The 72089-nt window shown below is 36.4% G+C and overlaps 1 protein-coding gene and 1 pseudogene across 1 annotated transcript; one reads left to right on the top strand and one right to left on the bottom strand.

Moving 5' to 3' along the window:
* Nucleotides 1-12362: 12362 nt before the first annotated feature.
* On the top strand, nucleotides 12363-44166 carry ELOVL4 (ELOVL fatty acid elongase 4). Its single transcript, XM_045543930.1, has 6 exons — nucleotides 12363-12796; nucleotides 32385-32572; nucleotides 34103-34183; nucleotides 37017-37188; nucleotides 39068-39195; nucleotides 42091-44166. The coding sequence occupies exons 1-6, from the start codon at nucleotides 12697-12699 to the stop codon at nucleotides 42364-42366; spliced, it is 945 nt and encodes a 314-aa protein (XP_045399886.1). The 5' UTR covers nucleotides 12363-12696; the 3' UTR covers nucleotides 42367-44166.
* LOC123633023 lies at nucleotides 21211-21457 on the bottom strand (annotated as a pseudogene).
* Nucleotides 44167-72089: the final 27923 nt, after the last annotated feature.

Here is a 72089-nt window from a genome sequence, read left to right as displayed (position 1 = left end):
TATTTTATACTTCTGGCACTTCTCAGTTGGGCTAGCTGCATTTTAGATGCCCAGTGCCCATGTGGCTAATGCTACCCTATCGGACAGCAATGTGAACTGTTCCATGGGTCAAGTTTTCCTCAGTTGTCATGTACAACTGTTGCAAATACCACATTAATTGGGGAAGCCCTTTAGATTCACAAATTGACACACACAGAGAAGGAAGAAAATGGATGCTCCACACCACTGGGAATGGTAATAAGAGGAAGGACTTAATATGTTGATTGATTTATCTTTTCTCTACCTAAGCACTTATACCTCGAAGCAGTGTTCATCTCTCTGCTTGCCCAACTCACAAACCTTCATGCAGGCAGGTGCCTTTTGTTTCAAAGAACGTGGGACAAGAGGTTTAGAGAAGCATTTACTTGGGACAAGAATGGGGTTAGGCACGAGAGTGGATGTTTACAGGAATCCAGGCTGCACTGTGCAGCACTGAGCACCGGAAAGCAAGCAACAGAGATGGCAATGTGTTCATTAATTTATTTGTTGGCGCATTTGTGAAAATCAGGGCCCAGGGAAGAGGCTGCACTTGCTCAGGTTTGTGGGAGACACTGGATCAAGGTAGCCCCAGAACTGACCAGGTTTCCCAGGAGCATATCAGAACAGGAAGGAATCAGGACAGACCAGAATGAGATGAGTGGCAAGGCCAGGTATGAGTACGTGGGTATAGCTGGCAAACTGTGATAACTTAGAATGTACATGCTCCATTAAGTATTGCCAATCTTCTAATTTTTCTTAAGCAGCCAAATATCTAGATACAAGATGCAAATTATTCTAGTGACATTATTATTCTATATAAATTTATTGTATCTACTTATCCATCCATTCATTCATTTATCATCTACATTGAACATCTATTCATTGCCAGACTGTTCTTAGTATCACAGATACAAAGATGACTAGGATACAATCCCTACCCTTAAATAACTCTTACTACTGTTTAGGAATCAATCCTTCTCTGAGGCCTTCTTTCTTTTCTTTCCTAGTTATTTCCTCCAAAAGTGAACACCTGTTTGTGTTGTCCTCCTCAGTGCTGGTGCGATCAAGGGGGCTATTATCCATGTCAGCTTTTTCTGGGAGGCTGAAAATTGCTGTGCTAGATGGGGCTCTCCTTTTAAGACCACTTGTTAGAGTACTTATATATTTCTCTCACTTGCTATGAAATGTCTAAATAGAAAACATGATATAGGAAGAAGAGAGAGAAATATTTATTGCCAGGGGACAGACAAAAGGCCTGTAGAGAAGTTTTACACTCCTTTCCTAGTCCATCCCTTGGTAACTATGAGAAAGGAAATAATGTTAGTCTAATATCTAATCCAATATTAGAGAGTATAGCTCATGTTGTTATTTTTAAGAACAATAAAAACAATGAGCAATTCTAAGTTATCTAAACTACATTTGTGATGGCCAAATCTGTACAATTCTTTCACATTATCTTGGTATAGGGGGAAGTTTTTTCAACATGAGAATATACTAGAGGACTATAATTTTTCCTCCATGGAAAGAAATAGTTATCAATGGTTATTTCCTTTTTGTAATACAAAGTAAATTCTAGAACATTATATATGGTTACTAAATTCAATTATTAATGAAGAGAGATATATCACAATATCTTTTAAAAATCTTTTCAATTTCCAGTGGAGAACTTACTCTCTTTTAAGTAAATTTACTGGTAGTGAACTATTTCAGGGGTAAAAAAACTGCCATGTTTTAAACATACTTTAGTATTCATTATCTCATTTGACACGACAATTATATGAAGTAGATAGGGAAAGCATTATCTTCATTTATCAGATAAGGAGGTCAAGGCATAGAGAGACAAGACAGTTGCCTGTGCCCACACACATTAGGGCCAGAGATAAAAATAGAACTGAGGACTCCAGATTCCTGGTCTAGGATACTTTCCATTGTGACCCAATACTTTCCTAGTTGCTCTTTACATTAATAAAATCTATGCTCTGTTGCAGACAAAATGCTAAAGGAAAATCCTAGCAGTAAAGTAAGCAACCTACTGACTAAGATGTAATGAAATGTGCTCAAAATATGTTGTTTTCCTTTAGTCTTACCCTTATTTATTCTAGATCAAAAATAAATAAATTTACACCACCAGAAATTTACTGAGACCAATTATTTCAGAGTTTTCTGCCCAATATTAATTCCTATGTTATCCCTTATTTGGAAATCTTTTGAATTATTCTAGACCAAAACCTTATTAATATTATAAGAAGTGTTGCTGAATCTTTGGAAATAAAAATTTGTGAGTTTGCTGATCAATTAAGTTATCTCTACTAAACAGACCTCATTACTTACAGACTTTAGTTTTGCAGTAAAATGATCTTCTCTATAGGCCATGAGGACATAATATTCCTTTCACTTTCTACTTTGGCTTTATAACTAGGGAGAATTTTATGATCATTTAGGTCTTATTTCACTGCCAATTCCTGCAATTTAATTTTATGTATGCTCTGGCCAGGACGACACTTTCCAATTTACAAAAAAAAAAAAAGAAAAGAAAAGAAAAAATTTTCCAAAAAATACTTGGCCCCAGATGTAAATCGACTGATGTCAATTATTTCAAAGAAAAAAATAAAAGTTCAGAAGACAGCAATATGGTGGGGAAATCACTCCTGATTAATTCTCAAAGAGTGATGGGGTAGTGTGAAATAAGGTGGTAGTAGTGGGAGGGGTAGTAAGTGGGAATTGTATACCCAGATAAAAAAGAGACCGGACCTTAGAGAGTGTATATACTGAGGTCTTAATAGGGAAAACCAGCATAATTAGGTCTCTATGATTAATTACATTTAAATTATTTTCTTCTTTTTGATTTCCTTGAAAATAGTAATGTAGATAGCAACATATATAGAATACATACAGTAAAGTCTCTCATTGGAATTTTATTTACTAAAGTTTTGAGTAAACAGTGTACCCTGGAGATAATCACAAGTTTCCATCATAATCCCTTTCTTGCACTATTGCAAAATCTTCCTGGTTTCCCTATGAAAAGTGTTGCCCCCTCAAATTCATCTTTCAAACATCAAATCAAAATCATCTAAAATATGATCTGGGTTACTCTTATGTTTATAATCTTTTACATTGTGCATAGGAAAAGTACAAGCTTCCTTAATATGATGTCCCAAGGACTTTATCCTTTGGGATTTTTCACACAGATAATCCTGTTATCTGTGAATAAAAAGATTTTTATTTTTTCCTTTTCAATCTGCATACATTTATATCTTTTTCTTGTCTTACTGCACTTGTTAAGACATCCAGTATGATGTTGAATAGGAGTGTTGAGAGAGAATATCTTTGCCTTGTTTATGATTTTAGGGAGAAAGTGTTCAGCTGCTCACCCTTAAGTCTGATGTCAGCTGTAGGCTTTTAGTAAATATTCTTTATCAAGTTGAGGAAATTCCCTCTAAACTCATGCTGAGAGTTTGTATCATGAATACATATTGGATTTTTGTCAAATGCTTTTTCTGCATCAGTTGATCAGATCATATGATTTTTCTTCCTTAGCCTGTAGATGTGATGGATTATCCTGACTGCTTTTTGAAAGTTGATAGTGAATTATACTGAACCATTTTTGAACCAGCCTTGCACAACTGGAATAAATTCCATTTGGTCTTGATGTTTAATGATTTTTATATGCTATTGGATTCAATTTGCTAATATTTTGTTGAGGATTTTTATATCCAGGTTATTTGAGATTTTGGGCTGTAGTTTTCCTTTCTTACAATACGTTTAACTGATTTGGTATTGGCATAATGGTGGCATCATAAAATGAGCTAGGAAGTGTTCCCTCTGCTTCTGTAATATTTTCTGGAAGAGGTTGTGAAGAATTGTACCTTCCTTAAATATTGATAGAATTCACAAATGAAACTCTCTGGACCTCGTATTTTCTTTTTAGAAGGTTATGAATTATTGATTCAATTTCTTTAACAGATATAATTCCATTCATATTTTCTATTTCTCCTTGTATAAATTTTGGCAGTTTTTGTATATTTCAAAAAAAAAAAAATTAAACCATTTCACCTAAGTTATTAAATTTGTGGGCATAAATTTGCTCAAAGTATTCATTTGTTATTCTTTTAATGTCCATGGGACCAGCAGTGATTCTTTCATTTCTGATGTTAGTATTTTGCATCCTTCTTTTTTTTTTTCTTTGTTGGCCTGGCTAGAGGTTTATCAATTTCATTGATGTTTTCAAAGAAGCAGCTTTTGGTTATGTTGATTTTCTCTGCTGTTTTCCTGTTATCAGTTTCACTAATTTCTGCTTTAATTTTTATTATTTCTTTTCTTTAGCATGTTTTGGCATCCCATTGCTCTTCCTTCCCTAAGATGAAGCTTAATGACTTTTGATCATTTTTTTCTAATATATGCACTTAATGCTACAAACACCTCTCTTAGCACTTCTTTCACTGCATCCCACAAATTTTAATGTTGCATTTTTATTTTAATTGAGTTCAAAATATTTTTAAATTTCCCTTGAGACCTCCCTTTGACTCATGTGTTATTTGGAAATATGTGGTTTAATCTCCAAATATTTGGGGTTTTCCTAGTTATCTTCCTGTTATTGATTTCTAATTTAATTGGATTGGGGTCTGAGGACATACTTTGAAAGATTTGGGTTCTTTTAAATTTTTTAAGTCATTTTTATGACCCAGAATGTGGTCTATCTTAGTGAATGTTCAACAGGAGCTTGAGAAAAAAAAGTATCTTCTGCTGTTGTTAGATGGACTAATTTAAGTCAGTTAGAGCAAGTTGACTGAGAGTATTGTTTAGGAAAATGATATCCTCACTGATTTACTGCGTGCTTAACCCATCAATTACTAAAATAGGAGGAGTAAAGTCTCCAGCTCTAATAATGGAGTTATTTTTCTCTTTGTATTTTTATTAGCTTTTGTATCATGTATTTTGACATTCTGTTATTAGGTACCCACACATAAAAGATGTATTGTCCTCTTTATATTTTGCTGAATTTGATTTGATAAATTTCTAAAAGATTTTTGCACATGTGTTCATGAGGAATACTGGACTGTAATTTACCTTTCTTGAAAAGTCCTTTGTAAGTTTTGGTATCCGAGTTATGTTGACATCATAAAATGAGTTAGGCAGACTGAACCTCTCCTCTTTATTCAGAAAGCGTTTGTGTGTAAGATTGATAATATTTCTTCCTTAAATATTTCATAGTATTTGGCAATGAGTCTGTCTAATCCTAGAGTTTTTTGTCAGACTATTTTAAAATCATGAACCTAATTTCTTTCATAGTTTCAGAGTTATTCAGATTTTATATTTCTTCTTGCTTTGGTTTTGAAAAGCTGTATTTTCCAAGAAATTAGTCCATTTTATCTAATTCATCAAATCTTCTAGCATAAAATTGTTCATATTATAACATTCCCATATTATCCTTTTAATGCCTGTAGATTCATTCTGTGATAATATCCTATTTTCCTTCTCTATTTTTTCCTCAATTTCCTTAATATTTTTCAAAGAACCAACTGTTGCCTTTGCTGATTTTCTCAGTTATCTGTTTTCTATTTCTTTCTATTTCTGCTCTTATCTTTATTGTTTTCTTTTATACTATTTTAATTTACTCTTTTTGTCAGCTCTTTAAATTAGGAGCTTAGAATATTGATTGCAAATTTTCTTCTTGTCTAATAATTTATTTTGCTCTAAAGCCTGCTTTAACTGCATCCCACACATTTTAGTATGTTGTATTTTAATTATTCAGTTTTGATTATTTCCTAATTTCTATCTTCAATTCTTTTTGACCCATGTGTTATTTAAAAGTGTGCTGCTTAATTTACACATATTGTAAAAATTTATAGATATGTATTATTACTGATTTCTCATTTAATTCCTTGTACTCAAGGTGTATATTATTTCAATTATTTAAAATTTTGAGAATTATTTGATGGTCAAGAAATTATAGATCTTTGTGAATGTTCCATGTGCACTAAAAAGAATGTACATGCTGCCATAGTTAGACATAGTATCTTATAAAACTCACAGATCAAGTGATTTACAGTGTAATACAACTCTTTTATACTCTTGCTTATTTCTATTTATTCTATCAATTATAAGATTCGGGTACTAAATTCTCTAATAATGATTTTGGACTTGTCTAATTTTTTCCTTAGTCTGTCAAATATTGCTTTATCTATTTTGAAACTCTGTTATTATGTACTTACCTTTTACTGACCCTTTTATTTCTACTACCTTTGGTCTGCTTTTGTTTTGACTTCCTTTAAGTAAGTAAAAATTTTACAAGCTTCTATTTTGCTTTAGGCGCTTTTATTTGAAGTTTTTCTGTAATAGATAATCAGACCTAATGCTAAATGATACAAATACTATGACAGAAAAGTACAAGACATCATGAAGATGTACACAACGGGAATCTAACCTTGTTATGGCAGTCAGGAAGAGCTTTTCTAGTGAAGTAATATATTTAAAGTAAAGTGGGTATTAGCTCTAGTCAGAGGTTGTAGAGGAGTATTCTGAAAAAGAGAAAAGTCACGTGCAAAAGCCCTGAGTCAAGGAGGAGGTTGGCTCTTTTGAGAAACAGAAAGAAGTCCAGAATAGCTTCACTGTAAAGGTGAAGACAGAAGTGACAGAGGAATGGTGGGCTTTCAGATGACACTTTTATTAGACAAGAAGGAAGATTTATAATCAACGTTCTAAGCTTCTTGATGTGGAGGCTTTGGAGCTTCCTAAGGGCAGTAGAAACATTCAGAGGTTGTAAGTCAAGAAATGGTGTGCAATTTTAAAAGATACTCCAACTGCTGTGTGAGAATAAATTGCAGGAGGCAAGAAGTGTATGCAGGGAGATCAGTTAAGAGGTGGATGAGGTGATCAAGGTGAGAAGGAAATGATGGAGGCTTCAGATAAAGTGCGTGCAGTAGAGCTGAGGGAAGTGGAAGGAATCAAGGTATATTTTGCATGTAGAATTTATAAGAGTTGATCATGGATTGGACATGAGTTGTAAGGGAGAATAAAATGTCATTGATGACTTTTGGCATGTGCAGAAATAGAGAAATATGAAAGAAGAAGAACAGATTGTGGTGGGGGGAGGGATAGGTTTTAACATGCCAATATTCAAGATGTCTAAATTACATTAAAGTTTAAGTATCACAAGTGATGCGATATATGAGCTTGAAGAGGATCTAGTCTGGAGATAAACACTTGGGAGTTATAAACATAGATGGCAACCAATGCCATGAGAGTGCATGAAATAATTTAGGCAGGAAGGATAATGTAAGAAAAAAAATCATACTATAAAACAGCCACAAAGAACTCTAACATTCACAGGTCAGAAAGAAGAGGAGAAGCTGGCAAACACGGATGAGAAAGAGGGACCACATATATAAGTCATGCTACAGAAGCCACTGTTTTCCCTAAGTTATTATGCACGTTTTAGTTTTATGAATGGATTCTTCAGGGTCACGATAGTTTCTCCAAGGTCTGAGGGAGGTCATTCATTTTTATGTGGTTCTCAATCAGCTACTGAGCCCAAAATATTACAGTTCATTTACTGGCAAATTTCTTTAAGTTTATTCACATATAGCCATTTTCCTTAAGAAGCATTCCCAGATCACCAGGATGGCTGGTGGATTCAGCTAAACTCTGGCCTAGAACCAACAGTCTTCTGATGTCTTGGATTTTTACCTGAAGTCATTGATGTACAGCCAGTTTCTTTCCTTTATCATGGCGAGTTAATTTCCTCTCAGGGACTCTTTTTGTCTTCTCCTACAATGAAAGCAAACTGCTGTTCAGTAATGGGAAGATAAGAACGGGATGAAGAGGTATTCCCCTTAACACTTTCAATTTATTATCAGATTTCTCAGTAAGGTTTACATCACTGGTGAAGATGAAGATGTACTAGGGTGTAGCAAGTGAAGGGAATGGCAACCCAGACACTATTCATTGAAGAGTGACAGAAGTTTTATTGGTATAACAAAGCCAGGAAGAACTGGCAAAGACACCATGATTTAGCACTTTTATCACTATGTACTTAAATGCATGACTAGAATCGTGGGATAGGGCCTTGAAATATAGCTATGTGAAGAAAGATTGGAGCAATGGCTTTGATCTATAAAAGAAAGAATACAGAAGGGTGTACATATTGGGTGATGTGAAAATAATGAATATCCAATGCAAATAATGTGCAGTTGTGATTCTTAGGAAAGGAGTAGCATATCTACCTTAGAAGTGCACATCAGAACTGCCAGGTGTTGTATGGGAGTTCAAAGTTTGAAAAGCCATTCTAATACATAATTCTGGTAGCGATGGTGGTGAGTGAGCCTAAATTTTTTCCAGCCTCCAATATGCCTACTTGAAAATTATTATTACATAAATCTAGTAAAATATAAAAGAATAAACTGGAAAAATATATTTGCAACATATACAGCAGACAAACTGTCAATAACTTTATTACATAAAGCTCTCTTATAAATAAGAAAAACAGACACAGCTATTGGAAAATGTGCAAAGAATGCAAATAGGCAATTCTTAAAGTTAAATTCCAATAAAAATGACAAACTGTTAAGCAACCATGATATATCAGTATTTACCTATTAGATTGGTAATGATTACAATTAAAAAGCACAATTAAATTCATTAGTGAGAATGAAGTGTGGGGAAACAAGCACACTTGCATAAATTTTGGTGGAATTGTGATTTTGTACATTTTTGGAGAGTAAGTGGGCATCTTGTATCAAAATTTTTAAATGTAAAATCCTTTGACCCCAAAATTTCCCTTGTAGAAATTTATGCTAATATTGATTAGACACGTTCACAAAATTGTGTATATGGGGATACTGACAGCCAAATTGATATAATAGTTCAAATTTAAATTGAAACAATCTAAATGCTCATCTACATGGTAGTGGTTAAATAATTATGGTATATCCATATAATGGAATATTAAGTAGTTGATATTGCCTTGAAAAGTGTTCCTGATATATTGTTAAGTTTTTAAAAAGCAGATTATAAAGTAGCATTATAAAAAATAACCATTTGTGTAAAGAAAAAAAGGCATACATAAGCATGTAAAATTGTTAAGAATGGGAGATGAAATTATGGGGGGATTTCATTTTGTTTTATTGTTATTTTATCAATGCTCATGTATTATCAGGAGAATGTATATCCATTTAATAAAATAAATAATAATTGCATACAAGGTAACAAAAAGTAAATATCTTAAATTTAGAATGAAAGATGTCTTATGGCAAAAATTGTACTTCCAAATTAGTCAAGCACCTGTATTATGGATACTACAAATTTTTTTATCTTTATGAAGTAGGGGAGGAGTGGTAAGCAGAGTTTTAAAAAGACTGGAATTAATATCAATAAGTATTATCAAAAATTTTCTCCATTTTCTGTAAGTGGTATCCATTTAGCAAAATTTACTGCTAGCAGATTTAAAGTCTTTCTACAAGCTCTTCTTTAATCAGATTATTTCCTTTTACTCCTGACTCAACAGGCTCCCAGGTTCACTTTTCTTTGAAAGCACAAGTTGCTGACAATATTGCCAACATGGAAAAGATGGAAACACTAGGGAAAAAATAGATAGCTTGATTTATGTTGTTAACTCAGTATGGGCTGTAAGACATTTAAACATTTTTCTATTTTACTAATATATAATTTTTTATTATAATAATGTCCTCTCTTTTAGTTTTTGTAGATAACTGTGAGTATCCTATTTATATTCAACCCACACCAAAGAATTCTCTGGTCTCAAAATTTTGCAGATACTATGGATGTTTGTATTTGCTTTTCTTCTGTTATGATGTCACCAAAATCTTAGTTAGATGGCTGTCATTCTAGGTAAGTGGACATGCAGATCTCCTTCCCTTTGGACAACTAGACTAGGCAGGCTCTGGTTCTGGGCAGCCACTGGTATTTATAAACCGCTTGAAAATTGAGTATTGGACTGTAGTGTTCAGGCCAGGTGATACGGCTCCAGAGTGAGCAAGTTTTACGGCTCTGGTTCTTGGTGCATATTTGGACAGCTCATAAATGTAAATAAACACACTACTCTTCCAAGTGGAGTATAGACAAGGTGATACAGGTGTCACCGCCATTCCTAACTTACTTATCATCGCTTGTCCGTGATTTTCTTATATGTGATTGGCGCCCCCTAGTGAATAGGGACTTAAGTTGGCCTCCCCTGTAAAAGAGGCCAGGAAAATATCAAGTTCACATTGTACTAAATTAGTAAAGATGCTGAGGTTTTGCATTTGTGAATGGAGATAAGGGTGGGAATTTGCTTTCCCTAGAGAATATCCAGAATGCCACAATATAGAAGTAGTAATCAATAGTTTAGGTGAAGTTCAAACTAATTTGAACTTGGCTAGGTCATCAAGGTAAATGAGTTGATCATTATCCACACCTCAAATGGAAAGACTTGACTGGATACTTTTTACATAGCTACTAGAATCTGTCTGATACATTAATACACATAACTTCAGGTTGAGATTTGAGAAATTATTATTTCAATACAGGAAACTTTAGTTTGGCAAATATATTTGACAAATTAATAAATTACATTTTATTTTGGTTAATTTCAAGAATACAGCATTTAAAGCTTGTGGTTGCTTGAGTTATACAACAAATCAGTTAGTTTTAATTACCTTATTTCCCTCCAGCTCCTGCCGCTTACAATAATCCTTATTATGCTCTGAAAGGAGTATGTGATAATTTTGTCAGCATAAATATTTATTAGTTACTATTTACAGCACTGGGTTAGGTCCTCGTTAAGCAACCAAAAATAATTCTTATCCTCTAGGATGATTCCAATATAAAATATAGACAAAGGATATATAACTGGGTCAATTGGAAAATAAATAAATCAAATAAATAGGATAAAAGGTAGTATTCACAACAGTGCCAAAGGGCAGACGCAATTTCACACTTGAGTCAGTGGGCTTTTAAAATGTAGCATCCTAGAGGCCGGGCGCGGTGGCTCACGCCTGTAATCCTAGCTCTGGGAGGCCGAGGCGGGTGGATCGCTCGAGGTCAGGAGTTGGAGACCAGCCTGAGCAAGACCCCATCTCTACTAAAAATAGAAAGAAATTATCTGGCCAACTAAAAATATATATAGAAAAAAGTAGCCGGGCATGGTGGTGCATGCCTGTAGTCCCAGCTACTCGGGAGGCTGAGGCAGTAGGATCACTTAAGCCCAGGAGTTTGAGGTTGCTGTGAGCTAGGCTGATGCCACGGCACTCACTCTAGCCCGGGCAACAAAGTGACACTCTGTCTCAAAAAAAAAAAAAAAAAAAAAGTTAAAAAAGTTAAAATGTAGCATCCTAAATCAACAAGTGGAGAAAAGATTAAGAAATATGTGACAGATTTAAATAATAAATAGATGAAAAGGTTATCGGACCATTCTCAAACTGTTTTATGTCAGAAACTATCAAATTATGAATTTATGTATTGTATTTTTGCTACTTTTCAGGGCAGGTTCTCCTACTGCATGCCACCTTCTTCTTATCTAAACAATTTTTTTAAATAAAAAACATTACTTCGTTCTCCTCTCTGAACTATATTGCCATTTGTCTCCTGCACTATTATCCTTTTAGATTCACCTCAACTCCTTCAGATTCAGGCAGACTTCTCTACCTGTGAGACCCCTCTCTCTTCTCCCTTTTCTCTAAAGTACTAGTGGCCTAATTTAGCACCATTACATTGCTTTTTGATCTTTCCGTGTATGTTAAGAGTCTACCGAACACATGCAAACATTCATTCAATTATATGTTAATTTGTTAATGAGTAGACCCCAAAGCTTATTTTCCATCGCTGTAGCAGGTTAAGACAAATACTCTTTCATTTTTTATAGGGACAACTCGCTCATATCCCTTCTCACGGTGAGAAGCAGGTGCTGGTGTTGGTGAAAGAAACAGAACACACGTGAAATCAAGGTGAGTGACAGGTAAAGACCAAAGCACCTCGCCTACCTCGTCTCTGCCCACAAAATACCCATTCTTTCCTGCCTTGTTTCCCAGGGTTTATCCGGGGCGGATGCGAGGTCACCCGTGGGAAGACAGTGTGTGTACTTCTCCGCAGCGGCCTGATGCCGCGGAGGGAGGCGGACGGAGGATGGGGACACTCGCGGGGAGAGGTCGCGAGGAGGGCCCGGGTGCCAGCTCGGGCGCGTCAGGAGGAGGGTGACGGCTGGGCACGGGGGCGGCGCGCGCCTGCGCAGGTCCGGCCGGGTCCCCCCGACCGCAGCATCCCCGCGCGAGCGAGCACCGGCGCGGGAGGGGGGAGGGGGGAGAGCGCGCCGGCTGCCCGCCCCGCGCGGGCCCACGTGACGCCGGCGGAGGGATTGGAGCGGCGGCGGCGGCGGCGGCGGCGGCAGACTGGTGCAGCGCCCGGCGCTCGCGGCGAGACCTCCTCCCTCTCGTCGTCGTCGTCGTCCTCCTCCTCCTCCTTCTGGGTGCCTTGACGACACCCTCTTGGCCCCGCTCGTCGACGTCGTTGCCACCGCATCCCCGCCGCTGGGGCGCTCAGAGGAGGAGGGAAGACGGAGCTGGGCCGCCGCCGTTAGAGGGGTCCCCGGCTGCCGCCCGCCCCCCGGCCGTCGCCTCTGACTGAGGTCGACCCTCTCGCGGGGTCTCCGCTTCCTCCCGCCGCCGCCAGCGCCTGCTCGTCGCCGCGATGGGGCTCCTGGACTCGGAGCCGGGCAGTGTCCTTAACGTGGTGTCCACGGCGCTCAACGACACCGTGGAGTTCTACCGCTGGACCTGGTCCATCGCAGGTAAAGGCACTGGCTTCCCCACGCTCGCCTGGCCCTGCGGGCCGCCGCCTCGCGGGCCGCCAGCCGTGGCCTCAGGGCGCCCGGGCCCCGCGCAGCCCCGGCGCCGTTGGCTGTAGCGACGCTGCGGAGGTGCCGGCGCGGGCATCCCGGTCGTGCGCTGGTTAATCTGATCCGAACGTTAAGGCCTCCCCCGCCCCCCGCGACACTCGCACGGCTTTCTTCCCTCTGAGCCTGCACCGTCTCCTCAGCTTCTCGGATGCGGGAGCTGACATATCAGATGGAGCCTGTTCAGCCAGGAGCTCATCGCAGGAACCGCCCCACCCTGTACTCCTACATCTTCCCGGCGCATCTCAGAGTGCTGCCTTGTTCATAGGATTAGTTTTCACCTTGAGTAATATTCTGCATGAAGAGAGGGCTGGGGACAGGGGAGGGCTCCAAAGGTCGCTGTCATTTTGCTGCTTTAACCTCCTGGTTGCTTTGACCCAACCCTGCTGATATTTTCTTCTGTCTAGCTCATCCATCTGTAATGTCATTTGGGCTGCATAAACATTGGCTCCTTGAAACTTGAAGAACGTTAGTTTCTGAGGCATTTTTCAGCTGCAGATGCGTTTGAAGGGATTGTCTGTAGTGGCTTGGCGCACTGCAGTGCGGTCAGGGGGAGGGGGAGGCTAAAACTCCGGGGAAGAAATAAGTCTTTCGGAAGGGGGTCTCTACAGCAGCACCTAGAGGTTGTCCCAGAAGTCTACATATGCACGGTTTTCTTAAAGCAGCAAACTTTTCCTTTAACTGTTGGAGTTCCCTTGGCTGGGCTGTCAATTGGTTGAGTTATGCTGCTTTCCTGGCGTCCAGTTGGGATGTTATGGTATCTTTACATTTTACCATTTATTTTTTCATTTGCTTCATTGTTTTTAAAGCACTCACAAGTTTTTTAAATCTAAAATTAGGTTTACAGAATTTTAGAAATGCTCTTAGGAGGTAAATTTTTCTAGCCCTTTTGCATTTTTACACTGCATCCCATCAGTGGAGGGAATTAAGTTTCCACGTTGTGACTCTGTCTTCCCTCCTTAGAAATGAAAATGTTTTCCTGTAGTTTTTGTGTTTGTCGTTGTTAGAGTAAATGAACAGTGGCTACAGCGTGAATATAATCGGATACGTGGGATATACATACGTTTGCTGGAATTAGTTTTGTGTGAGACGAAATGATTCTTTGACACTGATGCTATGTTCACTTCTTTAGAAAGGTACATCCTTTTTCATAAGATCTCAAATGTGTCACTGGGAAATAAGCCATTTAATAAGTCATTACAACTGAAAATGGTTAAAAGACAGTTTTTTAATGGAGTTTTTCTTCAAGTTTTTCTCCCATGTACCTGCAAAAACTGGGAAAGATGTACCCTTCATCTCTGTGATTTGAGTTATTTTAACATTGCATCAGGGCTTCTCATTACACAATGGTGCCAAGCTGGATGTCAGACAAGCTCTTTGCAGGTAATTGCACTTTGCATACTTTGGAGTTTTTGAGGTTCTTCAATCTCCATATAGCCAGAGCCACACCCAGTAGTTCTCAGTTCTGTCATTCCCTTCCTATCTGGGAGCTTTCCCATCTCTAGAGTCTCAGAAAGAAAAATTGAGAGCAAAGGTAGAATATACACTTTTCTGTGATGGTTAATTCTTTCCTAATGATGTTTGTGTAAAAAATACCACCACGAATGAAATGGGAAATTTTGTGCTGTTGCCTCATGTGAAAGCTTGCTACTGGTGAAGGTCATATAAAATAATACAATATTGTGGGCCAACCCTGAGAAGTGAGAGTAGTCACTGGAACACAGGTGACCTCTCATGAGCAGGTCTGAGGGAAGGTATTTGCCCATGCTCTGACTATCCACTTACGAAACCTGACACTGCTTCCTTGCTTTCTGGAACAAGCTACCTTATGTAGGCAGATGGTATTTCTTAACCAGCAGAGAGGCTTAGTGGATATAGCCTGTTGTGCTTTACTGCTGTGTAAGGAGGAGTATTTTTTAGGTTCAGGCAGAACAGACTTGAAGTCTATGGTGTCCCATTTTCTTTTACTCCTCCCCTTTCTATGCTCTCCATGTTCCTTTTCTTTGACTCATCACTCTGCTTGGATTCCAAGGGGTTATCCTCTCGGCATCATTTCATAAAAATCTGGGTGGGGGGAGCCAAAATAGAAAAGTAGCTTGTTAGATGAGGTTGAAGAAAAGTTGGTGAATCAGAGGGAGAAATAAAAATGGGCGGGAGAGAAAGATGGTCTTGAGAAATAGTGGTGAGTGTGGTGAAAGGATGCAAATTATTGGGGGAGAACAAGAAGTAAGCTCCATGCCCTTGAGTGTTTGCATTCCTAGAGCTGTAGTTCTTTCTTTCTCTTTTATTAGTTCATTAAATATTTCTCTCCATTGAGATTTCTACTTGAGTATAAGTAAACTATATCTGCTTTGCACTGTCATAAAGGAATAGGCATAGATTGGTAGAGTATATTTGATGGTCCAAGAGATTTTTGCCCTAGGCAAGCAGTTTCTGGAAAAATGTTATTTTGTGCTATTATATCAAATGGTGCTATTTAATAAAACATATCTAAAGCAATGTATTAAAACTAGGTTTCTCAAAGGCATATATCTAGCAAATACAGAATATGGTGCATAATGTGCTAACACTGAAAATGTTATTTTTACTGTATTTTTAACACTTTGTACATTGGAATTGAAAGTTGGAAAGAGCTGTACTTTTAGAAAACAACAAAAATAATTTTTAATTTTTCTATATTATAGTTCTAGATATTTTAACAAGGAAGTTAATATTAGTTTATATTAGAGGAAAGTATAGACTGATGTGGGACTTTATACCAGTTGAGGGTGTTGGAGTAGGTACTCTGATTCATCGTTTGTTTTTTTCCTTCTTTTTTTTCACTTTATGGGTGTATTAAAATTATTAGGACCAGGATCCTAAACTCAAAGTGTATGTCTAATTAAGAAAAGTTCTATATAAATTTTTTAAACAGATGAATCTAAATATTCCCCAGTCTATAAGTACCCAAATTATCTACATTGTCGACTGTATTAATTTATTCTTTTAATACATGTATATTATATCATTTTGTGTACCTGACATTTAGCATAGAAACATCCTGGAAAGTTAGTAAGAATGCCTGCAATAAAGCCAGGGGTCTCCTGAGCTGCTATATTTCTTTTTGACCACATGTTTTGAAATAGCTGTTGTTCATAGGGTATGGGTATACATGTCTGTTGGTTGGGGAGGGGTTGGCATTGCCCCTGTGTTCAGGTACAGTACCCAAAATTTTGGTGAAAAAATCATGTCTACTTGATAGTTGAAGTTAGAATATAAAAGACCAGCCTAGCTGGGTCCTTGAATTCCCTTGGGGGTGGGGGGCAGAAGGGAGAAAGGATGAGTGGTACAGGAAGAGGGAGGACTCTTGTAGGATGACAAAATTTGGAAGCCAGGCTTAATATTATCATTCATTCTTTCCATAGTCACTTGCCATGTGCAGGCACAGTTCTGGGCACTGGGGAAAAAAGGAAGATACTTGGTCACTGCTCTCATGCAGCTTACAAAGTTTAGGGGGGTCAGTGTCATTCCCCTTTCCTCGGTATCATGGTCTGAAGGCAGTGTGATCTTTCAGATTCAGGCCTACCTGGGGCCTAAGGAAGGTCAGAAGAGTCCTTCTCTACTCTTTTCAAATCTATTTCTCTCACCTATACCTCCCTCTTGAGTTGTGAAAGCAATATACAAGCTTCATTTTTAGAATATTTTAGCTATTTCACCACAAGTGACTTACCCCTGCCCTTGAATGAGGAGTTGATGTGGGTATTGTGAGAGAGTATTTGAAGTAGGGTAGGGCAAAGAGTGTCAACGTCAAGGGGAACAGCCTGACTGAAAAACCACTGAAACAGGGAATGTGCTTAAGGGCCTGTGAGTCATCCAGGTTTGATGAAACTGGGGCTAGTGGGAGGAGATGTTTAACTCAACTGGAATAAGCTGGGATGAATGTAGGTTTGTTTTAGGGATTACTAGGCCCCAAAGGAACTGAGTTTTAAATGCTGTACAGTATGTTTATGTTAGTTTTCTAGGAGGGTAAACAATGCAGATTCTAAAATTGGTGTCAGTACACAGTTTTATACAGTTAGATTCTTTGGCTTAGGCAGAGATTTAAGAATTGTACCGGTAATTATATATCACACAGTGCTTTTGTGATCTTAGGAGCCACAGAGCATTTGGTCATCCTTTTAAAATTCAATTTGTTTTCTTACTTTTTCTCAAGTCTTATGATAATGTCATCTGTGAATGATTTAGCATTATTAACATAAGTATTATTTTTCATTTATTGAGCCACTTATTTCGAATTAGGCATGTATTAACACACAGAAATGAGCTGTGCAAAGAGTCTGTCTTTTCTCACTTCAGATGGCCTTTTCTTCCTCCTCATTATTAGGACATTTTGCCTGTTAACAAGTCAAGGTGCTGTGGTTTTATTTTCCCTTAGAATGAGAATGTATTAGAATACATATATTGTTAAATTTTACAGGTTTGGACTTTTGGAAAAGAGAGGCAAGGAAATACATGGCTTTTCAAAACCAGTGTCCAAATTAACTTTCTAACATGGTCGGTCAGTATTCCCTTGTCCATAGACCTGCAGCTCTGGCCAACTTGGACAGTTAAGTAAAATGTGTGCATGTCCACATTTATGTTTCCCATCACACCATTCCCCTTGCCTTAACTGACTTCAGATACCTTTCACCGGATCCCAGCACAGTAGCCCTCCTTGCAAAGCCTTGCTTGTCCATGGTACCCTAGAGCAGTTTATTTTCTCACATAAACCCATTGTCTTTAGCAGTTATTCACGTATTTCCTTGTGGCATTCTTTTTGTGACTTTAGTCTTGAACTGTTTAAACCTTGATTATTTTTTTACCTTTTCACTTCTTTGCATTTTTCTCTCCAGCATGGGGAGTATCACATATATTTGTTGATTTGATATGTATGAAGAGATGACCTCCTTAATCTGGCATAATTTTGAATCATTATATATTCTGGTTGCTAAGCACTAATAACATTTTAGACCACACTAAATTACAGAAACCTTTTTTAAAATGATCTTTATTATCAATTGGTCATAAATTCAATTAATGTTGACTAAACTTAATGAATGAATCAAACCATTAAATCATTTAGTAGCACAAAACAGATATAAAGTCAAGATTTCTAGAGATATAAAATCAGATATAATTGTTCTTTTTTCTTCTTTGTCTACACAGAAGTACTGCCATGTATGTGGAAGTGAGGAGGACAGTATGGTATCATGAATGTAAAGAATTCTGGACTGGAATTTAGATGACCTAGGTTTTAGTCCTGAGTCAGTTGCTAATTAGTTGTGAGAAGTGAAGTTGGACAAGTGAAGTTGCTTTTTCAATTCACAGTTTTTTTTTATGTGTAAATTAAGAGGGTTGAATTAGGTAATCTCTAAGGTCCTGCCTGGTTCTATAATTCTAGATATAGATGCCACTTACTTTATTTTTGGAATAAGTAAAGCAGATTCAAATAAATGTACATTAATCAGGAATTCAAAAACCTCATTCTATACAATAATTCAGATATTTACCAACAAAATTGTTATCAACACTGCACAAATAGTAAAAATAACAGAAACATATTTGGTCCTTTTTGCTTTTTCTTATTTGCTCCGTAAGAAATAGGTAGAAGAATAGAGAAACAAAGGATATAGATATTTAAGCATCTGCTTTGAAATAGCACTGTTTGTTGCTATAGCACTATACCTATTGAATTATCTCAATATTTCTCATATAATCAAGAATTAACTATTTTGTCAGAAACCGTAGCAATAATATTAAAGAATAAAGTTATCTCAATTATATATTGCATTTATAATGTGATATGCAACTTCTGAGGATGGTTTATTATGTGTTTTTTGGGTCTCTTATTTCTACCTGTACCATGAGAGGGGTTGAACTATATAATCGTAAGACTACTTTATTGAATCCTCATAGTATCTCCTAAATAATGGCTTAGATATAAATTTAAACTCAATCTTATTTAGTTTATATTTTTTCTGCAGAAAATGTAAAATATTGTTATACATCATTCCAAAAGGTTTTCTATTGTAGGTACTTTATATATGTGCATTTTTGACTTAAGTTTGGAAGTATGGCTTAAAATTTTTGTAAAATTGCTAAAAGTATATGAGGTCCCATAGAAAGGGGAAAATAAAAGAAAGTAAATGGTTTTGGTATAAGGATGTTTCTTAACTAATCAAAATATTAATTTTTAAAGTCTTTTGTCATATAGTTTTCTTAATGGAATATTGTCATTCGTAAACAAATACGTTGGTATAGGTGTTCTATTTATGATTATATTTTAATTAGAATGTAAGCCTTGGGATTTGAAAGACAAATGCATTAATCCACTGAAGGAATCAGTTACTCACTGTCAGGTGTAATCATATAAAAGCATTTGTGGTTTTGAACTGCAGCATTCAAAGGAGTAAGCTTTTCTCTTTTCATTTTTATTTGTTTATCAAATTAAAACCTTGGCACAGATGTGTGTTGTTAAGAATTTCATATATTTTTGCATACTTGTGTTCATGGCAGCGTTATTCACAATAGCCACGAGGTGGAAATAACACAAATGTCTATTGATAGATAAATGGATACACAAAATGTGGTATATACACAAAATGGAATATTATTCAGCCTTAAAAAGGAAGGAATTTTGACTACAACAAAGATGAACTTTGAGGACATTATACTAAATGAAATAGTCCAGTCAAAAAAAGATAATTATATATGTGGAATTATGATTCCATTTATGTGGACTCTCTAAAGTAGTCAAATTCATAGAGACAGAAGGTAGAATGGTGGTTGTTAAGGGTTAGGGGCAGGGAGAAATGTGGAGTTGTTTAATGGGTATAGAGTTTCAGTATTGCAAGACAAAAAAGTTTTGGAGATTGGTTGTACAATGATGTAAATATACTTAATACTACTGAACTATATACTTAAAATGATTAAGATTATAAACTTTGTATTTTTTACCCCAATTAAAGAATTTCAAATATAATTAATATAATAGCACATAAAATGAAGAAATGATCTTCAGTGTTGAAAGGTAAAACTGTTGATTCTTTTATTGGGGTTTTTTTTAGCAAAGTAAAATGGTTTTATAAAGACAATATATAGCTGTTGGCTTTAAAAAGCATCCAAGTGGCTGGAAAATAGCAACTAATAAGGAAGACAACTTTGGCTTTGTACTTTGCTTTACAGTTTTATCAAGAACTTCACAACAACCCTGGGAGATAGGCCTCGAAGGCATTATTTCCATATATTTAAAAGTCCCTGAGATTTATGGATGTTAAATAACTTGCAGATGATCACTTAGTAGAAATTGGTGTAAAGAGATTGATTTGTCTCTAGCCCAGTGCACTTGTCTTCCCATCACACTAGCCAAGCAGGAAAGAAATAACCAGGCCTTGACTGTGTATCTCTCTTATTTTATTTTTTCTTATACTGCTACCTTATCTATAAAGTATCACCATTTATAATACTAAATCTGAACAAAGTCATAATGTCACCAGAGATAGTTTAAAGAAAGACATCTGAAATGCTTAAAGGTATTATAAAGGCTGGTATATGAGATTAAACTAGAAAGTGATATTTATTAATATTTATATACATTTATATATTTATATACTTATACTATGTATATGAATATATATGTAAAATATAAAAAATGAGAGGCTGAGGAGATGAAGTTGACTTTTTTAATATGAGGGAGTAATAGGAGTGTAAAAAAAGTATATTCAAAGTGAATTATGAAAGTGTTTGATAAATTACATAATACAAGAACTAGAAACTATTGTTAATTAGTGAAAGGGTAATAAATTCAGGACTAATAGCATTTTACCCAGTGGATGTTCAATTTATATAACTGTTAGAGCCAAGAGAAGGTTTTGATCAAAGTTCCCATTAATATACACACACTCAACAATAGTCTAAAAGTATCTTCAGTCTCTGTTGCTAAAGGGAAATACCATTTCAGTTTTGAAGTTTTGAGATCATTGGCAGCACTGAGTGGATATTTGGACTTGGAACTCCCAGACTAATGCAGACAGGACGTTTTATGACCACTTTTTTTTCTAAGAAGCCTAGCAAAATGTGACAACAGGAGAGAAGGAAACTATTTACCTGCTTTCCAATCTTGGCTTTCAAGATATAAGTTATTATTCTTCAAATATCTCTCCTGAGATATATTTTATTCATTGGCATTGTTTCTATCTCCCCTGTGAAATGGCTTTTATGAATATGCCATTTTTTTAATATCCAAAATGTATTTATTGAGATGGTTTCCCAGTCATTCAAGCAGGGTACTTTTAGTGCTGCCTCCTTTTGAAGGACCTTCCTTCTGTAAGCCTTGCTTTTCCTCCTGTAGGCTGTGGAGCAAGCAACACACAAAACTACTGTTTGTGCTTGGCTGAACACCATGGTGATTTTATAGCATCCTGGGCATTTCACATCCATGAAGTAGGAATTGGGGCTCTGCACCAGGTGCTGCTTCTTGTGTTTCCTCTTCTTTTCTGGAGAGGGATGAAGGAGATCCTTTTCGAGAGGCATGTTCTCATGGGAAGGCTATCACCGTCGAAAAGGGCGAATATGTCAGTTTTTAAAGTCATGATTCAATAACATCTTCACATGATGTAACTTACTACCATTTATTGAGCTTCTAGTATAGACTATTGTGGACTAAAGATGCTATGGCAATGCAGTTTATACACCTTACATTTAATCTTCATAGCATCTTTATAAGTTAGGTATTATTTAACCATCAATAGATAAAGAAATATACTTAAAACTACAAAGCTGGAAAAAATAACGGAGCTGAGGTAGAATCAAGATCTTTCTCCCTTCCAAGACAATAACCTTTTTATAATGCAAGATAGCCTACCTATTCATTTAACAAATACTGCTTTATAGCCCAGTAATAATAGTGAACATTTATTGGATGCTTACTAAGTGTCAGACATTGTGTTAGTATTTTATGAGTAGTATCACATTTAATTCTCATATTCCTTTGGACTGGGTACTGTTACTATTCCCATTTTCCGGGTAAGTAAACTGACCTTCTCTGAATATTATTCACCTAATACTAACCCTCCCAAATGAAATTTCAGAGTAACCAGCCTTCGGCTTGAATCCTTCTCCTCATCTATGTTATTGTCTTTTCCCCTTTGCAGTTTCTGAATCCATCCTTATTTGTCTGCTTTCTATAGGAAATTTTATAATTTCTCTCACTTTTTACCATTATTATGATCTCTGTTCAGGCAAACTTGCAACCAAAATTCTTTTTTCCTCTGTTTTTTAACTCCTCCCTCCATAATTTCAGTCTATTGGGTGTGACTATCACACAGCTGGGTCACATAAGACATCGTTGCCCTTGTGTTTCAGCACTGTGCTGAGCTGCTCTCAGGCAGCCTGCTCCTGCACACCTCGGCACACTGCGGCTTTCCCCTCCCTTGCTGGGGAAGCTCTCTGTTCCCTACTGTCTGCCCATCACACTCTGACCTCTTTGTAATTTTTTACCCCAGCCTCTGTCTTGTCTACCTCTGTAATTCTGCAGAAGCTGCCCTTTCCTCCCATTCATCCAGGTGCTCTTCCAAATTCAAACCTTCCATCCTCTTTCCTGAGTACACAGGAGCTTAGAACAGAAATTTCCCATTAATCATTCTGACTAAACAGGAAATTGATCAGACTGTGCTTCACCCACCACCTTCAGAATCTGTGTTTTATTTGTAGAGTATATCTCAGCTTGTTCAATTCCTGCCCCATTTTGTCCAGTTGTAGGAAGGCCCTTCTCGTCCAGTTCTGCCTTTTTCACCTCACTGATACGCAAGCTCTTACTTGGCTTGAGGAATATATTAAGCATCATATTTTACATTCTAGAAGAGGCCCTAAGGTGTTATTTAGTTTACTCCCTATCTAGAGAAAAGATCTTTCTCAGACTCTTCTTGACAACAGTCATCTACGGTTTTTGTTAAAAATTTCTTTTAACAAAGGTTTAAGGACTTTGATATCAGGCATTGTTACAGTGGTACAGCAAGGGATAGGGCTGTGGCCTTGGCCTTCATGACATTTGTAATAAATGGAGGAAGACATTGACTGTCTCCTTAAGACAAAGACTATAGTTTCCCTTTAGGGTGCTTTTAGTGTACAATGTAACATTATACTAATGGGTAACCTTTATTTTTGTGTAGTTAGTAAAGGCAAATGGATTTTTAACAATATCACTTAGTATATTAGTGGTGATTAGTAGCCAGATATTAAAAAGGAGTTAATTTGCAACTGTTGCTTTTAACTTATTAAAAAAGGATGAATAGAGTAGTAATGTATAGCACAGACTTTTTTTTTTTCGTTTTTCTCTTCTTCCAATTTAGAATTATGTATAATACTGACAGACTTCTTGATGTCTTGAATATACTCCTGAAGCTACTCAATATTTAGGGTTTGTTACACATGTGTTCTTTAGTTTATGATAGATTAAACATGTGGATTCCATTAGAAGAAAAGGAATTGGCTGATTTATTTAGGTAGAATCTAGGAACAAATCAAGCAAACTTTTATGTAACTTTTGATTATATGTTATATAAAGTAGGTTCACATTTCCAAGTAGACCAGAGCAGTGCTTCTTTACTATGTTAAGTCACTGTGGAATCTTATTAAAATGCAGATCCTGGTTCAGTAGTTCTGGGGTGAGGCCTGAGATTCTGCATTTCTTGGAAGCTTCCAGGTGATGCTTTTCTGCTGGTGCATGGACCACACTTTGAGTAGCAAGGGAATGGAGTATTCCTAATTTCTTTTACTGTCATCTACTGCATACTATTAATATTATGGAAAAAGAAGAATTTTTAAATGTGCTTAAGTTATTTAAAAATCAAATGAGGGCATATATTTTTATAGAACGTTTAATTGTTTTTTACTTTAACAGAGACTTTGTATATCTTCTAGAACCATAGTATATTGATCAGTAACTAACTGTTGCTCATTTTACCTGAATCAAAAGGGCAATGATTTAGATAATCTTATTGTCACCCCTATTTTGCATATGAGGAAGTGGTGGCTCAGAGTTTCAGGTTCATAGTCATAGGGCTAAATGACAGAGCTAGAATCTGGTTCTTCTTAATTCAAGCGTTGTCCCTTACCCCTATGTCAAGCTGCCTCTGCTCCGTGTGACTCCCTTTGCCATCATCTAAGATTATTTCCTACTATAATCTTGTGTTCCTTCCATTTAGTTCTTCTAGGAATTTGGATGTTCTAAAAATTTTAAAGTTTAGTAATTTTTCTTTTGGAAGATGATAGTAAAACTTTACTAGCTTATACTACTTGAGGAAGATAGTTCATTCTGACTGGTGGAAATCCTGAGATACAGAAAGCTTTAAAAGAAAACAGCCTTTCAAAAAAGTAGGTCTATTAGAGGTTTTTAAGGAAGTTGCTTTAATAAACATAGCAATAATTTGTTGCATTAAATATAGTTGTTTGATTATATAGTATCTTCTATATAAGTAGAGGATACTAGGGTTACTTGAAATCTATTGGATTACAAGAATTTTATTTTTTATTAAAATCTGGTTTATATTATAAAAAAGAAGTTTTTAAAAATAGCCTCTCTACTTAATTTAAAAAATTCAGAGTTCATGAGAATTTTTATGTATTTTTTTTCTGTAAAAGGCCAGGAAAACAAAAAAGAGAGCATTTTTATATGTTTGATATCCTAAATCAATAAATACAGAATTATAAAATATTGCCTTCTCAGTATGTAAGTCATAAAATGTTCTGTCTTCTCCATATAAACTCTTCTCCTAAGTTTAATTATTGATAGTAATTCTTCTTTAATTTGGCTCAACTGTCCTCTTGGAAGAGAGAGGAGGAGAGGTTTAATCATTGTCAATACTAATGACAATGCCAACATTTACTGAGCTCTTTCTCTATGTCAGACACTATACACATATTATCTTATTCCTCACAACCTTATTATCATCCACAAGGCAAGAGAGGTTAAGGATCTTCATGAACTTATTCATCTGGTAAGTGAGGATTCTAATGCTGGTAAGTCTGATTTGAGAGTCCCCATTCAGAACATAGGTTGGGGAAAAAGTTCTAGGAGACATGGAAGGGCTTGATTTTTAAGCGCAAGGGCTCAGATTATTCCTGACCTAAGACACACTTGTGTTAAGATTTAGAGTGGGGAGAGAATAGGGTGCAGCTGAAGGGAATGAATGACTTTGTGGCATCCATGTGTGCTAGGAACTTTCACATACTTTAGTGCATTTTATCATTACATACAACTCTATGAGGTAGTTGTTTCCCCGTTAAAAAAAAGAACAGAAGAGTTGATTCTCCAGCCATAGATTCTGTTGCCCATCCCCTCCCTTTGAAAATGTCTTGCTCTCTTGGTCTCTGTGACATCGTTTTCTCTTTTCCTGCCTCTCTGGCTGATGTGCTTCCATTTCACCCAGTCTGCCTCAAGTGCCCCTGGTTCGGTCCTTTTTCATGTTGTTCTCTCTCCATGCTCTTTCCTCTGTGATCTCAAACTCCAATGTGGTCTTCACTGTCACTCGTTCCTCTGTGTGTCCACAGCCCTGCAGCTCCGGAGCCTGCTGGATGCCTCCACCTCAGTGTCCCACAGGCGGCTCAAGCATGAGACAGTTAATATCCACTGATCATTTCCTCCCAGACCTGCTCCTCTTCCTTCATACTCTGTCCTGGATCATGACATACTGTATGTGCTGCCAGCTATCTATTAGGCCAGAAATCTGGAACTAATCCAGAACTTTTCTTTTACTCTCACCTTTCACATCTGTAAAAGTCACACGGTCTGTAGACTTTACCCTCAGAACCTTCATATCTGCGTCTCCTGTCTGTGGCCACTGCAGCCCCTGAATCCAGATTTCCATCATTTCTCGCATTATAGTGGACTCCAAGTCTTACTGCCTATCAGAATCACCATGGGAACTTGGAGATCATGGTGCCAGGCCTCACCTGCAGAGATTTTGATTCAGCAGATCCGGGGTGGTGCCTGGGAATCCATATTTTTAAAAACAACGTGATTGTTAATGGGCAGTCTAGATCCAGCGGGTTTTCCTGCCTCTTGACATATCCCCTGCCCCTTCAGTCCACCCCACTGCCTCCACCATGATCTTTTAAAAGCCAAAATCAATCAAATATCTTCTCATTATTTACATGATAAATTCTAGCCTCCATGGCATAGTTTCTAAGACCCTCTAAGGAATCCTCACAGTCATTTTCTGCCCTCTTCCCTTGCATATATCCTCTACTACAGGCATGCTTAGTTTACAAAATAAGTGTTTAATTTCTTGCTTCTGGACTGTTTAGACATTCGGTTCTCTCAGAGTATTCAGATATTCACATTTGCCTATCTGTTGTCATTCTACTAAGGGAACTTTTGTAGGTCTCTCTAATGTTGCTCTCTGGAAAAAGAATGCTTTTCTTCCGCCTGTCTGCTTGACAAATTCCTCTTCTTTGAAAAAAAGTTCACATGTCTCTTGTTGAGGCTTGCCTTGTTCCCCTTTCTGGTCCTACCACTGTACTTAAGACACTCCTCTGATATTGCACTCCTACTGCATAGCAATCGAGTTATCGTATCTGTCTCCGCCTCTAATAGATAATGAGCTTTGAGAGGTTAGAGACCAAGTAACCTGCCCCAAATCACTTAGCTCCAAAGGAATAGAGTGTCTGACTTCAAAGTCTGTTCTATTCCACTATGCTATGTAATCTTAAGATACAAATCAGACTAAGAATAAAAACTTGGTGGTGGAGTATGTTCAAGGGAAAAATCATTTTAGATAGACCGTCCTCCCCTCGCCCCATTACTTTACTCCTTTTAGTAAAGTTTGTGAGTTTTGACAAACACTGTTGCGTAAGTATTATGTGGCCTCTTAATATAGATAAACTTATGTTATTGCTGACAAATTAATGTTTGTAAACAAATCAGTCCCACTTGGCATGTGCATTATGAATCAGTCAAAATATTCTCATTGGAAACTATTTCCTGAGAAAGGTAACCTTAAGTGTCTGGAAAGGTTAAAATAATGTGTCTTAGTAATTCTCATTATTAAAATAAAACATTTTTCTGAGCTTGATTTGCTATAATATTTGGCTTTAGGTTTGCTTAAATTTAGTTTATAGGCCGGGTGCTGTGGCTCACACCTGTAGTCCTAGCACTCTGGGAGGCCAAGGCAGGAGGATCACTTAAAGTCAAGACTTCAAGGCCAGCCTGAGCAAGAGTGAGACCCCCCACTACAAAAAATAGAAAACTTAGCTGGGCGTGGTGGCACGTGCCTGTAGTCCTGGTTATCCAGGAGGCTGAGGCAAGAGGATTGCTTAAACTCAGGAGTCTGAGGTTGCTGTGAGCTATGATGATGCCACTGTATTCTAGCCAGGGCGATGGAGTGAGAATCTGTCTCTCAAAGAAAAAAAAAAATTAGTTTAAAACTAGAATAGGGAAACTATTACCAAAGGAGACAACTCCTTCTACATACAGAAGGAAAGCCAGTGATTAGAAATGTTCTGAATTTAGGTGAAATTACTCTCTGTATAACTTCTTCTCACTGGTTCTAATTCTGCCCTCTGAAAATAAAGAATAAATCTGATCTCCCATAAGTTCTTTTAGTGTTCAATGAGACCTCTTTCTCTTTTCGAGGTCAGACATCTTGGTCTTTCCCCTCAATCTGTGTCTTAACTTCAAAGCATCCATGATCCTGGCCCAGGTCTGCCCGAAGCAGCACCCGATGAACTGTGAGACTCTGCTCTTTTGAGTATCTCTTGTCATTCTTTCTACTGAGGGAACTCTTGAAGCTCTCTCAGGTTTTCTTTACTTTGAAGGAACAGTCTTAAAATATAACATTTGTACCTGTAGTTCAGAAAGAAATTGATGGGAAATTTTCCCACTTACAATCCAAGTACATGGTGACTGAGTAGTACTAGAATAGCTGCCACTGTACAAGGGGCTCTTGCATTACCTGCTGTGGCAAGTCTCTTAATCTCTCTGAATCTTACTTTTCAGATAAAGGGATCATTTATAAATCTAAAATTTTACAATTCTAGTTTAGACAAAGGCTTACATGATAACATGAAAGGCTTAAAATTGTTGTTATAATAAATAGGCTCAAAATAAGAGCAAAAACATTAAGGCTTGAAGGTATAAACATCATGTTAATAAACATATTAATAGTATAAACTATAAAAGCAAGACAGAAAAGTTGATAAATTGAGAAGTCAGTTTATATTTGTGCCATTTTTCATACCCACACAAATGCTTTCCAAAGAGAAAATTCCCAAGAATGTCATATAAAACACATTTGGATCTTTGATACTCTTTGATGACAGAATTTGACTTCATTGATAGCAGGAGGGGTAGAGTTTCAATAAAATTTTTCCAGTTTTTTTCCCCCTAATAAATTCATGGCATGAAATCCCACCAATAACTGTAGGATTAGGATATTGACAACATACTAAAAATATATTATCTTCTGCCACTCTAATATGTTTAATCTACATTTGGATTCAATGTACAGTAACCCAAATGAATTAGAGGATTTAATTTAGCTTTAAAACATGTTTATTTAAACATTTGAGTTAATGAAAATATACAGAATTTATTATTTTAATATATTCAAAGGTTACATAAAATACATGAAGCTTCAGTATTCATGATTTTCCTTTACCGTTTTAGTTTCCCAGCATTTTTTTGGTTCAAGACATAGGGTGACCTATTGGTAATGGTGAACTTTCATATCATTTTATGGCACTATTGTGACACAGTCAGTCCTCTTTAGTGGAAAGGAAACAGAAGTGTAGAATATTTAAATCTCATCAGAAGCACTAAAGGAACTGTTAATGCAAATAAATTCAGAAAGATGCATATAACTATTATGATAACATGTAAAGACATGGAGGAATTTCATGCAAATATTAGGATGGGAGTTGTTATGCTATAGTTTTGGTGCTGACAATTATTAATACTATAATTTCTATAATCATAGGAGGTGAAATTTTTGAGAGCTCTCTGACCCTTGTGAACTGGAAGGGCTAATTTCAGAAGGGTATGGAGTGAAATTGTGGCCTTTTATAGGCTGAAAACAGGGATTTGCTAGTGGTTGTTGAATGAATGCATGACTTGCATTGTCGAGCAAAGAAGTGAGGACATTGCTTTTTCCCCTGGAATAAGCAATGAAATAAAAGGATGTTGAGTTTTATAGTGCACACACATACTCACTAAATACTGAGTTGAAGTGTTGTTGACTTGACGTTACAGTTATTATGCTGACACAAAGAAAGATCTGGGAAGAGCTGTAGGGGAAAGGGTAGCTGGACATGGAAGAAATCTTGAGTTTTGGTAAATGTACTGTTGGATTTGGCAGAAAGGATAGAGAATAACAGACTAATAAGAAAAAATTATCCAGTTTTTATTTATTAATCAAATAAATTTTGGGCACCTTGATAGGCCTTGCTGTACAAGAATGAAAGACCCAGCCCCTGCCTTCAGGGGGCTTACAGTTTAAAGGAAGGTCACTGGGACAGCACCGTGGGTGCTGTGATGGAACAGAAACATGGGCAGAAACTCTGGCAGTGCAGAAGGTCCTCTGACCAGTTAACATTTTCTTGATCTAACTTTTCTCATCTTTAATCCATTCTTGCTCCTAATAATTATTTTTAAAAGTAACAATTTTCAGAAGTTATTATAAAGTAAACCTAAGGGATCATCTAGTTTCTCACTACTCTAAGTGGGTGGTCCATGGAATAATGGCATAGCATCCGTTGACACTTCCTAGGAAATGCAGTGTTCTAGAAATGGCCATTACATGGGACATACTCTGTCAGAACCTGCATTTGAACTATGCCCCCCAGGTGATTCTTTTTCTCAATGAAACTGGAGAAGTACTAATCTAGTTCACCCTCTCCCCTTCAGGGTTTATAGATGAAAGAAATGAAGAGAAATTATGTCCCTGAGGTCCTACACACAGTAGCAGAGCCAGCATTAGAACTCAGCCAACCTATTTACTGGTAGAATCTTATGTCCTTTCTCTGATACCTCTGTTATTTGCTATCTAAATCCCTCTACATTTTTACTCTTCTGTTGGCCTCCATTACTGTTTCATATTGTAAGTTCTTCAGCTTCTTATTCATGTCTCTTTCCCTCTCTCTCTTTGGTAGTCTTCTCTTTATTTTTTAAATTTTATTATCATTATTTATTTATTTATTTATTTTGGCCAACCCAACACTCAACCATGAAGGTAGTCTTGTCTTTAAATTTCTGTGTTGAATGAGAGAACAATACACTGTACCACACTATACATCAAAGCAAATGAGTGTTTTTATTTACTCTTAATTTCTGGAAAATTTTTGAACCTATTTCTCTATTTTCTACTTGCTGCTCAGAACTTTCTTCGAAGTCAATAAGAATTTTATATTGTGTAAGCGTGAGAAATAATCCATGATGTTAGATACTAAAAATCTCCTCATGGATGAATTTATTATCCTTTATTACGCAGATTATTCCATTAACAGAGAACTTTTGCTCTTTGTATCAGTCTCACAGACAAAACAGTATCTGCCTTATAGTTTGTGGGAAAGAATCGGACACCATAGCAACTCCTCTGTGACCCAGAACTGGGCTTTAGGCTTCAGGAAGTTTGTCTAAATCTTTTCTTCTATAATATAGAAAAATAAGGACCTAAGTAAATAAGCACCACATGTTTTATGGGGCGGCTTTGGCATAGAAAGTTCTGGTCATAGAAGGATAATTAACATAGAAGGCTAAAATGTTATTAAGGAAAAGCAAAACATTACTAATAAGAACACAGGGGCATAATGCCTTTAATAAAAGTCAGCTATGCCTTTTTTTTTTAAAGAGAATAGGTTTCACTCTGTAGCCCAGGCTGGAGTACAGTGGCACAATCATAGTTCACAGTAACCTCAAAATCCTGGGCTCAATGGATCTCAGCCTCCCAAGTAGCTGGGACTACAGGTGCACACCACCATGCATGGGTAATTTTTAAAATTTTTTTTGTAGAGACAAGGTCTTGCTATGTTGCCTAGGCTGGTCTCTAACTCCTAGCCTCAAGCGATCCTCCTCCCTCAGCCTCTCAAAGTACCTTGCCATCTTTTAAGTCACTTCCTTCTTGTGAGAGGTTTACTCTCTGTCCTGTCTTTCAAATATTTTACTTTAACTCTGGAATGTGTTTCATTTGAGTGATACAACCATAATCTCCATGAATGGTAGACCTCCTTTGTAAACTATGAAATAAAATTAGTTTTTCTGTTTTCCTTGTTCCCATATGTGTTTTTCTTACAAGTCACCTTCTCTCCTTTTTAACAATTCTGATTTCATTGAAACCAGAGTTAATGATGTTGCTTCTTGACTTTGGAGATATTGGATTAAATGTTATGTTTTATGTCTTGCATCTTATTTTCTATTGACAGTATATAGAAACAGATTAATTTGTTTTTAAGTAATGTATTTTAATACCTACTTATCTAATCTAGAACCATTTTGCATATATAGCTTTAGTAAAAATGACAGTTTAAATAGAGGGTTATTGTAATCAGCACTTAAGTTAAATTCAGTAACCTTTAAATATCTAGCTTTTAGAAATATAAAAATTAATATGAATATCTTTCTATAATGTATTAAAAGATGAATTTTTATTAATCTCATTTATATTTCATTATCATGCTTCTCTTAGAAATGTTTTACTTGTGGGAACATTCTATTATAAAATTGATTCATGGTTGCATATTTTAATATTATGGACAATCAATTCATTTTGAATGTAATAATGTGTTGCATTGTATATATTTACACATATGTAAGTTAAGTGATTTACAACTTTAGAGAAAAGCACACAAATTGCTTATTCATGGGGAATAAAATAGATGCATGCTCTCGATGAGAAAGTTAGAAAAATGTCTTGAATGTGATTACCATTTAAATAAATGATAGAATTGTAATCAATGCTAACTTAATCTCTCATGAAGAACCATCTTCCTGCCTTCAGTATCTGGTGATATCAGCGAATGGCTTCCATTGCCCCACACTCATCAGTCTAATTCTCACCTGCCTTAGGAATGGACATACAGAGAGCTTCCAAGCTGCACAGATAAATTTCACGTGTTTAAAAGGGAAAACAAGTGTTTCCTTAAAATATTTATTTTCTGTCTATGAAGTCTTTCATTAACTTTTTATCCTAAGCTTATCTACTCTATTTTTGGTGAGCTTTATTTCTTTTCTTTGTTCTCTAGATTCTCTATAAAATGTGTGACATAAGTAATGAAACTTAATTTTCAAAAGCTACTTGCAGGAGTCAGTATTTTTCTTTGCTTTTTATACCATGTATTTTTGTTGAGACTCAAAGGATAGTGATCTGTATTTGGTCAGATAGGGAAATTTAGTGGAAACATTTTAATCCCTAAAAGTTTATTTTATAAAACATTACTATTTAATTAATTTTATGTTATTTTGTTCTTTCTATAGATAAACGTGTGGAAAATTGGCCTCTGATGCAGTCTCCATGGCCTACACTAAGTATAAGTACCCTTTATCTCCTGTTTGTATGGCTGGGTCCAAAATGGATGAAGGATCGAGAACCTTTTCAGATGCGCTTAGTGCTCATTGTCTATAATTTTGGGATGGTTTTGCTTAACCTTTTTATCTTCAGAGAGGTAGGTTTATTAAGATCACTCTATAATAATTCTCCGAGGTTCTTGGAAATTCTTACAATGAAACTGTATAAAACCATCATTCTAATATCATACCCCCAGATAACAGTTACTCTAAAAGTAAATTTTTGACATTTTTCACTTTTGGATAACAAAAAGTATGAAAGATAAAGTATAGGACAGCTGTTTAAAATGTGATTTTGAATCAAACAGACTGGATTTTAAAATAACCCATTTTAGCTGTTCTGGCATTGCAAGTTATTTAACTTTTCTCAGCTTCACTTTACCCATTTTATAAATGGGGAAAATACTCCTTTTAGGGTTATTAACAGAATTGAGATAATTTTTACATATTTGGCACATATTTAACACTCAATAAACAGTAGCAACTATTTATTTATAATTCTTATTGAGCAGTTTCATATTTGGTAATTGATCAAAATATGTAGATATAAATACCAGTTTCAAGGTAAATCTTATTATGTAATGTCATTGTATTTTAGGTTTGGACTAAAATGAGTTAGCTGTCATACAACTGTTGCAACTAATCATTGTGTGCTTTTCTGGCCACCAGCAAATTCTCCATGACATTTTGAAAGGAAATCCTAAAGGCTAGATTGACATAGCCATTTTTTGTTTTTGTTTTTGTTTTTGTTTTGAGACAGAGTCTCGCTTTGTTGCCCGGGCTAGAGTGAGTGCCGTGGCGTCAGCCTAGCTCACAGCAACCTCAGACTCCTGGGCTCAAGCGATCCTCCTGCCTCAGCCTCCCGAGTTGCTGGGACTACAGGCATGCACCACTGTGCCCAGCTAATTTTTTCTATATAGATTTTTAGTTGGCCAGATAATTTCTTTCTATTTTTAGTAGAGACGGGGGCCTCACTCTTGCTCAGGCTGGTCTCGAACTTCTGACCTCGAGCAATCCACCCGCCTCGGCCTCCCAGAGTGCTAGGATTACAGGCGTGAGCCACCGCGCCCGGCCCGACATAGCCATTTTTTAAGTTGCAAAAGTATAAGGAATTTGTTTCCTAAGAGACTTATTAAAATTCTATATGATCCCAGAGAACTGATCAGGGTGCTAGGAAAATAAACAGCAACGCTTCTTTAAAAAAAAAAAAAATCTTCCCTTAATTGACAGCCTAGCCTACAGAATCTTAAATTCATAAAAACTTTATTTGGATACTTGTACCCAACTTGTTAGGTACTAAACCACTCTGGATCAAGAATAGAAACCAGTTAAGGCAGGACAACTTTTAGATTGGAGTCATGGCAGTAACAATTTCTCTTAGTACAGTAGACAGAGTTGATATCTCAGTCCAAAAGTTACATTTGATTTTAAATTTAGATTTAAATTATAAAACAAGTTAACACACAATAACTTTTAGAAATTCCAATGCATTAAATGTTTAATGCATTTTAAATTTTTAAATAAAATGTTGTTTTTAAAATAATTTTGAAGGTTTCATATTGTATTGAGTGTTTTTAATTCTGTATCTACTAAAACTTTACTCCAAATATTATTACTTCTTTTTCCAGTTATTCATGGGATCCTATAATGCAGGATATAGCTATATTTGCCAGAGTGTGGATTATTCAAATAATGTTAACGAAGTCAGGGTAAGTACATTAAAAATACTGTTAATCAGTAAAAGTGATTTAATTTTATAGGTTCTTTGTGAAATACATACTTTAATATAGTAGTGAAATTATACTGGGTTGTTTTGAATCAATAAAACTGTGGTTTTTTTTTTAAAAAAAAAGGCACATAATTGAAAATCTGTTTTGTACCTTCAGCATGTTCTTTTATTTGGTAGTGTGAGAGTGAATATGTATTAGATCACTATTAATAGAATGCGGTACTTTAAAAAACAAAGCTCTATGTTTCTTATAAAGATATTTTAGATTTTTGTTGTTTTTGGTCAAGAATGGAAACTCATAAAGAAAGTCCAACTCATTTGTTAAGAAAGTATGAGGAAAGTAAATGTTTTACAATCTATATAATATTTAGGAAATTAAGCATAGCACAATTTGTATAGATATAAATTCAGTTTTTATTATATTTTCAGAAAATAAACCACTAGTAATATGTTATATTTTACTTACAAGTTATCTACATTAGTAAAGTTAACATTTAGCTCAAGTGAAACAATAAATTATCCTATTCTGTTAAGTATCTATTGAACTCCTCTTGTATACTGTGGTTCATATTAAAATTACATATAACATATGACATAAGTTTTATGTTTTATGTAGTATATGTAGTAATAATCTAGTATGTAGTAGCTTCCCTAGAGAAAAACAGCTTTCTGGCATGTGGGTTGGACAATATAAATTTCAGTATTCATCAAGACACAAGACCAAATTGCTTTATGATACTTAGGATTTTGTGTCCATATCTTCATTTCCCTATTAAAAAAGACTTAAGGACTAATGAAAAATCACCCGTTTGGTTGTCAGGTTAGTTTCATTCATTTGATAAGTATGTATTGAGCCTCTACTATGTGCTAATACTGTGAGGGCCTCTGGGGACACTGAATGGAAAGATAGGTGCAGTCCCTTCCTCATGGAGCTGTCATTCTAGTGAGGGTGGGGAGGCAGACAGTAATCATGTCAGCAAAGGGTTAAGAAAAAAATAGACCCTGTGATGTGACTGAGAGAAAATTTTTTTGGTGGGGGTGAGTGCTTTCTTTAGATTTGTTGGCTAGGAAATAGGAAAAAATTTTCTTCTGACAACCCTATTGCCAGAGAATCTTCTGAGTTGGGAGCTGACATCTTGCATGCTTTGGGGGAAGGGGAAGGGAGAAGAGTTTGCTTTGCTTTCTTCTGGCAGTACACTGAGAAAAACCCCTAGCATAGGCAACATATTACTATTTTTAGGATAAAGGTTCAAAAATGCCACTCTGGTCATTGTGAACCTATCTTCCTGACGTGTATAAACTTTCAGATCTTTAAAAAATGAGCTGTTAGGAGAAGTGTAACCTAGGAGGAGAAAGAACCCAAGATTTGCAACAGATTTCACTTGAAATCTTCCTCCCTTCTCTCTAATACTGGATGCAGTAGAATGAATACTTTACCCAGAGACTCATGTTTTGTATTCATTGTTATGTAGCCACGAAGTATCACTTTTCACCTTGGTGTAGCCTATTTAAAGATATCTAATGCATTTTGCAAACAATGAAGAAGAATTATTTATTATTATATGTGAATTGTGGCAAATTTAGAAGCCCAGGGAAAAAAAATAAGACATTGTCTCTTTCCTTATAGATTAAGGTTAAGGTGCCAAAATGGTGATAGTTACTTTATTTTAAAGTGCTAATATAATAGTGAACATTAACTATAATGTACTATTTCAAGCCTATTTTCAGCCGATTTTTATCATTTTCAATAATAGTATTACTCAAGCAAATTCAATACATAATTCTCAACCTGTAAATACAAGACTTTATTTTTATATGACCTTTCTCTTTCCTCTTTCCTCAAACTTTAAAATTATGTTTTTAAAAAGTGAAAAACAAAAACAAAACAAGCAAAAATCCATGACATCCACCAGATGCAGGTATAAAATGAGGAAGGGATCTTTCAACTCTAAAACAACTAACCCTGTCTATGAATGAATCTGTCAAGCCCCTAACGCACGAAGGTTTATAAATAGATTTCAGTAGGTCCTGTCTTATTTGCTATTTGTACATAGAATGTTTAGCATAGAAAATACTTGACATTAAAAAAATTAAATTTTTGTTACTGTTACAGTGAGATTCTTATAAAATATTTTAATACATATATACAGAGGTCACCTCTCACTGGATCCTTAATCTCAGCATGTAATGTAATCTTTCTGCACCATCTGGTGTCTTAATTAGAGCCCAGAAAAAGAAAAGACTTATTCATGTAAGCAGGATTATATTTATGACCTGGGAAATATTTGTGGGTTTTTGTTGTTCCAGTTTATCATTTTAAACATATTACCACCTAATACAAACTTCTGTGATCAGATATTTACTTTGGTGCACATGTTTGAGAGAGAGACAGACACACTGACAGAGACCAGTTGCTGCTTAAGCTTGCAAGGTTATCTGAGGTATAATTAGGCTAAGCATGAACAACTGAAATATTTTTACAAAGTAAACATCTTAGTTCCTCTACCAAATTGAAAATCATGGCAACATGAATGTGTTACAGCTCTGTATTTAGCTGTTAGATGCTATGTAACATTCACCTATGTAACAGACTGAAATTGTGTCTAAATTATTGGCACCATGTAGACATAGCTCTGGACTCTTCTATTTTTTCCCCATAAATAGATGCTTAGGTTTTAAACCTACTTAGCCGTAAATGGTTCCATGCCTTGGACATTTTGTCCAATAAAGATTATTTTGGACTGACTTACAATGAATAGAAACCCATATGAGTGTCATTTTGATGTTTATAACATGCTTTTCCTTTTTTATAGATAGCTGCTGCTCTGTGGTGGTACTTTGTATCTAAAGGAGTTGAGTATTTGGACACTGTGTTTTTTATCCTGAGAAAGAAAAACAACCAAGTTTCTTTCCTTCATGTATATCATCACTGTACAATGTTTACGCTGTGGTGGATTGGAATTAAGTGGGTTGCAGGGGGACAAGGTGAGCATTTTTAGGAATGTATCTGCATGTGTTAAATTACATAAATGTGTTGGGTGGAAAGTAATGAAAACCTGGAAATTTGACTTGTTCTGTCATTTAACTTGATTACATGGTTAATCATTTCCATATTCATTTCATTTTTTAAAAATTTGAAGAAAGTAAAACTGTAGCTTTATAACCATGACTACTTTAATACCTAAAGGTTTATCTCATAGATGAGCATAAACCAAGCCTAAATGTAGAAAATAATATTTTTATGGGGAATAGTTCTAGTGGGGAACAGTTCTCATCCAAAGGATACGATGACACAACCCCTCAATCTGAAGATTCCATCTTCAGTTCAAACCCAGAGCTCACTCCTGCTCTAATATGGGTTGAGCTTCCCTAATTGAAAATCTGAAAGCTGAAATTCTGCAAAATATGAAACTTTCTGAGCACTGACATGACACCACAAGTGGAAAATTCCACACCTGACCTCATGTAATGGGTCACAGTCAAAATGCAGGCTCATACCACACAAATTTACTCAGCATCCCCAAGGGAATAAAGACCCTCCCAGCCCCCTTCAGCTGCAGTATACCTTTTCTGCATACAGTGTGATGGTGATGTCAGACAAGTATAGATTGTCCACATGGGTGGCTGAGATGGTGACACCTTTCCTTTCTGATGGTTCAGTGTACATAAACTTTTGTTTCATGCACAAAATTATTTTAAAATCTTATTACCTTCAGGCTATGTTCAAAAGGTATGTACGAAACATAGATGAATTTGGGTTTTAGACTTGAATTCTTTCTGCAAAGTGTCTCATTATATATATGCAAATATTCCAAAATCTGAAAAAAATCCAAAATCTGGAACACTTCTGGTCCCAAAGAGTTCAGAGAAGGGGTACTCAGCCTGCATAGACCTTAAGTGACCTTGTTGGTTCTTATTCAAAGGAAACATTATATAGCCTTATTAACGTTAAAGTGGATCTGAATTACAGTTTGGCCAAGGTCTTTCTCCAGTTTTTTAAGATCCCTATAAATTAAGGATTATTACTATCACTGAGCTAGAAACAGATCATTTCTCTGATGAGGACCCAGGGCATAAGTCATGATAGTATAGTTCACCTTGCTGCTTTACATTATCTCATTATGGTAATTGGCAACTTAGAAATTCACACTTATAAAAAATATTATTGGGGGCCCAATTTAAAACAATGCAGTTAAAGTCAACCGCTATAATTTTAAAAGAAAATTAGTAAATCTGAACTGACCTCTTTAATCATTTTATGACAAAATTCATTATTATTACATCTGTACTTTGATTTAATTAATATTCTGAAAAGAAAGAGTACCATTGATTTAGACTGGGTGGAATATCACTATAGATTTTTATATATTAAATGCATTATTCAATGTGTTTAGTGCTAGCATATTTAAAACTATTTAGAAACCTAAGAAATAAGTATTAGTTTGTTGTAGACATATAAATTGGCACATCTAAAAGCAATAATGGAGCATTTACAAATCTACTGAAACACTTAAATGCATTATAACCTTTTTTCCCCAAGAATAGTAGAATTGAAAGTAATATAGACAATAGTTCTATGTTAGTGCCTACTGAAACTTACTGGGATACCACTTTGAAAGTCCTTTGCATTTGAACAGCACACATTTTTATTTATATGGTAAAAACTCAAATCTAAACTTTAAAAATACCTACTTAATCTAAAGGGAAGGCTTTTCATTAGTACCACTTTATATCTTTTATTTGCTAATCTATACTCAAGATTAAATGTTAGAAAACAATGTAGATGCATTTATTTTATATCTCAGTGGTTTTATTGCCTAATAAAATTTTCTACATGTTGCAATTACCTCTTGTTTTTCTAAAGCATTTTTTGGAGCCCAGATGAATTCTTTTATCCATGTGATTATGTACTCATATTATGGGTTAACTGCATTTGGCCCATGGATTCAAAAGTATCTTTGGTGGAAACGATACCTGACCATGTTGCAGCTGGTGAGTTAAATGCTTCTAGTTTCTTCTGGTAAAAGACTGAAAATGTTTGAATTTTATTATTTATAAAGTGCTAAGTTGTTTTAGACAATTTTCTATTCCAAAATTAACTTTCTATCGTCTAGTTATAGCAGTTGAAGCTGCTTAGCTCTAACCTACCAATTCATAGACTATTGATCACAGCCACTTGCTTTTATAACATCCTTAAACAACTAGACATACCATTTATCCCTCTAAGGGAAACATTCTTTAAAAGTATTTGTGGGAAGGATGATTAAAGGTCTACACACCACACAAAATATATAGATTCAGGTATGACTTGAAAAATGTTTTTTCCCCTGGGATGACTTTTTAACTTAAAATTTTCTTGCCTCTCTTCATTCAGTCCTTGCTTAAATTTTCTGGTTTTTTTTTCCATTTTTCAGTCTTTGTTAGCATATCCCATATATTTAGAATATAAAGTTGAAGAGAAGGCATGGAGCCAATGAAGCAGTGGGGTAAAGGAAGGGAATAAGGACCAGAGAACTCCTTATAATTTTCTAAAACACTGTCCATAGAGAATAGAGCCAGGTATTTTCAAATGCTAGGCTTTATACTAGACAATTTTCAACACATACCCTTAGTAAGACTTCTTGTAGCAACTGGGTACCCGTATCAGTGCAACATTGAGAGCTAGGCACTAGCCTGTAATCAAACTGAAAATCCAAAACTAACCTGGTAGCTATTCTTCAAGCTTTAGAATGTATTATAATTTGCTTTAATCATAGTGTATGCATAGTTTTATCAGTAGAATCACATTTGGAAATATTATCCATCTCTGCTTTAAGTTGCCAAATAGCTAGCTAACCAAACAGGAAGCACAACTTTTGGGGAATGCTGGGTGTGAAGGATTCATCTGTAATCAAAATGCTACAGGAAGCTTCCTCCAGTTTTTGTGTGAAAGCTGTTTATACAGTCTTGTATAATTCATTTCTCTCAGTAAATAGTAAATGTCTCAAGAAAACGAAGAGGTGTTCCAAGTCATGTGAATTAGTTATATGTATTTTGTCGAAGCCTACACCTGGCTCTCCTTGAGAGATGCTATAGTCAATCATATCCCTGTACACACCCTTTTTTGGTAATGTAGGTTCTAAAAACCATTGTGAAACCAGAAGTTCTTAAAATTTGGATATTTGCCATGAAAAATGATAAAAATTGCTTAATATGGTATAAATTTCTGGCTTATATGGAGTAAATTATTTTAATATTTAAAATAATATCAATTACTTTAACCAATAATTTAATACTTCAAGGATAATGCTATCCTTAAAAGAGAAACCATGGTTTCCCATTCTGAACAGGACATTGAGTTTGTATTTCTAAGCCAGAAGTTCTCACAAGAGTTAGTCATGTAAGTTAATTGTGTAAAAATTAACCCTTGTTAATACCATAGAAATCATAATTCTTATGTCTCAAACCATTCATTCATTGATACATTAGAATTTAAGATTATTTCATTTTAAGCTTTTGGCTTTTCTCTTTTTAAAAACTTAAAGTTGAAAGTGATTTTTTTTTATTCTCAAATATCTACTAAGTTTTATCAAAATATTAGTTTTTAAAGGATTGTGCTCATTCAGATGCAAATTTACCTGTCTATTATCTGTAAGAAACAAATAATGAGGCATTTTGATAAGTTTGTTTATTTATTTATTTATTTTTGAGATAGGATCTCACTTTGTTGCCCTAGCTAGAGTGCAGGGGCATCATCAGCTTGTTGCAACCTCAAACTCCTGGGCTCAAGCGAGCCTCCTGCCTCAGTTTCCCAAGTAGCTGGGACTACAGGCGCATGCCACAATGCCCAGCTAATTTTTCTGTTTTTTATAGAGATGGGGGTCTTGCTCTTGCTCAGGCTAGTCTTGAACTCCTGACCTCAAGGGATCCTCCCCGCCCTTGGCCTCCCAAAGTGCTAGGATTACAGACATGAGTCACCGTGCCTGGCCAATAAGTTCATTTTAAAAAGTATATATACCTGCTTATTAACAATTTGGTAGAAAGAAATCAGTCTAAAATGTGAGAGGAAAACAAAATTGAAGAGTCTACAATGCTATTGCTTTACTCTTCTAGGCTATTGATTCCCTCTCATCAGATAACGTTATTCAGCAAATATTCATTGTGTCATGATACTGTGCCAAGGACTCAGGAATCATCAATGAACAAGACAGAGCCCTGCCTTCTGGAGTTATAGTCTAGTATAAAGATAGACAATAATTAAGTCAACAGGCCGGCATGGAGGCTCACGCCTGTACTCCTAGCGTTCTGGGAGGCCAAGGCGGGAGGATTGTTTGAACTCAGGAGTTTGAGACCAGCCTGAGCAAGATCAAGACCCTGTTTCTACTAAAACAAATACAAAAATTATCCAGGCACAGTGGCGTGTGCCTGTAATCCCAGCTACTCAGGAGGCTGAGGTAAAAGGATCATTTGAGCCCAAGAGTTTGAGGTTGCTGGGAACTACGATGAAGCCATTGCACTCTACCCAGGATGACAGGGCGAGACTCTGTCTCAAAAAACAAAAATAAAAACAAACAAAACCCAACCAAACAAAAAGAAGTCAATAAATATAAAAGACAATTTCAGGTAGTTATAATTCTTCTCAAAAACAAACATTAACCAAAATCCCTTTGGTTAATGGGGTTGAGAGGGTCAGTTGAAGTCATTAGGAAGCCCTTGCTGAGGAGATGGCATTTGAGCTGTGACCTGAGTGAGAAGGAGCCAGCTGTGGGAGCCAGAGTACTATCCAACTTTGAATGGTGTATCAAAATTTGGGCCTATGATAGCTATGTAGAAGATTCTGATGCTGTTGTTAAAAGTTGTTTACTATTCAGATTAAATGTATCATGAGCTGTCGTTTTTGTTTTTCAGATTCAGTTCCATGTCACCATTGGGCACACAGCACTGTCTCTTTATACCGATTGCCCCTTCCCCAAATGGATGCACTGGGCTCTGATTGCCTATGCAATCAGCTTCATATTTCTCTTTCTTAACTTCTACGTTCGGACATACAAAGAGCCTAAGAAACCAAAAACTGGAAAAACAGCTATGAATGGTATTTCTGCAAATGGTGTGAACAAATCAGAAAAACAGCTAGTGATAGAAAATGGAAAAAAGCAGAAAAATGGAAAAGCAAAAGGAGAGTAAATTGAACTGGGCACTAACTGTTGTTGACGGTGAGAAAACTCCCATGTCGTATAAAATTTCAGGGAAAACAGAAGCAAAGGAGGGCTTGGGGATGGGGAGAAAAGGCAAATGTGCTCTCTGTACTAGTATCCTTTAGACTGAGTAAAGTGTTAAATATAATCCCCAGATGTTTTATTTATGAAGTTTTCATTTTAAACATTGTTAAAATTAGCCTTGATGTTGTTCAGACCAAAGCAATCATTATGTGACTTTGGAGACTTTCCCCCTGTTCACATCCACTTGTCTAAAGGATGAGATTTTTTTATGTATCTTAATATTCACCTTTTCTTCAGTCTGAAGTTTAGACGATCACAGGAACATAATCTTTATTAATTTTTTTGATAAATTACTAATTACTACTGATGGAAATCACCTTGTATTTTCCTATTATAACCTGGAAATTTGTATAACATTTAAATTTGTGCATTTGAATTCATTTACTGACCAGAATGGTCAAATCTCTTCACCTCTAGTCAGAATATACCATTTTGGTTTCAATTAAATTTTAAAAATCTGCCGATCTCTATAGAATCTTAGAGGCTTGATGATGATGGTGTTGGTGAAAATAAGAAGGAATTACAGTAAAATGCTGTCTGGTAACTCAAAAGTCACCATGACTTGAGGCACAAATCACTGTGGGGAAACAATTTTTGTGATGAAAAGGCAGCCTTTGAATACTCCTATTGCTAACAGAAATTTATTATGAAAATTAAGATTATTGTCTGATTAAAACATGAAACAACTCATGTCTTTATTAGCAACATCATAAGATAGTTACATTTATATGCTGTTAGAGGAGAGTGTGTTGATTTTTATCAGGCTTTCCTTGTTTTGATTTGTGGCTGTTACTGATTTTTCATATGTGGAAAAATACCTACCTCTTCTGTTGGAAAGAACATTTAAAATTAAATAAATTTTAATGAAAAAATCAAGGAGTCCTCTAATGTAAATTTTAATATTAATGTTCAAATCCACTAGTATTTTTTTTTTTTGCTTTTTTTAACAAATGGCATACACCAAACATTTCTGTGAAACTATCCTTCTCTTTCGATGTGTTTAATCTTGGAGTGATATTTTGCTTGTGACTAAGTTGCAAGATCTTATTTATTAACTATATAGAAAGTGTAAACCCATTTTGGTGCAATATTCTTGACTCCTTGGTGCTAAAGATTGTTAAATTCAGTGCTTGACGTTACAAGGTGTTAATTGTTAAAATGAGTAAAAGGGAGAGTAGTCAGAACTATAAAATTAAATTTCCTATTTACAAATGAAGTATTTCGTGTAATATAAATGAACAACTGGAAATAAAGTAGGAAAGAGAACTTGTACCATGTTTCATTACATAGGTTAATTTGTTAGGAGATGTTGCACAGGGATCGTTATAGAAAGAGAAAATGTGACAAAAAAAGCATGAATATTACTAAGTATCTCACCAACATGTCAAAACTGCATGTGTAGGATGTATGCTGTTTGTACAGGAAAACTATTTCAGAACATTTTGTAAACTATAAAGTATTTATTGTGCATTAAAATTATATACTTTTTCCCCAAAGGCATGCAGTCATGAGAATTACAGAAAATTTGCCACACACACAGTAGTTTGGTCTAAGAGGATTCAACACCTTTGTTTTTGCTACTCAGTGTGTAATGACTAGAGATTTGTAAATCTTTGTGAACAATCTGTACTGGTTCCCAAGAGCTATTCATTCTCTGCTACCTGATTTCAGCACAATAAATATACTACTGCTGTGGGAAAAAAGATTTTTTTTTTGTTAATCAGTTTATTATAATGTAAATTGCTATTAATAGATGTTTATTTGACTTAGTTAATACTCTAAATTCTTTTCTGCTGCCAATTTCTTATGTAGAAAAGAAATCAAATTAGAATTTGGGTGTTTATAATTTCTGGTAAAAAGCTTTTTTTACAGTAGCATATTTTTACTTTAAAAATTAGTTGCCTTTAGCATAGCTTTTACATGCAGACATAAAACATACCATTTTCTTCTAAATTATTCTTACATAAATGTGGAAAGACCTGTATTCTTATATTTAAATCATTCAGTCCTTACTATAAGTTTCTTTATCAAAGATGATTTTAAGATGTGGTAAATAGAACTTTTTCTAGTAGGTTTCATAATTTCCTTATCATCACAGATAAGTTGCATACCTTATATCTGAAAATTGGTAAATAAGGATTGTGTCTCCTTTTCGGTAAAACTTTGTTAACTAAAAAAGTAACATCTGACATAGAAAACAGCTAATTTATTAAATATTTGTAATACTAGAAATACCTGAGATGAGATTTCCAATATAATCAATGATTATAGCTCTTCTTTCTCTTCTCTGTTACTCTTGACTCTGTTTTGCTGACAGACATTGACCAATGACTAGTTTCAGTTTTAACATTATTAACTCATTCTTTTATCTCTCTTTCATTCCACACACTCTCTAGGTATTTGAAAATATTTTAATATGGATTATTATGTTTGTATCTTAAAACTTGGAATCTAGCAGTGTTTCTAGCTTATTAGGAATATTTAAACTCATAAGTTTGTTTCATATATGCAGCTCAGTTATCCTATAAGTGAGAAAGAGAACCTGGAGGTAGAAGTGATTTTTGCTGTATTATCTATTTGATAATAAAACAGTTCAGGCACTATATATTGTCTATTGGGGCAGAACTTTTGAATCTCACCTTCATTAGAATACACCACCACACTGAACTGTTCACACTCTCAACACTTTCCTTGTTACATCCTTAGTCTCATCCAGCTGTATCCATAACACTGCCCTTACTGAGAAAAAGGCAACTACAGTTATTCAGGATGTAAGCTGGCGTGCTCACCACAGACCTGAGTGGCTTAGATTTAGGCATCCTCCTGGGTGGTAAATAGGGCAGCAGAGTTGAGAGGCACTTTGATGCTGAGCTCCACACATAGGAACACAGCATCATACCTGCTGCAGGAAATCGGTCACCTGCTACTCAGCATCCAAGTGATTTTGGCAGGTGACCTTGGAAAGCAAGTCCTTAATAGGGGTGCATTTTAGGATCCATGCTTAGTCTTTGGTATTCTAGGAAGATAACTTTTGAATGACAAGAATAGTGGTGAAAAGGAACAGAAGTAGAAACATTCCTTGTTTCAAAGTACTACAAATCATGTAAGTGTTAGAAGTTGGTTTTCCTAATAATAAATTATAGAGGAAAGGCAAAACTATGAATTGAAAGGCTCAGCTTTAAAAAAAAAAGTTTGTTTTTAATAGGAGGCTGTGAATCCTGAAGGAGATTCAAAGACTAAATTTAAAATTATCGATATATAGAACCATTACCACATGAGGATTGTGAGATTTTAGAATGTATCACTGAGTGAGCTGTGTGACTTATGAAGAAGATGGTCCATAGCTGTCTTTAGATGATTAAGTGACAGGACTTTTAGGTAGGTAAGGGATGATCTGAGTCACCCCTTGGCATTCTTTCAGATTTATGTATCTAGGTTTTGCTATCTCCTTTGAGAAGTTAACTTTTTTTCTACCTAAAAATATAATTTGGGGTTTTTTTTTGTCTTTTTCATTTTACCACATAAAGTTGTGTTTACACAGCCACACATGAGCAATTTCTCTTCATACTATGTTCCTTGGAGACCCGTCTGGTCTTAAATAGAAACTCAACTTGGATGTATTGATTTTTTTTTTCCATTTTTACACATGGGGTTTTCCCAGAGAATGTGTATGTTCTTGAAGTATTTATCTCCTTTGAGAATAAGTGCATGCTGAAATACATCACTTGATATCTTTCTAACTATAATAATATAATGCAGCCAGCAGAAGGTCATATTGTATTTGAACATCTAAACAGAGAATATGTCCAAATTAAAAGCCATCCTAAATAAAAAAAAATTTTGAAAGGTTTAAATTATACAGCCATTTCTAAAAATGCAGGGTCTTGAAATTTTTTGTGTATTTCCCAATTTAAATACAAGAATGTGGCTGGTCACAGTGGCTCACGACTGTAATCCTAGCACTCTGGGAGGCCGAGAACTCCTGTTTGAGCTCAGGAGTTCAAGACCAGCCTGAGCAAGAGCGAGACCCCATTTCTACTAAAAATAGAAAGAAATTAGCTGGACAACTAAAAATATATAGAAAAATTAGCTGGGCATAGTGGCGCATGCCTGTAGTCCCAGCTACTCGGGAGCCTGAGGCAGTAGGATTCCTTGAGCCCAGGAGTTTGAGGTTGCTGTGAGCTAGGCTGACGCCACAGCACTCTAGCCTGAGCAACAGAGTGAGACACTGTCTCAAAAAGAAAAAAAGAATGTGAATTTTAAAGAATAAGTATTTCATCAATCCATATACAAAGCCCATGTACTCTCTCAGTCTCTAGGTATCCTTGATTCCCTTTTCTGCAATTTTAGAGAAGCCAGTTCAATTGCTTCTTTTCTCAGTTAAAAATTTTTTTCTTTGAATTTGCCATGGGAAAAAAGAAAAGCATACAGTTTTAATCTCTTCTTTGTCATCCATGATGCATTATATTTAAACCAAGTTTCTCCTCCCTGTGAGGAAGCTATCCTAAGAACCAGTCTTTCAAGAATAATGATTACCTAGCTATTTGGTAATGAGAGGGTGGGTAGATTATGAATCTTGCATGATAGGTAGCATATTATGTTAGCAACAGTCTCACCTCACCTTTGAGTGTGGCTTGTGTTCTCATTAATCAATCTGGGGATCAATTACATTTACATTTTTATAAGCATGTTAAGGTTTATCAGCTGTGTTTAATACAGTTGGATTTCAAATACATTCTGATTTCAGATGTCAGTGAAAATTTAATAAAGATGTTATATGATCACAAAAGAAAAATAACTTCTCTTCAATGCTACATTCAGTAATATTTAAGTGTTTTCATTATGCTTGAATGATTATTGTCAGCCCTTGTGAAAGTGGTATCTAATCTTCTTCCCTTCAGAAATAAAAGCATGGAAGAACTTGTGAGGCCAAAGAGAGCAGCCAGATGAATTTATTGAACAAATTTCTGATTTATTATTATTAGTAGTATTTATTATGGAGATTTGGAATTTATATCCTAGAGCCTACCCTAAATATTAACTACTTAAGAAATCCAGCACCATCTTAAGGTTAGTGTGCTAGATGTTTACTGGCACTATGAATCTCTTCCCATCCCTTTGAAATGTTCTCTTTTCCCCTCTTTCAGGATTACAGAGTCTGGAGAACTAAAAATGACATTTCTCAGATTCTCATGTGATTTTGTGATTCCTTTGCAAATTTAGGTTGTGTTGATGTGAGGGCACTCGATATGTGAAATTTGGGGAAGGTAGAAGGAGGTGGATGCCACCTTTCTGTAGTAGGGCGATTATATAAATGGGCTCCTACAGACAAAGGTATTGGCAACAGCTGGACTACATGTTCCACTATCTTGGCACCAATTTTGTGAGTGCATACAGCGGCAATGGTGAGAGCAATTATGCCAGGTGTGGTCGTATGAATTTGAAGTCAAAGACTAAGGGTAGGCTCCTGACTCTCATTCCTCTAAGTTACCAGTAATTTTATGAGTATCTAATCCTCTGAATTAAAGATTTTACTGCTTGAAATAATTTGAGTAGTATCTATTTCACGCAGGGAACCTTACCTTTCTCAGCATTCAGCACCAAAATCTGATCAAGAAATCAACTTTTAAAAATAATATGGGATTGGTTATCTGACTTAGTTGAGTTTATAGACAGTGATAACTTCATGACCAATGAGAAATGGGATACTGCTTTCCATGTAGCAGACAGCTAAATTATCACCTGTAGCCACCTAGAATGGAATAGCTATTGAAGACAAGCCTTTGGCAGACCAAGTGGCTGCTGCATTGCACTATGGTGTTGCAAATGAGGAATATAAAACCGTGAGTGGCAAGGCTGCTTCTGATTGCTTGTGGGAAGAAAATTAGCTCATGTTTTAAATTCTTGGCTCAGGGTAAGGATAAAGTTATAGAGAGCTTCTATGACTACCCTAAGACCCTTTTATATCTCATAGCTGCAGACAAGAAACATCTTAATACAAGATCCAAAGCTTGCTCTTGTGGGCTGCAGAATTACAACTTAAGTTCACAGCCTCAATAGTTTCCTATGTGAAAGTTGTGGTGTTGATTGTGGAAGGATGGGACTTAAAGAACTGGAAGGAGGGATATTTGGGTAGCTTTGGATAAATCTGAGAACCTGAATCTCTCAATTACTTTAAATATTCCTATTCATAAAAGCAGTCCCTCCTCCCTTGTCAGATGGTATTAGTTCTGTGTTGCTTGAGATCCTATAATGGCCTCAATGAAGGTAGTTACCTTGCAGGGGGATGCTGATCCTCCTCCTGTCTGCCTTCTACTCTTTCAGTGCCATTGGATCTGTACAAAGACTTAGATCACAGTATGCCATAGGGGGACAAGTACAAAATCTATTTAGAATGATGGGATTTGGCTAATTTTCATCTGCAGCAATGTGTAGAAATAGATTCTCAGGGTGCTAAACAAAGCAGGAAGAAACATCTTTAGAATGGATTGGAATTATTAATACAGGTATACTTACTAAAAATTCTTATTTTGGGCCATAGCTCAACAGTGAGGAATAGTTCTCATGGTTTGTAAGTTGTTTATTGAAATAGGGACTCAGTTGTGGCCTACATTAAAATGAGACATATGTTAGAAATTCATTGGAAAAATGTAGAGGAAGGAATCCAAAGGCTTATGGAGTTAGGAATGTCAGAGAAGATCTATCATATGTGACCCACTTCACTACCCTCTCACTATGTTTGAGAAATACATTGGTAAGGACCAGCGGCATCCTTGAAAAATTCTGTAGTGGCTACGTTCTATAGGCTGGGGATGATGAGGGAGGGAGAAGGCTGTCTCCAAAATGAGTTCCCTAACATCAGTGGGGATGACAGTTTCACAGATTGGCAGAGGTTAAATGGCAGTACTTAAATGCCAGAAACAAAGTGGACATGATTACAGTCATGAGCAACAGAGCCAGAGTTGTTATTAGAATGACTTGGCCTGTGGGTGTTTTGACCTAGTCCATCTCACAGTGGCCCAGTGGGTCCTCAAACATAGCCTTCCCAGTTCCTGCATGTATAGTTGGGATTAGACATACTCAACCTCTGACTGAATCCCCCATTGGCTCCCTGTCTCATGGAGTGAAGGCCATTATGGTATGAAGGACCAAGTCAAAGCTCCTAAAATGCCCCCTCCCTATTGAAACAGTAGAACAAAAGTAATGCCCTATTTCTAGGTGAATGTCAAAGGTTCATGCCACCATCCAAGGCCTGAAAGATTCAGGGGTGATGATATTTTTTTGCCATAACCCCATTTAACTCTCCTGTTTGACCTGAGCAGAAATTGGAGAGTCTTGGAGAATGAAGTGTACTATAATTAACATAATCATGTAACTCCAAATTCAATGGCTTTTCCAGATGTAGTCAATTAACAGAAGCAAATCCACAAAATTTTGGCACTTGATATTCAGCTATCAATCTGTTTAATGTTTTTTTTTCTTCTTTCCAATAAAGAGACTACAAACAGCATTTATTTCACCTTATAGGGTAAGCTGTATGTCTTTGCTGTCTTAACTCAGGACAATGTCAACCATCCAGTTTTCTGTAATAATCTAGTTCATGGAAGTCGTGCCATAGGGTATCACTCTAGTCCATCACGTGGATAGCATTGCGCTGATTGGCTGTGGTGAGGAGGAGGTAGTAAGTATCATAGATTCCTCAGTAAGGAGCATAAGTGCCAGAGGGTGGGAGGACAAAATAAAACCATGTAAATTCAAGGGCTATGGCATCAGTAAAGTTTATGGCAGTCTGGCAGTCTATGGCAGATTGAGATATTTCCTCCTCAGTGAAAGAATATTGCTACACCTTGTCCCCCACTATTCCAGAGACTCGATGATTGTTACCATCTTGCTGAACTTTTTTGTTTTCTTGCCAAAGATCCCTGAAGATCGCTGGACTTTTGAAACAACATGTACACATTTGAGGGTGCTGCTTTGACCCATTTATCAAGTAACCCATAAGACTTTCAGTTCTGAATGGAGTCCAGAGTAAGTCCACTGTGAGCTACAGTGCAAGCTACTCTGCTATTTGAAACTTAAAATCCAACAGATGAAATGGTGCTTGGAGTGTTTGGCAGGAAGCAATCCTGTAGGGGGCCTCTGGCAGGCCTTGATTTAGAATTATAGTGCAATCCTTTCAAGTTTTAGAGTGAAGCCATGACCTAGTCTCCAAATAACTATGAAGAAACAGATCCTAGATTGCTTCTGGGCCATGGTACAGATTTGTGTATGTGACCACAGAATATAAACAGCTGCCCATCATGGACTGGGTGTTATGTCATAAACTTAGGATGTGCCTGGCAGCACTCGTCATCAAGTGGAAAGTCATGAAGGCACAGGTAAGTTGTAGAGCAGCACCTCAGATGGCCATTGTACCTGCTCTGGCTGCCCTGATGCTTCTCCTTCAGCCCACGTGTTTGACCTCATGAAAATGCCTATGAAATGTGACCTTGTTAGGTAGGTAGTTAGGATCTCCAGCTCTTCTCAGGACAAAGGTTCCCTGCTTTGGTGCTGTGTCGAGCAATTGCTCCACCTGGGAAGAAGGGTAAGGGCGGGGCTCAATTTTTGTGTTGCTCCACTCTTAATCCTATCCCAAGAAACTGCTACACCTGGGGAAGGAGGGAATGCTTTATCAATCTGGGAATTCCCCAGCCCAGGCATGATAGGATTTAGAAAGTGACCTAGAGTAACCTAATGGTAATTATTATGCCATTAGCTTGAATCTTCATTGTGGTTCACCCCCTTCCTCCAGGTGGGCTTTCAGAGAGGGGGCTCATGTAGGCAGATGGAATTTTGAGGACACCTGTGGATCATTTGATAACATCCCACACCTCCCAAGAGCCCTCCTCAAGACTGGGCTAATCAAAGGAAACAATCTGAGAATTCAGTGAGAGAGTGGGTCAGCCAGTCAGTCAGTGAGTCGGTCTGTCTCTCTCCAATCTCGCAGACCCATTTTGTTCTATAATAAAGAGCTGCCTGTGTGAAACATGCTTCCTGCCTGAGGTTATTCCATTGCATTGGCTCTGCTGTTGATTTTTCCAAGCAGAAGCCAGAGGACCAGGACTTGACACTTTGGTGTGTCTGGTTATTCTTCAGCCAAGAGCACACCAAAAACAAAGGGCAGATTGCCACTCTGACATTTTTGGTGCCATGACTTGGATTTCCTTGACAAGCTATGTTTGTACACCTCTGATCCCTTCTGCTCTGTTTTGTCCCCTGAAGTTCTGAAGCATGTGGAGTGCATCATCTTGCCTCCCTTGCCAGGTGGCTTCCAGGTGGGTCAATCAATAGGAGGTACCAGTGGGAGATCACATGGTTCCAGAGAAGGCAGGACATTTCCATGCCCCCTCCCTACTTCAGTGTTGCATCTCTGACCCTAGCTACCTTCCTCCACAAGCACAGCCCCTGCTGGGAAGCCCCTTCTCCATAGCTCTAATTCTCACTGAGCTCCAGAAACACTTTTCGTTCCTTGTTCCTTTACTTCTAGGGATGATAACAGCATCACATTCTTAGTAGTTTCCTGGCATCTCACTATCCCTTGTTTGTTCCTTTGTCCCTGCCTACGTCTCCACATGCGATCTCTTTACTAAAGGCTCTTCATTCAAACCATCTGGGACAAATTCTAATTTATGATGGGACCATTATTTAAAAAACTGAAAAAGAAAATAATTGAGCCTGGTTTATAGATTATTCCACATCATATGAAACCACCAGCTGGAGAGGGACTGTGGCAGCATGACAGCTTCACTCAGCAGTGGCCCTGAAAGGTGTGTGGAAGGAAAATCCTCCCCATGAGAGGACTTTGGACAGGACATCTAATTACTCAATTCTTCTAGAAGGAAAAATGACCAGAGTTGTGAATTTACATTGGTTTTTGAATAGTTGATAATGGTTTGGCCAGATGTTCAAGGATTTGGAAGGAATGAAATGGAGGATTGGTGACAAGGAGTTCTGAGTGTGGCAGTTTTTGTGTTCTGTGGAAATGCTCACACAGGGCACCCACTGAAGAAGAGGCTCTTAAACAGAGGGACAGGATGATCTGTGCTATGGATATTAGTCAGCCTCTTTTCCTAGCCACTCCATGTTCTTCAGTAGGTTTATAAACAAAATAGGTGAGGTACAGCATAGTGGGCTGAATGGTGGCCCCAAAGATATCAGGGCCTAATACCTGGAACCTGCAAATACCATATTTGAAAAAGGGGATCTTTGTAGTTGTGATGAAGTTGAGGATCTTTGAGATGAGGAGATAAGTTTAGATTATCTGGGTGGGCCCTAAATGCCATTGTAAGTGTTCTTATACAAGGGAGATGCTACACCTGCAGAGAGGAGAGGGTGCTGTGAAGACGGAGGCAGAGATTGGAGTGATGTCGCTCAGGAACGCTAGTGGCCACCGTGAGCTGGAAGAAGCAAGGAATGGCTCCTCCCCTAGAACCTCCAGAGGGAGAACAGCCCTGCCAACACCTTCATTTTGGACTCCTGCCCTCCAGAACTGTTAGAGAATAAATATCTGTTGCTTTAATTTTGTGGTAATTTGTTACAGAAGCCACAGGAAAATAATACATAAATGGAGAGAGGTTGTCCACGGGCTCAAACAGTATGGACTTCTCAGCAAGGTTGATGCGGCCAGCACCACTGCTGAGTGCACAACCCGCCCACAGCAGAGCCCCGAGGCGACCTTGTGATACGGAACCATGCTCGGACTAGCCAGCCGCTTTGTGGCTCCCATTATGAGAGGGCATCAATTTGTTCTTACTTGAATAACACTTACTTTGTGATGAATTTGCCAGCAACATGATCCATTTGTAAACTTACCGGCTGTGTTATTCGACACCATAGTATGCCGCAGAACATTGCTTCATATCCAAAGACTCATTTGACAATAAAAAAAATAAGGCAATGGTCTCACACCCAGGGGATTTGGTTATCTTTCCATGTATTAGTCAAGATAGGATAACTACTGTATCAAACAAACCCAAATGAAAGGGCTTAATATAATAAATATATAGTAATACTTTTAAAAATTGGATTTCCATTTTCTAGCGCACTAGAAGTCAGGAGGGCAGGGTGGAAGGCTCTGTTCCACGCAGTCATTCAGAGATCCCAAGGCTCCTTCCTTTAATTGGTGTTCTGCATTCAGCTGCAAAGAGGAGGTTACAAAAAGATTTCTCAGAGGATTTCACAGAGGGAGTGGGCTGTTAATGACCCAAGTTTGGAGAGAATGGTCATCTAATTTAGCCTACACTCTATTGACAGGAACTATTCAAATTATTCCACTTAAAAGCAAGGGATGCTGAGAAATGTAATCTAAGGTTGTTTTCAGGAAGACAAGAAATGTGTCCGTGAGCTTCTAACTATTGTCTGCAACATACCGTATAGTCTATCTTCCTGAAACATGTGGCCTTTACAACAGTGAAATGTCCTATTGAAGACTGTTGTGACCTGTCTCCAACAGTTTGAAAGGCTGTGATGCTTTCCTACAAGATGCAGCACATGCTCTGAAACCAGTTACGAATATATGGTGCTATTTCTCCCCAGGCGAGAATATTTGGGTCTGGGAACCAAGGGGTAGATTTGAAAATAGATTCTTATGCTATTATACATACATACAACATATTTTTCCTTTTATCTTTGCAACTTTGTGCTTTGCTGACTTAGAGATCTTAGTACCCAAAGGAAAGCTTCCACTGGGGGATACAATAATGATTTCAGTACTCTTGAAGTAAAAATGGCCATCTAGAATTTAGGGATTCTTTTGCCATTGAACAAATAGGCAAAGAGGGGAATAATTGTATGAGCCGGGGTGATTGCTAGGATAAGGAAGAGAGGTCTATGTCTAGAGTTCAGATCCTCTTTGGTGCCTCCAAGTATTTACATAGCCAGTGATAAAATTGCATGGATGACTTTAGCAGTCCCAAAGAGACAAGACTAACAATGGTTCAAACCTTTCAGGAATGAAGGTTTGGGTTTCTCTACCATGTGATGAATCCACTCCAGTTTAAGTAATGACGGAGGCAAAATACAATTAGAGTGAGCAGTGGAGAAATTAAGTTAACCATACTATTTATGGTTTTGTGATAAGTTGCAGGAACAAGATCTGAGATAGTTTTGCATATTTTTCCCTACTTTACTGTTATATTTGTACATATTTACCAAAAAACTTCCCCTCTCTCTTTCCCTTCCTATTAATATTTGATACAAAGAATATTAATGGTGGTAAAATTTATAATTTAGTCTTTCATTTAAAAAATATCAAGGTGGGATTATAACTACGGTAGAAGAGAAATGAACAATATCACCATATGAATACAGTGAATAGACTTTGGATTTTCTCTTCTAGGAGAGGGTGAGCATGTTTTTGTCTCTGTGAGGGTCAGTTGTATTATGCAAAGTTGGAGTATGTCAGTTTTACTCTGGTTTATCTTTTGGGAATTAAACATGCAGAAGATTGTGGGTGCCAGGTAGCTACACAGCAGATTGTGCCTGACACTGTTTATTGCACATTGCAGGCATTCTCACCCCTTTCTCATACCCACTCCCATATCACCTATTCAAGGGCTGGCGCTAAAAACCACATTTCCAAACGTTCTGAGGCTAGAAGCCTGGATCTGGTTTATATTCTACCAATGAAATGCAATTGAGCAAGTGAGATTTTTGGAGGGAGAGGGAAGTCAAAACAGCTGAGACAGACTTAACACTGATAGTAGCTGGATCCCATATTCCATCACTGATCACCAACTTCATTAGTGTGGGGAATCTATGATGTCATTGGTGGTGGTAGCAATGGCAGAAGTAGTTTTCTGACCTCTGGATTCAGCCAAAATAGCAGTACCATAGGTTACAAAATACAGTGGTGGTCCCTTAACATCTGTTTCCCCAGCATAACACTGTTTTATTAGCATATATTTTCCTCTGTTAAAACTTCTGCTTGAAAACTAGTTTCTGTTTTCTTCACTGAACACTGAATATTACAGATCAAAATCAAGGAATTTCACAGGCGCTTAAATTTAAGTACAATATAAAATAGTCTAAGAATGCAACATCAACAAGATTTTATATGGCTCCAGTATTGTAAAAATGGTCATTCTTATCTTTGTGACACCTTTTCCCCTTGCTGTGCCTGGCACTCTTTAAAAATATCGAAGAACTGTTTCTCAGTATTTGAAGGGGTCCCAAATCATTGATCTAATTTGGGCACCCACATGTCTTAGTATAACCCTGTGATTCCTAGACCTCTCCTGTCTTATTTTGCATTTTTCTTGAGAGCTGAAGACAAGGTCTTGGATGCAGATAGTTTATTTGAGAGTTGATTCTAGAATTTGGAGTGAGTGTGTGAAGAGAATAAGAAAGGGAAAGATGGGAAGCAAATGGTCTATTTTAGGCCGGTTACCACTGTTTGAGCCACTGGAACATAATACAGTTCTGCTGGGAACCCTCTGAGGAACCATAAAGAAATTCCTTTAGAATCTTGTATGAGTATCTGGGGCACGAGAGAAAGACTGGCATGTATCATTTTGGTAAATATGTACAAATATAACAGTAAAGTAGGGAAAAATATGCAAAACTATCTCAGATCTTGTTCCTGCAACTTATCACAAAACCATAAATAGTATGGTTAACTTAATTTCTCCACTGCTCACTCTAATTGTATTTTGCCTCCGTCATTACTTAAACTGGAGTGGATTCATCACATGGTAGAGAAACCCAAACCTTCATTCCTGAAAGGTTTGAACCATTGTTAGTCTTGTCTCTTTGGGACTGCTAAAGTCATCCATGCAATTTTATCACTGGCTATGTAAATACTTGGAGGCACCAAAGAGGATCTGAACTCTAGACATAGACCTCTCTTCCTTATCCTAGCAATCACCCCGGCTCATACAATTATTCCCCTCTTTGCCTATTTGTTCAATGGCAAAAGAATCCCTAAATTCTAGATGGCCATTTTTACTTCAAGAGTACTGAAATCATTATTGTATCCCCCAGTGGAAGCTTTCCTTTGGGTACTAAGATCTCTAAGTCAGCAAAGCACAAAGTTGCAAAGATAAAAGGAAAAATATGTTGTATGTATGTATAATAGCATAAGAATCTATTTTCAAATCTACCCCTTGGTTCCCAGACCCAAATATTCTCGCCTGGGGAGAAATAGCACCATATATTCGTAACTGGTTTCAGAGCATGTGCTGCATCTTGTAGGAAAGCATCACAGCCTTTCAAACTGTTGGAGACAGGTCACAACAGTCTTCAATAGGACATTTCACTGTTGTAAAGGCCACATGTTTCAGGAAGATAGACTATACGGTATGTTGCAGACAATAGTTAGAAGCTCACGGACACATTTCTTGTCTTCCTGAAAACAACCTTAGATTACATTTCTCAGCATCCCTTGCTTTTAAGTGGAATAATTTGAATAGTTTTCTGTCTCCCATTGGTTACCTGGGGAGTATCATCTGCACCCTCCCCCTGACTCTGGGATATGCCTATTTTCAGGCTGAGAAGCCCTGAGGCAGAAAAGAAAGAGAAACAGCAATCATGAGCTTGAGCCGGGACACTGCCCGTGGTCCCAGAACTGTCTGGTACAGCACTGAAGTGAGAACTAGGCTGAGGGAATGTGCTTCTGGGCACCAAACACTTCTTCTACATCTGATTTTACTCTTAAGACGCTTTTTTTTTTTAAAGATGACTCTTACTTTCTGGTTTGTAGTGTAACCTCTGGTTTATATAGTTGTTTACAATATTCTCTAGGCACAAAATTTATTGTGTCGTCCAAAGTGTTTTATAAGAGTCATCCAAGTGGTGTTATTATTAGCTGATTATTCAGAGAATTTTTATAGACTCTACTTTATCATGAGGAATTACAAAATACAGTGGCGACAGGATTTAATACTTAAAAATTGCCAAGATATAAATGTACACATAAAAAACGAAGAGTATCCAGAATCTTATAACCGTCCCTTGCTCTATTCCTCCCTGTCTTTGGTTCTGTTTCTCAGAAGCAATCATTTTTAAATGTTTCCAGTTCAACTGTTTTGGGTGGTCTTTTATTTATATTTCTAAATGATAAATACATGTTTCCTGCTGTTCCTACATTTGCCAATGTGAGACATTATACTGTGTCATGTCCTACTGTCACAGATTCAGCTCAGTTACATCACACTTACGTTTCTTAAGTCTAAATTGTATACTTACACCTCTACTTCTTTTTCCATGAGCGATAGGAAGTGTCTTGTGATTGCACACTTTGCAAGATGTGAATATAAATGCCCCAATTTTCTTTCTTTTTATTCTCTCATCCAATTTCTATTCTGTTTTTGTTTTTAATTTTACACTTTCAATAGTAATATTTACATTTTGTTCTGCTATCATAATTATCTTCCATGTTTTGTTTTCAAGTTCATTCTAAAAGTTGAAGAATAAAGAAAAGGCAATTTATATTCTTTAGACTATGTGAATTCTGTGATCTTCAGAGCCAAGTACTGCGCTCCATGATCGTATTTCCTTTCTTGTTTTGCTTTTGTTTTTCGTATACTTTCAGGTTGTCTTTTTGTTTTCTTGAATTTTGTCTCATATTTTGATGTCTCAAGTATACTATAAAATCTATGAAATCTCATTTTGTCCCTAGATATTCCCCATCTTAAGGTATGCAGATTGGATTGCTTTCTACGTCTTTTTGTACAGCTGTCATTCTAACAATTCCCTTCATTGTTCATGGGGTTGACACTTCTGCTTCTTGGATCAATCAATATCTCCTTATTCTTTGGTTTATTCTTTCCTTTTTCTAGATTATATCCTTTTATAAGGCAAATTACATAGGTGGTATATTTTATGAGTACTTCACATTACTCAAATTGTCTTTATTCCACCTTCAAATGTGCTTAATAGTTTGGTTGAGTACAGAATTCTAGGATGAACATCAATATTTTTTCCCTAGAAATCTTGGAAAAAATTCCATTGTCTTTTTATAACTACTGTTGTTTAGGAAAAATCAAATATCAGTCTGAATTTCATTTTTTTGCTAATGACCTGTTCTCCCCTGTCAGCTTTTCATCATCCTTAGGTTTCTGAAATTTCACAATGATTTGTTTAGATGTGGTTATTTTTACATTGATTCTGCTATATACCTGGAAGTTTCTTTTAATCTGAAAAATATGTTTTTCTTCAACTAAGGACAATTTTCTTCTATCATTCCTACAATTCCTTTCCCTTCAATCTTCTGTTTTTTTTCTGAAAATACTACTACTAATATTTGGATGTTATAGTACCTGAATTAATCTTCTATATCACTTATACTGTCATTAATACTTTTGGTTTTTCTTTCCTTCTACATTCTAGGAGATTTCTTTCACTCTGTATTCCAATCTTTCTATTGAATCTTTGTTTTATCAATCACATTTTAAATTTCTAAGAACATTCATATTCTCTGATTATTTATTTTCCCCATAGTATCTTATTCTTGTTTTATGGATGCAGCACATATTCAAATATTCTTAATTCTTAACATTCTTAATTAGAGAAATTTTCAAAATTATTTTTGTTCCCTGAATTGCCTCTATTTCCTCTAGGGTCAAATTTTCTGTGCACCTCTCTTGAACTTTCTATCTCAAAGCTGTGTAGCCCATGTTTGCTGTTCATATTTGAACATGACACAAGACAAAGGTTGATTCAGAGCTGTGTGTTCACGGCAGAGTACGTTGGCTACTAAGCTGTACTGCAGTGTGAGCAGGCAAGAAGCCGGCCCTTACACGGGGGGCCTTCCAATGCCAGAATGTGGAGAACTGTAATTTGAGGCACCAATGCCTATACTTGTTGCCCTAGTTCTGACCATAATTCTTTTAAAAGAAAAAAACTTTCTTTTCTTCAGTGAGGATGTAAGAAGTGAAACTTAAGTGCCATGATGCTATGAATTTTGTGGATGAGGAGGGTAGAAGGGAATTGGGGGTTTGACTATTCCTACAGGTTTTCCAAATCCCTTTTTCTCAACACGACTTCTCACCCCAACAGTCTACCAGTCTGGCATTTTCTGGGGGCTACAGTGGGAAAACTGGCTACTTCCTTCACCATAACTGCCTCTGCATGTGACTCGGTGACAGTTTCCTTTTCTCTGCCTCATGATTCAATAATTAACCACCTGCTTTCCATCTTCCAGAAAACTGTTGAACTCTCTTCTCTGCTGTGGCCCCTTAACATTCTTCCCACTGTTGTGGATTTAGACATTTTACTAATCTTTCATTATCTTTTTAATAGAGCCTTGAAAGGGATAGAAAATAAATAGGTGAGCTTGCCCAACCATCTGAAGAAGAGTCAGAAGACTCTTCAGTGTTCCTAAAAAAAGAAAATGTTCTTGGCTGGGTGCAAGTGGCTCACGCCTGTAATCCCAGTGCTTTGGGAGGCTGAGGTGAGAGGATCGCTTGAGGTCAGGAGTTCAAGACCAGCCTGGCTAACATAGCAAGACCTTCATCTACGAGAGAGAGAGAGAGAGAGAGGGAGGGAGGGAGGGAGGGAGGGAGGGAGGGAGAGAGAGAGAGAGAGGAGAGAGAGAGAGAGAGGGAGGGAGGGAGGGGAGAGAGAGAGAGAGAGAGGGAGGGAGGGAGGGAGAGACAAGTTACTTAATCTTTCTAGATCTGTTTCTTTATATGTAAGGCAGGGATAATAATATCTAACTCAAATATTAATAGTTAATATATGAGAATTTAATGAAAAATGTATACAAAGTATTTAGTACAGTGTCTAGTTCATGGAATTGCTTAATAAATTTGAATTCCTTGAATTTTTCTTGGCATCTCCTTGAAAGTGCATTCACCTGAGATCTAGTAAAATTGTTTTATTTTTATTTCTTATTTTGTGGCAGTAATGGGGAAGATTAGGAAGTTTGCAGGGTTATTATTCTTTCTATAGTCATAAAAAGAAATTGAATTACTGCTCTATGCTATTTTCTAGTTGTAAGTGATCCATAATCTGTTTTTATGTTCATCTTCAAAAAGGGTTACATTCCCCCCCACCAAGAAACAAACTATTCATTACTTATGTCAATATCATGATTTTCTCCTGTTTTCTATTCATAGCTTAAAGCTTACTTCTAAAATGGCTTTGCTATAGTGAGAAAATTGCAGAAACTTTCTTGTGAATTGATTGTAGTAAGCATTTTAAGGCAACATAATACATTGTGTATATTAACCACTTAGTAAACAGTTCAGTGCATTGTTACTTATACAGCATAGCTAGCTTATTACAACGTATCCCTAACTAGTTACGGTGATGCTCTGAATTTGGACCCCCTTTAGAAAATATTTATGATGAAATACAAATAATAAAATCTCTTTTGCAGAGGGAAACCCTTCAATTAAGGCATTATTGAGGCATTAATTGTACCTCTGCTATCCTAATATTATTGATTGTGGATTAATATGCTATAATTTGAATTCAGGCAAGACAAATTACTATAGGAGATAGCATGCTTTCTTAATCAAGTACTGAGGCACTTCTAAGTTTATTCAATAGCAAAACAAATTTAAGAACTTTCTATATTAGCTCCTATTGCTTTATGTTAGGAATTAATTTGCACTTGTTATAAGACAGTGGTGGAATAGGTCTGGTTAGAATAGCAAGAGAGATAATCAGATTAAGGGCTCATGGTCAGGCACTGTGACAATAATAGAAATTAATGACTTTAAATCCAGAGGGGCCTGCCATGGATCCCTGGATTAAAGGACATTACTAATACCATGCCCATCCCTGTACAGACCTATAAATCCCTTATGGTTTGAATATAAGTGTTTCAAAAATATTTACTAATCATCTAAGTGAAGCTAAATTAAAGAAAAGCTATTGAATTATTGTTGTTGCTGCTGATATGCTAATTTTTTGTCATGTTTTAAAATTTCATTATAAATCATAGACTTTTTAAAAATAGACTTTATTTTTTAGGGCAGTTTTAAGTTCACAGCAAAATTAAGCAGAAAATACAGAGTCCTAGATAACCCCTTCCCCAGCACATACATAGCCTCCTCCACTATCAACATCCTGCACCAGAATTGTACGGTCAGTACACTGAGCTGACATGGATTTTAACAAATCAGTTATCACCCAAAGTTCATAGTTTGCATTAGGATTCATTCTTTGTGTTGTCCATGTCCTATGGGTCTTGACAAATATATAAAGTGTATCTACCATTATAGTACCATGTAGAATCATTTAATTGCCTTAAAAATCCTCTGTGCTCTCTCGATCCATCCCCCTTCCCCAACCCCTGGCAACCACTGACCTTTTTGCTGTCTTTGTAGTTCTACTTTTTCCAGAATGTCATACAGTTGAAATCATATATAGTATGTAGTCTTTTCAGATTGGCTTTTTCCACTTAGTAATATGTATTTAAGTTTCCTCCATGTCTTCATGTCTTGATAGCTCATTCTCTTTATCACTGAATAATATTCTATTGTCTGGATGTACTACAGATTATCCAAAACCAAATAATCTTCAAAAAAAATCTAATGGTGCTTGTTTTGATGGTCCAGCACTGGTATTATCCACTACAGCTTCATGAAACCTGGTCAATCCATTACAGCAGATGTCTACTGCAACCAAATGGATGAAATGATGAGGATGCTTGCGATTAAAGGTCAACATTGGGCAATAAAGACAGGACAATCCTCTTGCAAGACAATGCTTGACCACACATTGCACAAACAATGCTGCTCAAACTACAGAAGCTGGACTTGGAAACTTTCTGTCATCCACTATATTCACCAGACCTTGCACCACTCACTACCAGACCTTGCACCTGACTACCACTTCTTTCAGGCTTTGGACCACTTCTTGCAAGGAAATATATTCAATTCTCAATAAGCTGCAGTAAACACCTTTTGTGGTTTCATAGTCACTCACTCTCCAGGCTTCTTTGCTGCTGGCATAAACAAGCTACCGTTAAGACGGCAAAACCGTGTTGATAGTTTAGGCACATAGTTTGAATAATGGTACTGCTTCTTGTTTGAGATATAATAAACTACACCTTTGATTTGAAATCAGACATTTCATATTTAATGACCTAATAAAATCAGGAAAGAGCCTGAATAGCCAAAGCAATCCTAATCAAAAAGAACAAATCTGAAGACATCATATTACCTGACTTCAAACTATGCTACAAGGCTAGAGTAACCAAAACAGTATGGTGCCAGTATAAAAGTAGGCAGATAGACCAGTGGAACAAAATAGAAAATCCAGAAATAAAGCCATATAGTTACAACCAACTGAATTTTGACAAAGCAGACAAAAACACAAACTGGGTGAAAGGACATTCTATTCATTAAATGGTGCTGAGTAAATTGGATAACCACATGCAGAAAAATGAAACTGGATCCCTATCTCTCACCATATACAAAAATTAACTCAAGATGGATTAAAGTCTTAAATATAAGACCTGAAACCATAAAAATTCTAGAAAGAAATGTAGGAAAAATTCTTCTGGATATTGGCCTAGGTAAAGAATTTATAACTAGGGTCTCAACGGCAAAAATAGCAACAACAAAAATAAATAAATGTGACTTAAACTAAAAAGTTTCTGCACAGCTAAGGAAACAATCAAAGGAGTAAATACACAACCTACAGAATGGGAGACAATATTCACAAACTATACATCCAACAGGGGACTAATATCCAGAATCTTCAAAAAACTCAAACTAATCAGGAAGAAAAAAATCATATAACCCCATTAAAAAGTGGGCAAAAGACAAGAACAGACTTTTTTTCAGAAGAAGATAGATAAATGGCCAGCAAACATACAAAAAAATGCTCATCATTAATCATTAGGGAAATGAAAATTAGAATCACAATGAGATACCACCTTACCCCTATCAGAATCACCATTATTAAAAAAAAAAAAAATGTTGGTGTGGATGCAGTGAAAAAGGAACACTTATACACTGTTAGTGGGAATGTAAAATAGTATAACTGCTATAGAAAACAGTATGGAGATTTCTCAAAGAACTAAAAGCAGACCTGCCATTTAATCCAGCAATCTCACTACTGGGTGTCTACCCAAAGGAAATGAAGTCGCTTTACCAAAAAGACAGCTGCACCTGAATGTTTATTGCAGCACAATTCATAATAGCAAAGATATAGACTCAGCCTAAGTGTCCATCAATGGATGAATGGATAAAGAAAATATGGTGTGTGTGTGTGTGTGTATCTATCTATATATGTACACACACACGCACATACACCATGGAGTACTATTCAGCCACAAAAAGGAATGAAATAATGTCTTTTGCAGTAACTTGGATGGAACTGGAGACCACTATCCTAAGTGAAGTATCTCAAGAATGGGAAAACAAACATCACATGTTCTCACTTGTAAGTGGGAGATAAATGATGGGTATACATGGTCTTAAGGTGTTGCAATGGACATTGGAAACTAGTAAGAGGGGGTTGGGAGGGGAGTGAGTGATACAAACTTACCTATCGAGTACAATGTACTTGAATAGTATTCTGCTGATGGGTACATTAAAAGCACTGAATTGAGCATTATACAATTCATCCATGTGATAAAAAATACCCCCTTAATCTATTGAAATAAAAAAGCCTTATTTTTGAACAGCTTCAATGATGATTAAAATGACAACAATTATGCAACATTTATCCTTTCCTATTCAGATTTTAAGTCAGAAGTTTCCTAATTGTAACTACAATGTATGTAAACATTTGGGAGATAGTAGTGTAATTTTGGAACAAGATATTTCCTTGTCAAGAAGGGTGCATATACCAGAACTTAGATCATATAAAAACAGCTTTGTCTATCATTTCTATGGTAATTATACTTTATACTCTCAGATTACTGTTAAATATATTCATTCAACAAATACTTAATGAATTCCTTGTATGTACCAATTATTATGTAAGCCTCAGGAAGATTATGATCTATGTCCCAAACCTTTGAAGAAGCCATTGACACATGGGAAGATTAGCAAAGAAACTAATAATTATATTATAAAAGGTGCTAAAATTGAAGTCTAGACAAAGATGAGAAAAAGAACCACTTCATAAAAACTTGGTTCTCATTTGTAAACAGCTTTTATGAATATATATACACATTCATAATATATTATCCATTAATATATATTGTGTGTATTCATAATTTTATATACATATATATAAAATTCCTGCCTAGACATGCATAGGTTTTCATTTAACATTTCTGGTAGCCAATGCAGTCTTAGTTGTGACATCATATTGGAAACTCTTGATATAATATTAATGGAACATGCTACTTCCCTGTAAACTAATTGAAGAATTCATTGAAACATGTGTCTATGGAAACATGAATCTGGGAAGACATTTAATTTAAAAATCACCTGATTTTGAGTCTGTATATTTAAAATGATCAGAGCAAAACTAGGAATAATTTGGCCAAGTTCTTATCGCTAGCTAGATCCTGAACTAGAATCCAAGTTTCCTCTTTCTCAGTCTGTACTGTATTCTTTAACAATTGGGAGCCAATTGTGTATGTGGTATATGTCAAAGAGAGAGAAAATAGGCCAGGCACAGTCGTTCATGCCTGTAATCCCAGCACTTTCGGTGGCCCAAGCGAGAGGATTGCTTGAAGCCAAAAGTTTGAGATCAACCTGGGCAACACTATGAGACAGTCTCTACAAAAAAAATTTTTTTTAAATTAGCTGGGTGTGGTGGCACATGGCTGTAGTGTCCCAGTTACTCGAGAGGCTGAGCCAGGAGGGTCACTTGGGTCCAGGAGTTTGGGGTTCCAGTACACTCCAGCCTGGGTGACAGAGTGAGACTTTGTCCCTAAAACAATAACAACAATTCTTTTTAAAAAAGATAGATAAAATAATAAACTCAAAGAAGTACGTAATTTGTGAGCTTGATTCATATCTACCAGAAATGAGGTTATGGTTTAATGTAAGAACACAGTATGATTTAAAAGAACACTTAAAATAAGTATAGTGAATTTTACTAATCGTTGCAAGTTTTTAGAGTTAATGTTGCAGAAATAAGATTGTCAATATGATGCTGGAGAGTGCACCAAATCTTAATCCATTAGTATGTAGTTGTTTAAAAAAATGGTCAAATGCCCACCCAACATACCACTAGAAGAAAGGATGTAATAAATGCCTATGAACAGCAAGGAATAAATTAAATATGTTAAAAATAAGAGCTAGTTGACAACAAGCTAAGCTAAGACATGTTGTAATTATTAATTTAGGCAATAGTAACTAACTAGATGTTTGCTATCCATACAGGGTGATGACAGCATTTGCCTTGCTAAGCAAGTTTGCATTCATTGTTACTGGTTTAAATTGATACTGTGTGAATTTTCCTCAGGCACATTGTGATATTTCACAATGCACCTGACATCTATATAGGTAGTCTCCCAGTTATTGTTGGATTGTGTTCCAAGATTTGTTGACCATTTGTTTGGTCTTCCAGCTGAAACAATGTCATACATATTAGGTATTAAACTTCAGGCCTACCCGCAGGGCCTATTGAACTCAAAGTTCAGCTGAAATAAAAAGTTGTCCTTGAAACCTAACCATCAACTAAAATCAACAGTGTTTTGCAAGAAAAGGCGTTCAGAGTTCTCACTTGAAGTATTGACATCACCACCATAGTGGAAGCAGGAAGCCACACAGCTCCAAGCCATTGCTGATAGTGCTAAAAGTTAGGAGCAGGACCACAAAAGGTTAGAATGGGGGATGGTGAGGCAGGCAAGAAACAGGGCAATGGGAGAGAGTCTCCCCCCTGGGTTATATGCCTCTGATTGGACGGCAAATTGTTCGAGGGCTGATTTGTCTGGGAATAGATGTGTAGAGTTTGGCAAAAACAGGAGATTTAAAATGGCTGTTGTGAATAGCCTAGTAGTAGCTGAAGTCATTAACATATGATTCAGCCCAGGAGTAAACTGATAGCTTGGATTGCATCCAGGAACTAAAAAAAAAAAAAAAATAGGTGCTACATTTTGAGAAAGTTGCAGATATTAGAAATAGAATCAACTTTCCCTGAAACATAATGAATAGTTGGTAAACATCAACTATTACTATTCTATTGATTGAACACCTGCTGTGGCCCTCTCAACACTGCCTCTCTCCTCTGTCTATCCCGCCAATTTTGATTATCCCCATAACTTATCAACATTTTATTTTTTAAATATTCTCAATTAATGAAAAATTTCTTTCAGGTGAAAAACATTTATTGTGCACCTCCTTGGGATAAGATGCAGTCCTAAGAAATAGGTGTGCTCAGCCCATGAGACTCAAAACTTTTGATTCAGGCAGGAGTGTGTTTGGCTGCAAATAATAGAAAACACAATTAATAGTAGGTTAAATGAATAGTTTCTTTTTCCTTACATAATCATAAGTCTGGAAGCAGAGAGTACAGATTTGGTACATTAGCCATTTTTATTCTTCAAATAATTTCTATCTTTTTTCTCTACTAATCTCCTTATTTAAATTTTTGATGTTTTGTTCACCATGGAATTTTTGCATTAATTTTTATTTTTCTAAATATCGCATTAAAATATTCATCTTGATTATTGGTATCTTTTGGTGTCTCCTAAAATTTTGTGCCTAAAATAAAGGCCTCACTCACTCACCACACTCCTGGCCCTGCCTATTCCAATGACTAAAATAATCTTTGTCAAACACATGTACACTGATCATTTTCTAAGCCCATCGCCTGAATAGCTTTTCAGTGCTCTGAAGCTGCAGAGTGAGGGAAGATATGTTAGAAACAAAAAGCAAACAAATTGGAGTTTGTGTTTTCAACTCTTGGAAATGAGAACAGAAGGGCCCAACCTTCTTTAAGCTGTTAGGTATAGAGGGTCATGAGATGTGGCTCTATGGGATCGGGGACCACTTACTAACAGTGTGGCTCTTGGTTCTGGCTTCACCATTTAGAAGCTGTGAGCCAGTGAGCAAGTCACAAATCCTCTGTTGGCCTCAGTTGCCCCTAAAGTGAAAGTAATAAAATCTGCCTTGACTACCCTTCAGAATTGCTATAAAAATCTAATGAGATCAAGACTATGAAAAGGCTTTTTAAACCATAAAGCTTTGAAAGAGTTTTGTAAACTGTACAGCACCCATGGAGGAGGTCAGCTAGGACAGGATAAAAGTGAAAAATTAAAGAATAAGAGTCATAGAACGTGGGCCATAACCCAGGTTATGGTGGGTTATTCTGATGGTGGGAACGTGGACAGGGAGCCTGCACCTCTCTGAGCTCAGACAGGGGAAGGAGGGGCAGAGAGGGAGCAGGACATAGGCCTTTCGAGCCTGGGCCAGGGCCAGGGCTTTCCCTTTTGCTCAAATTATGGTGTCTAAAACATCAGATTCAGGGTAGACTCAGAGCAGGTCCTTCTTGAAGAAAGCAAGAGACAGATTCATGTCCTTTGTGAGAGAGGAAAATACTAGGTGCACAGGGAGAGAGAGGAAAGAGATAGGAAACTGGGATCACCTGTTGCTGAGGTGTAGCTAATTTGGACTGAGACTAGTGAAACTGGCATTTCCAGGCTGCCATTGTGAGGTGTGGCTACACAGACAAACCACAACAAGTTAGACTGACCAGGTTTTTCAATTCCGGTTGGTTTTGCCTGTGTTATATTGACACTAGTTTAACAAAGAGGCAATGATGAAAACAGGAAAATCGTGATGTAAGAATTAGTCATTTATATTTACAAATAAAGTATCTCCAAATAAATTATTTACATTAAATCAATGTGGCTCTTATAGAATAATAACTTACTTTAGAAACTAAAGAAAAACATCTGGAAAAGTACCCCCCACCTTTTTGGTAATCAACAAAATTCCTTCTCTAAATTTCTCCATTCTTAACGAAACCAAAAGTTTTGCTAAGCTCCACCCAATTCTTCATTTCTGTGCTTGACTCATCAACCTAATTATTAGCTTTTAATAGTACAACTTACGCTCTAATGAAACAAGAGAGTTTTACTGACATTAGCCTTAGATGGGAAAAACAATTATGAAAGTTAAGAGAACCAAAATTGGGTTAAATAGCCATGTCTCACAGTGCACAAAGAAATGGTACAAAAATTAAAGATAAATGACATCACATCTCCATTGTGAGCAATCATTTTTAAGGAAACAAAGTTCTCTGCATCTTCTCTAAGTCATGCCTAAAATCTCACTGTTCCTTGAAAGTATTTATAGCATTGCTGAAAATCACTCAAACTGTTTTCTGGTTGGCAAAATCACTTAGCTTGTTTCTGCTGGAGTCCACCCAAAAGACAAATGAAATTCTCGAGACTTGTTTGGAATAATTATGCTAGGCCTCCAGCAAAATTACCACATAACCTTAACACTGCAGCATTTCCTAAAGCCTGGCTACTCCTCAGGAAAATATCAGGAATCCCTACTTGAATTGTTGTGTCACACATTAGTAGCCACTGTTCTTCATTCCTGGAAAGGGTGTGTCTGCCCCATTTGAAGGGAAGTGTTGGGATCTATGTACTGCCTCTGCTGAATGGCTCATAGTTCTCTAAAATTTAAAAGAAGAGGTGTGTGTATCTTTTTCAGTCATAAAATGGGAATTTTAAATGGCTGGGTGTGGTGGATCACACCTTCAATCCTAGCACTTTGGGAGGTCAAAGCAGGAGGATAGCTTGAGGCCAGGAGTTCTTGACCAGCCTGAGCAACACAGAAAGACCCCTGTCTCTAGAAAAGATTAGTATGTAGTCCCAGCTACTTGGGAGGCTGAGGCAGGAGGATCACTTGAGCCCAGGAGTTGGAGGCTACGTTGGGCCACTGCACTCTAGCCTAGCCCACAGGCATCAGAGTGAGACCCTGTTTTAGCAACAACAAAAAAGATAATATTGCAAGAAACATACAGGGAGAGAGAGAGGGAGAGAGGACTTTCAACAGTATATACTTTCAGAGAAGGTAGGATTACATGGTTGCTATAATCCTATATATATATGAAATAGAGGGTATCCAGTGTAATGGACGACCTTTTTCTCTTCCTCAGAGCTTGAGAATCTAAAGCAAGAAAACTGTCACTCTGTGGAACAAAGATTTAAGCTAGAATTCACACATTGTTGTTGATGGTAGTAATCTTTGGATGACAGAGTGAGGAAGAGAGGAGGAAGGAAAGATCAAACAAACCAAGTGCAATTGAAAGATAATCACCTGAGATTGCCCTTTACCTGGTTACCCAGTCCAATGCTAGGTTTAAATTTTGCTTAAAAGAATTGTTTAGCTTATTAATTCACATTAACAGGAAGTATAAGATGTTATTCCCTGAAAGAAATATGGAATTACACCTCCTGTGACCTCCATCCTTTCCTCCCCTCCCCTTTCCCTGTGCCTGGCTCCCTAACCGTCAAACCCCACACAGCTACTGCTGAGGCAAAGGGAGCATTAGCCCAGTTAATGGAAAATCAACCGGGCTAGGCATTATGAGAAGCTAAGTTGTAAAGCGGGGAACAGGTTAGAGCAGTGGTTCTCAAACTTTAGCCTGTATAAGAATCACTTATACAGGCTAATAAGTGATTCTTATATAGGCTAAACATCGTTTGTTAAACACAAACGATGAGCCCCACCCTCAGAGATTCTGATTCAGTAGGACTGGGTGGGATCCATGAATTTGCATTTTGACAAGTTTCCAAGTGATGCTGATACTACCAATCAGCAACCCACCCTTTGAGTAGTAGTGGATTAGAGAGTCACCCCCATGACCTGGGGACTTTAATGTAGCTCGGACAGCTTTGGCCATTTCTACTCTATTATTTCCCTTGCCATCATTTCATGATGACCTTTTAAGTCTTCTAGGGAGGGTCAGTTGTGACTTAGAGGATCAGGTATCCAGTGGGGAGTGCAGAGTTGCTACTGAGCCTGTGAATCAAAAAGAGAAAAGAGGTCACTGGGCCAGGTCGAGTATGCTCAGCTATCTGGTGTGAGAGAGTTAGAGGAATGCTGATTTAATTATTATGGCTTTATATTTAATGTCATGTAGTGCAAGCTCCTCTCATTAACTCTTTAAAAAAATATTGGCTTGTCTTTGCTCATTTACCACATTGTCTTGTAAATTGCAGTATTCAGAGTTTTTCATTATATCTATTTTCTAAACAAGATGCAATTGCAATGCCAATTTCTATTTTGATCCAAAATTTATTTGAGTAATTTTAGATCTCTAAGAATGGATGTCTTTCTACTGTTGCTAAATATTTTGTTATTAATTTCTGACTTTTCAAATTATAATCAAAGAATGTAGTCTGAGCAATTCCAATGCATTGGAATTTTCTGTAAAATTTCCATGATGTTTCAAAATTATGTATTTTCTCTAGCATATAAATTAAACATTTATCAATCAGACATTTAATTATATTATTTAAATTTTTTGAGTTCTTGTTTATGACATATTTCTTACCTCTTGATTCTATTTAACATTTGTAGTTGTTAAATTCTATTTTATCTCCTGTTGATTTTGTTTCCTCTTTATTTCTTTTTCTTTTCTTTCTTGATTTTTCTTTTCATGTTCATAATGTTTAAGCATTGTATATAACTTTAAGTGTGTCCTATGGAAATGGTATTTGCCTAGATTTGTTATTCTGATCCAGTCTAAAAGCCTTTGCTTTTTTAATAAAAGATTTTAATTCATTTATGTTTATTATCAATTTTCAAAAACATCTAAATTGATATTTGTTGTTTCTTTTTATAATTTTGTTATTTTATGCTTTCTATTTCTATTTTCCCCTGATCTTTTCAGTATTATTGTATTGTTTTAAAAGTCTAATATTTTGAAAGCTGTGCTGCATAGTTTTATGAGTAGTTTCAATTTTTAAAAATCTACTTACCTCTATTTTGCTTAAGTTTTTAACTTCAAGGATGAGACATAGCTAATTAGTCCTCCAGTTAAAACAAAACTTTAGGTTTAGCATACATTCACTCTCTCAAAACATTTATCATCACTTACTACTTTCCAGTATTTGTTACTACAATCTTGGATTTTAGATCCAGGTTGTTGTTGTTAAGGTATCATGTGAGGTAACAGTGATTGTTCATTTTTTCCCCACAAATGAATATCTAGTTGTTCCAGCAGCATTTGCTGAAAAGATTCCACATCTTCCATTTAATTATTTTGGCACCTATGTTACAAAATAATGTAATATATACATGTGAATTTATTACTGGCCTCTTTATTCTATTCTGTTGATCTAAATATTTATCTTTACATCAATACCACACTGTCTTGATTATAATCTTGTCTTTATAATAAGTTTTGGAATCAGATAATATTAATATAGACCTTCACCTTTTTCTTTATTTTGGCTATTCTAAGTCCTTTAATTTTTTCCATATAAATTTTAGATTATCTTGTCAGTTACTACAAATAATTCTGCTAGGATTTTAATCGAGAGTGATTTGAATCTATAGATCAAATTTAGAAGAATGTCAATTTACATCTTAATATTGAATCATCACATACACATACATTCTATATCTCTGCGTACAAATGTGATTTTTAATTCCCCAAGTATCAAATTAAACTTTCCTGATTTCAGAATCTAATTTTACAAATACAATTTTGTCTCAAAATTTGTTTCATATTTGTATTTGGGCTGGGTACAGGCTAGGAACAAGC

The sequence above is a fragment of the Lemur catta genome, chromosome 2, assembly GCF_020740605.2.
Source record: "Lemur catta isolate mLemCat1 chromosome 2, mLemCat1.pri, whole genome shotgun sequence".
In the NCBI taxonomy this organism is placed as follows: Eukaryota; Metazoa; Chordata; class Mammalia; order Primates; family Lemuridae; genus Lemur; species Lemur catta.
Note: the sequence above shows the minus strand (reverse complement) of the source record. Positions and strands in the feature narration are given on the sequence as shown.

Coding starts and splice junctions, on each gene's coding strand:
- ELOVL4 (XM_045543930.1), top strand. CDS start 12,697: ATGGGGCTCCTGGACTCGGAGCCGGGCAGTGTCCTTAACGTGGTGTCC. Junction 12,797..32,384: donor CTGGACCTGGTCCATCGCAG/GTAAAGGCACTG, acceptor TTCTTTCTATAG/ATAAACGTGTGGAAAATTGG. Junction 34,184..37,016: donor ATAATGTTAACGAAGTCAGG/GTAAGTACATTA, acceptor CCTTTTTTATAG/ATAGCTGCTGCTCTGTGGTG.